Here is a 72,089-nt window from a genome sequence, read left to right as displayed (position 1 = left end):
TTTCGAACAAAAACCAATAATTAATGAATCAAAAAATGAATCTGAAAGCCTTAATTCATCTGATTTTGATTATGATTTAATTTTTGGTGTTCCAGATAGGGCTGTTGATGCTGAAGTCAATGCTCCAGATAATCAACTTCATGAATCATCAAAGCATTCTGATTTTTCGACACTTACTCAAGATGCTGTTAATTTTACCTCGACAACAAATTCTCCTGGGAATAGCGAAAGTATGCAAAATGATCAAGTGGAGGGGGAGCACTTGCATTCGAATTCTCATGTTAAGGGGGAGCATTCTTTAGAGGGGGAGAATAGGAGAATGAATGATGATGTTGGGGGGGAGCATCTTGAAAATGAAATTGTCGAGGGGGAGCTAAATATGTCGAATAATAATCAATATGAAACTATTCATGATTTAAACGATAACAATTATGTTGTAGGTTCAGAGAATGATGAAATGTTCGAAGATGCGCCATTGGATTTTGATCCAGCATATCAACCATTGGATAAATGGACAAGAAATCATCCAAAGGAACAAGTTCTTGGTGATCATCAAGATGGAGTTCAAACAAGAGCTCAACTTCGTGCTAAAAATGAGGTACTCAATACTCATCAAAAATTTTGTATGTTCAATGTTTTTATTTCGAAAATTGAACCAAAATCAGTCAAGGATGCTATGGAACATCCTGACTGGGTTGTTTCCATGAAATCTGAACTTGCTGAATTTGAACGAAACAAAGCTTGGTGTGAGATTCCCAAAGAAAAAGATGTTTCAATTGTGGGATTAAAGTGGATTTTTAAAAATAAAAATGATAAAGATGGCAATGTTGTTCGAAACAAAGCTAGGCTTGTAGTTAAAGGTTATTCGCAACTAGAAGGTATAGACTATGAGGAAACCTTCACCCCTGTCGCAAGACTCGAGGTTGTTTGAATTTTTTTGGCCTATGCAGCACACAAGGATTTTGATGTCTTTCAGATGGATGTCAAATGTGCTTTTCTCAATGGAGAACTTGAAGAAACAGTTTACGTTGAACAACCTCCGGGTTTCATTAATGAAGAATTTCCTAATCATTATTATATCTTAGATAAAGCTGTATATGGGTTAAAACAAGCACCAAGAGCATGGTATGCAAATCTTACCTCTTTCTTAAAAGAATCGAAATTTAAACAAGGATCAGTTGATCCCACACTATTTCGAAAGAAAGTTGGGGCTCATCTTATGCTTGTTCAAATATATGTCGATGATATTATTTTTGGCTCTACTGACCCTGCTTTGTCTAGAGATTTCGAAAATCTGATGAAAAGCCAATTTGAGATGAGTATGATGGGAAAAATAAACAACATTCTGGGATTGAATATTCGTCAAAGCGGAGAAGGAATTTTTATCAATCAAGAAAAATACACAAAGAATCTGCTTGAAAATTTTGGCTTGATGAATAGCACGAAATTACGAGTACCAATGGCGGTTGGAACAAGGCTCTCTCCTTCGTTAGATAAACCGGCTGTTGATCTTACTTTATACAGAAGCATGATAGGTTCGTTACTTTACCTTACGACAAGTCGACCTAAAATTATGTTTTCTATTTGTAATTGTGGTAGATATCAATCGAATCCCAGAGAACCTCACTTAACTGCAGTGAAGAATATTTTTTGATATCTCAAAGGCTCAATTTTGTTAGGATTGTGGTATCCATCGAAAACTAGATTCTTCATACAAGCATTTTTAGATGCTGATTTAGGAGGTTGCAATCTTGATATAAAAAGCACAAGTGGCGGATGTCAACTACTGGATGAGAAGTTAGTAAGCTGGTAATCGAAGAAACAAACATGTGTTTCGATTTCCACAGCAGAAGCAGAGTATGTTGCTGCTGCAGCTTGCACTTCACAAATCATATGGATTCAAAGCCAACTGCGTGATTATGCAATTAACATGAAGAACATTCTGTTGTATTGTGATTCACAAAGTGCTATACGCATTTGTCACAATCCTGTGCAACATTCGAAAACCAAGCACATTGCTCTTCACTATCACTTTATAAAATATCATGTTGAGGATGGCAATATCGAAGTTCACTTTGTGAAAACCACTGATCAACTTGCTAATATTTTCATAAATCCATTAGATGAAAAATCATTCGTGTGAATTTTGGGGGGGTCTAGGAATGATCGAAGGAAATTCAGTTCCTGGATTAATTTGGAAAGAATGACAAGAGAAAAATGTGCAAAAGTGTCGATTCAGAGGTGCTGAGTGTTCGTTCAGAGGAGATACCTTGTCATTCAGAGGTTACTGTTCACGTTCAGCGCTTCGACACACTTCGATTTCGACATTGTGTACAAACCGCTTAATCAAATAATTTCGTTACTTTTGTACAAAAAAAAATTTCGTTACTTTTATGTCGAAAATCAAAACCAACAAAAATATTTGTGTTTTATCTTTTGTTACTTTTCTGTCGAAAAATCCAAAAAAACCAAAAATAGTTTTTTTGTTTTCTATTTTGAAAAATTCAAAAATATCAAAAATATTTTCTTATTTTGGTTATTTTCTTTTTATAAAACAAAAAGTCTAAAAATATTTTCTTTTTCTTGTATATTTTCCTTACACTCTCTGTGTAGATGTCGCGAAGTTTATACTCAACATCATGGAGATTGGAAAGTGTTGGTGATACTTGCTTGCTGCTTTACGGGGAGGTATACATTCGAAAACTTTCTACTAGTTAAGATGTCCCTTGAAGCATGCTGCAGCATGTTGACCAAAGCCTCGATAATGCTATTAGTTTTGGAAGCCTTAATGGTTTTCTCATTCTCAGATTTCCTTCTCAATTCAGCTATATTCTCATTCATTCATGAGCTACCTTATTATTCTCATATGAGTTAAGAGTTTACTGCATGGTCAAAATCAAAGCAGAGTTACATTTGTTTCTTTTACCCAATCTTTTTCATCCCAAAATTCTTACACAGTCACACACAATGACATATGTCCAAGAGATCTCTGGTAAAAACCAATCAGGATCTAGACATATCAAAACTCTGTGTTTATGATCTAACATCATGAGACCGTGATGAAAGTGAAAGCCCAAATGTCGAACCAATGTAAGGAATTGAAGGGGAACTTTGTTCCAGAAATGACAAAACCTTTGTTTCAGTACCTGATTTTGATACTCAAAGTCATATTCTTTTCTTGAATAGTAATCTTGATCAAATGTTCGACACCCACGTCATTTGTTACCCAACAAGATTTAGGTCTAATTTTGGTTTCAAGAATACGATTTTTGTATGAGTATCATTCTCAACCTTCGTTACTTGATAAATTTTTCAAAGCTTACTTGTCAGTGACTACACTGCTCAAACTGGTAGTTTTGTTTACAACTTGTCATACTTATGTTGAGTGTGCATTGTAATGAAATTTTAAGCAACCTTCGAAGCCATACTAAAAGAAGCCCTTCGATACTTCTCATAAAGTATTAGATTGTAATTCACGGGAAACCACACAAGCTGTTGATCATCTCTCTTGATGATTAGCGAAGCAATCTTTGTCCGGGATTTATCTGCTTTTATGTCGAAATTATATTTTTGACATCACAGATCCACATTTTTTTTACTTTGCTTCTTATATTTTTCTTTGGCACACAACACTCATGAAATCTTTGAGGCTCTGAGTATTACCAACTCAGGATGATGATTTCGAAAGTCTGGCACATGACTTCGTTTTCAAACCCAAAAACGAAAGAGCCCAACCTCCATTCCAAATGTTTTTGTTCCTTATCTACTTTGTACTCACGAAGAGACTTTTGATGTGACGGTTTGGTAACTGTGTACGTTTATCGGATATCATGCCACCCACTTTTTCTGATATGGCGTATATGACGACTAATGGTGCAACTTTCTAGGGCCACGTGTCAAGATCGTAAATGGTAACCGTTTGAGATTCAAATTAGGGATACATATAAAAGGGGAAATTGGGTATTCATTTCAACTTTACACTTTCCAAACTTACTCAAAGACGATTAGTGCCCTCTTTTTCTCTCTGTTCTTCATGATTTCAAGAAAAACCCTAATCATGGCAGCTCCTCAATCCAACACTACTGAAGACGTATCTTCTCAACCCATCATGAAGATTCAGAGTACCAACTATCAAGTTGATGGTGATGTTTCTGTGTACCCCGATTAACTCAAGATGCTAATAGTTGCTTTACAACATTTCATCTTATCTAATGTGATGTTTAGTTCATTCGATGTTCCGATGTCTTGGCTGTCCATGTATGGTTCTAATTCTCCACCTTTTTACAAAGTTACAAATGAACAAGTTTTACATATGTTCAATGAGATGGGTTATCAACCCATTCTAACCAAGATAAGTGAGTTCAAGAAGTCTGGCCTTCCAAGTATTTGGAATTTTCTTTTTGGAATTTATCTTCGATGTCTCACAGGTCGGAGTGTTGGCTTGGATAAAGGGAGAATGGAGGTGTATGCTATGGTAGCTGGAATCTACTATGATTTAGCTGTGGATTATGCAACATAGATCTGGAAAGAATTTTTGAAAAGTGTGGAAAATACAAATGCAGTGGATGGGGTTTCTTGTGCGAGGTATTGGAGTTTAATTCTTCAATATGCCTACGAGAAGGAAGGTGTTTTGGTACCAACTGATGAACAAAATGATGAATTTGTGAAGTATCATTACCCAAAAACAATTGAAGATGATGTGAGTATATTTCCTTCAGTTGCTCGAATTCGTGATGGAATGCTCAAGAAGGTTGATCCATCGAATCCAGTGTTGCTAGCATACTTACAGACTTTTAAACCAAATGATGAAACTGGTGTTTTACTACACCATACTGATGAAAGTTCTTCAAAGAAGACACGAAAGTCAAAGAAGGTTGTTGAAACTAGTCCTTCGAAACCAATTCAAGAGGAGAATGTGCCTAAGTCCCCAAAGAAAAAGGTTGGAGAGGAAGCAAAGTTTCGAAGAAGTCAGTAAAGCATAAGGAGACTGAATCTGTTGAGCCTACAAAGGACTTAGTTCCTTCGAAAACTAGTGTATTCAAGCGTCTCAAAATGAAAGCTCTTAGGTCACGAAATTCTCCTGAAAGGTCTTCTAGCTTTTCTCCTTCAATGGTTCGAAAGCCACATGTTGCACGGAAAGGTCTCATTCTTCGAGAAGTTCCTATACCAGTTTCTCCATCCTCAAAGAAGCGAAGGTGAGGATGTTGCAAAGCATATTTCCAAGAAGACGAAGAAGAGAAAATTGATCCTTCAGGAAGACGAAGAAGATGAAGTAGTTCGTGACTCACCAATGTGTAATGTTTCGCCTAAGAAGAAATCACCTATCAAATCGACTTTCGAGAAGATAGGAATTTCAAGTAGCTCTGTGAAAACTTCGACAGTGGACACATCTACTCTTCATGGTGACTCAACAAAAGTATCGACTCCTATGCAGACTTCGGTCATACCACGCGAGGTTTCGAAAACTAAGCCATTTACTAGGGAGGTTCGAACCTCAGGCATTCTTACACACGTATCTAATACGGATGTAAATGTCAACATGGGTGAAGGAGTCTCGAACAAGGAAAACCCAGTGTCTACTCAAGGTATTTTCGAAATTTCTATCATCACTACCAATACTTCTTTACCACCATTTGTCACCACTGTTTCTACAACCACACATTCACCAACTTTTGATCAAGTCATAAATCAACCCATCACTTCTCTTTTCCCATCTCAATCCACAGATCCACCCAAACCTGTAAATGATGATGACATTGATGATGGAGGATTTGGAGGATCCTTTGCTGATCTCGAATTTGATCCTGAAGAAGAATACATTCCAGATCACACGCTTATGTCAGGGAAATAGTTCAAAATCCTCAATAGAAAACTTAACTCCTTGTTACAGTCATAAGCAGATGCAGGAAGCAAACATTATGTGTCTGGTATTGAAGTCGATGTCATGATCAATGCTCAGGAGCTTCGACTTCAACACAAGCTGTATGTTATGGATAAAAACAATGAACTTCATGTCAAAGCTCAATCTGATACGTTCAATAACGAAATCAAGGAGCTGAGGTTGGTTGCGAAGGAACTTCGTGTTCTGTTCGTGAAGGATGTGAAGAATGTGAGGGAAGATGTTAATCGTAAACTTGAAGAATTGAAGGTTGATGTGGCCAAGGAGATAAATGAGTTAAATACAAATTATTCTTCTCTACTTTTGAAAGTGGACATTGTTGCAGGGGCTATGACGAAAGTGGTGGAATGGTATCAATCTCTTCTTCCCAAGTTTGATGAAAAGACAGTTGATGATATTAGTAGTTTTGGAAAACTTGATACCATGCTGAGTGAACTCAAAGAGCTGGTTTCGAAATCTGGCTCATCATCTCTTTTAACTCCTGAGTTCTTTACTCAGAAGTTTGGTTTGTTTGAAACTGCAATCCAGAAGGAGTTAGCTCCACTGTCTCAGCTGATAAATCTCTTACCAACAAATGCCCCGCCTGTTGTCACAGAGGTGCAAGGGGGAGAAAAAAGAAATGTTGGTAGAGGAGAAGGTTCTTCTGGGATAACGAATGAAGAAGCAAAAGTTGTTGGTAAAGTATTTTCAACTCATATTCATACATCAAAACCGATAATCTCGAAGGCTGATCCAGTGATAGCAACTGTCACAACTACAAGGCCTATTGGTAAAGGTATTGTAATTCGGTCAACAGGTGAATGGAGTTCGAAGCCTAAACAAACTACAACAAGTCAAGGAAGAGGAAAAGGGATTGTTGTAGAGAAATCAAAGGAAGAAAGAAAAGTTGAGATAGATGCAGAGATAGAGAAACAACATCAGATTCAAAGTATTTTGATGCTTCGACAAAATGATCCTCCTACTTTGTACAAAGGAGATCGAAGTTAGAGTTTCTTACAATGAGATGTATGAGTTTGAGAAGAAGCAAAGGAAAAGTTATCCTATTGAGAACTCTGACATGAATCAACTCGATTTTCCTATCAATGAAATGATGTTTCTCACTGCTCAGTACAAGATTGTTGATCAATTCAAGGATAAATATGACTTTATTCATATGAAGCTAAGATTTCATGTTATGTTGGGAAAGGATCAGGAGGAGGTATGGTCACTCGTGAAGATTGTTCGAGTGATAAGTATAACAAAGGATGTGTTGTTAGAGAATATGCTGCAAAATTTTCGATACCATGTTGCGAGGGTAAACAATGTTGCTCTTGACTTCTCAATTGCTGATTTTCCTCTGATGAACTTGAATGATCTGATTCAAGTTGCGAACATATTCAAAGACATGGATGCTTTGAAACTTCAGGGAACAAGTAAAGATGTACTACATCTGGGGTTAGGCCATATCAAGCTTTTCATAGACAGTTATTATGATTGTCTAGCATTGACTGATGTTGAGTTGGCATTGTCAATGGGAAAAGAAATCACAGTTCCACGGTCAGCATTGAAGAGTCAAGTAGATTTAAAGATGTATGTTCATGGTGAGATATGTCTGAAGCCATTTGGAGTCGTTTCGTTGGAAAGAGAAAGAAGGGAAAACAAACAAAATTCTTATTTCAGTCAAGTTATGTTGAAAGATACACAACTACTCATTATACAAACTAAAGAAGGTCATGAACTGGTATACGGAGATTCGAAGGATATTACATATGGCTGCTCAAGTTTTGATAACTTGATTTCGACACTGCTTACAAAGGGGGCGATTGTAAGAGTCGAAGTTATGTAACGCCCGTAGATCCGGGCTAGTCAATTTAGAGAAGATAAGCATCAAAAATGACTTTTTGATGGAAGATTATTTAGAAGGAGTAATCTTAACTAAGTTGTAGTATATGTTACAAGGATTCCGTACATATAAAGAACGCCGAAATCCGAGTTATAACGAAGAAGTTATGACATGTCGAAGTTTCGCGATAGAACCGGCACGACACTGTATGACGTAAAATACGAACTTTAGATAGAGCGATATCTAGCCTTAGTGATCTAAACGAAAGTCATGGAATACGTTAAACCGAGAGCGTACATAAAAAGAACGTCCAAATCTGACTTCGTATGAGGAAGTTATGATTTTTCTAAGTTTCGACTTAGCGGTATACAGCCCAAATCTCGAAATTGAGATCGAGTGATATTTGGCCGAAACAATCTAAACGAGAATCGAAGATCTCATCGTTAGTAGTCCAACGGTAAAAAGACAGACGAAAACGGACGTCGGATGAAGAAGTTATGATTTTATAACACTGTTTTCCTGTCCCGGCCTACTAAAAATAATATAATAAAAGTAAAGTCAAATTTAGCCAACGAAGTCTAAATGAAAGTTGTAGAGCATAATCTCACCTACGTGTGGATATAAAGAACGTCGAAAACGGAACTCGTATGCGAAAGTTATGAATTTTTGAAGTTCGAGGCACGCATACCAAAGCTTATCCAAAGGGAGCCTAGGGATGCGAGGTATGCCCAGCGTACAAGGAGGTACACCCAACGTACAAGTCGACAACGAGGTACGCTCCACGTTGGAAGAAGTTACGCCCCGCGTACTGCTGCATTGTGCGGTCCGAAGAAGAGCCACGTTCCACCTCCGAGACTTCGCCACCTGGCACCTTATCCGAAGTACGCCCAGCGTAGGGCGTCGTTACGCCCAACGTAGTCCGAGGTCTCGCTGCTATAAATAGAAGGCCGAGGCTGCCAATCTTTTTTGCATTTTTTCTCTCTCTCTCCCATATTTCCTCGTTTTGCGTGCAAGAAATACCCTCGAAGGCCCAGTATTATTCCCGAGACCCGAAGCAAGTCCCGAAGCCCCGAAGATCCCGAGAAGTAAAGTTTCCGAGCCGAAACTCTGCCCACTAGAATCCCGGTTTTCAGGAAAAGCATATCGGTTTTATCGGAAACGATTGTTTTCAGAGACGAGGTGTTGTCCGATCATCGTCTTATCAGGTGAGTGTGTAGTCACTTTCTTCTAACACATAGATATGAAGTATTCTTTATAAAATACGTGCTATGTGTTTATATATTATTTGTTTATTTGAAATAATTGTTGAATGAATGATTTGCATAGGTTTAAGTTGTATTTAAATGTATATATTTATATCTACTAATATGTTGGGTAGAACATGGGTAGACAGTTGGTTTGTGATGAAATAAAATGATGAGAGGCCTCGATGTTGTTGTTAATCTAGTCATCTAGCGGAGTATGGATGACGACCACTGACTCTTTCTAGACAGTCCAGTGGAACGCTAGCATGCTCATAACCTGTAGGCGTTGTGAACGATGTGTTCACCGGTGTACTCTATCCCCCTCATGGTTGCCTTTAGGACATCTATTGTTAAGGAAAACCCTTTGCAGTAATGTCCATCCCGATGAAAATCCTAGATTAGGTCCCTGGTAATAGATGTTGTTTTAGGGACGTAAAGTGAGGATAACGGTAATGGGTAATCGGGTTATTGTTGGTTGATGAACTAAATATAATTATTTATTGTGGGTTGAAAACCCTATATGCTCACCAGGCTCCCAAGCCTGACCCACTCAGTTTTCCTTTGTATTACAGGTAGTGGCACGAGAGCATAAGTTATATGACATTGTCAAGATATTTTTGGATTATAGACCAGTAGTTATATGTAACTGTTGTAAGGTCTATTTTGTATTGTTTATGCTTTTGTTCTGTATCGGAACGTGACATCCCGAGGTTTTGTTATATAATGAAAATACATTTCTTTATGAAATGCTTTGATAAATTCTTTTCATATTTTGTTTTGGGAACAAATTCCGCAACCGTTTTCTTTAAAAGATTACTTTGATTTATAAAACAAAGCATAAACAAATCGGTCTTTTCTGGCCATGAAAAAGGGGATGTCACAAGTTAGTTGTAAGGTGTCGAAAGTTTATGAATGTTCGTGATGTAATGTAATGTTATTTACAAAGGCATAATTGCCACATTTTTCTGTCTGATCCTCTTTGTATCTGAAAGCATAATATGAGCTGAAACAAGATTATATTTACACTCGGTGTTCATATTTCATATCAATTCTGATATCGTTTCTTTACTCGATAAATCAAACCTCTTCAGTTTGTCGTTATAGGTTGAAAAGATTTCGTTTAGACGGTCGGTTAAGGTGAAGGGTCTTTTCGTAGCACATGGAATTAATATTGTGAGGACCAAGTCAATCCATGTCGAATGACGAAGTCGGAACTTCTTATCCAACGGGTGTTAAGTTGATTTGGAAGGAGTGACTGTTTAGAGCGATGGTGCATTCTATGTTTATGTCTTTAGTGCTTTCTGTTTTATCCTTGTTATTACTACTGTGAATATTTGAACCGCTTTTACCGAATATAGACAGTAAGAGTGTTCCGATAATTAATGATGAAATCTCGTAATATGATTCCTACAAAGTCCCTCTATAATCGCTTAGTGTATACAAATCGTATATAGTTAAGATGGAGAAGACAGTCGACTGAGTAACTCTGCCCTAAATCCACAATCAAACAAGAAACAGGAAATAAGGCGGAATCACTCACTCTAAGCCTACAGAATCTTAACTATATATAACTCTAATGTTACACTAAGCCATCATAGCTTACTTGTAAGGATCCTTAGTTTTTATATGAAGGACGTGTTTTATTTGAATGAGAAGGCAATTTATGATTTTAATTTTTAATTGTGAAAAACTTCTATGAAAATTTGATGTTTAATTATTGTTATTTGGAAAACATCCCAAAAATCCCAGTAGGTTCCTCATTGCTCTTTTATGTCTTGTCGTTAAACTCCTCCCTCTCCTCCGCCATTTCTCTCTGTTGGACAATCTCTCTTGAAATGTCCCATTTCACCACATGCATGGCATACTTGACTTGTACCAGCATCGGTGGTTGAAGTGACGTATTGGGCCGGAATCCTACAGAAACGAGTAGTATGCCCATTTCTTGTTGCAGTTCTTGCAATGCAACTCTCAGTATACTCCCTTGTGATGGAAGTTACACTTGTTACACTTCGGTAGTGTTCCAGCATATCGACTGGCTGGCATCGGAGCGACAAATGTTGTGGCTAGAGGGGATGCCCCAGCTTGCTGTCTCTTGGCAAGTCTTTAAGATAATTTGCGCTCCTTTTTGTTCCAGAACTTTCGTTTCTTGCTCTTAGGTTTGTGGTCTAGGGTGCCCTTGATGACCGACACTCGTTGGTTTCCTTGGTTGTTACTACGGTTTGAATTGTCGACACTGTTTCCATTTTCGTTTGGGTTGTTAGCGTTGAACTGCGCCATGACATCTGTCACAGCAGCTGTTACGGCGGCTTGGAATGTAGTGGAGTTTATATGTAGAATCGGGGTTTCATCGGTTGGCCGGTTATTTCCATGTGAAGACATGATTATGTTGCTTGATGTGAAATGAGATTGTAAGTAACTATGGTCGTTGCTAGTTGTACTCTATCTATTTATATATACATATAAATTTCTCGTTTTGTTGTACGGTTCTCAATGTCTCGACCTACATCCCCATGCTGTATTCATGGTGAAGAGTAGAAATAAGTTTTATACAAATGTTAAGTTTAACAAAATAGGGTATAGATATTGAAATCTTAAGTTGATCAGGTTTCATAGGTTTTGGAAGGGAGTATCTCTCTTGATTTTACTGTTACTTGTTGTGATGAAGGGGTACGGTAAACTTAACACATAATGCGAGTAGTGTAATCACCAACTCACTAAGTTATATCAGTTTATAAATTACTAGTGTGACATATAGAGGGTTTCTCCTGATAGGGTAAGGTTCGTTAACGATCTCTCTAGTGCCTTTCTCTTCGTTCGGTCATTTTTCAGAATTCTTCTTATGAACCCTCTTTTGGTTCTTCCTCAACTCCTCTGATGGTTATTGTAATGGAGTGGTTACATCTACCTATGTTGTTCGTGCGAGAATGGGAATGTCTATAGAATCTATGAGATTAATAAAAGTATCTCTATTGAAATTTTTATGATGATCCTTACCGGGTCCTTCTATAATCACGTCGTGTATACATATTATATATAACCAAAATTAAATAGACCTTCAAATAAGTAATCATACTCTAAGACCACAACCAAACAAGGAACAAGCAATAGAGAAAAAATCACAAATTCTAAATCTATAAAATCACAATTATATACAACCTTAATGTATACACTCAGTAATTATAGGCCTACCAATAAGGGTCTTTTAGTTTTCACATAAGTTAGTTATAGTGCCTAAAATACTCTTATATTATTTTAATTGTATGTTTGATTTTAAAACTTCTTAGTATACGAAGTTGATAAGGTTTTAGACTTGTTGTTATTGTATAGTATCATAAAATACTCCTATAGTATTTTAAACTTTATGTTTGGTTCTAGTATTCCTTTGTATGTAGAGTTGGTAAGTTTTAGACTTGTCGCAACACCACTATCACTCCCAAACACATGTTGGTCGTATCTCAAATAAGTATAGTTGATCAGACTATATTTATCCCAGATATGATTACATAACTGTCTAGGTTTGACTGTAGTGTCTAACATATAAATACTTTTGTTTTGTTCTTCTTGTGATACTTGTTCTAGTGTATATATATATATATATATATATATATATATATATATATATATATATATATATATATATATATATATATATATGCACGTATGTATACTTTTATGAAAATATTAATATAGTTTAAAACTACACTTCTTGGTCAGAGTGTTTTTATCCCATTGTATTTATAGTTGTATATCTTTTATAGGTTGATATACTTAGTTCACTATAAACAATGCTCTCATACCAATCTGTCACACCCCCAAACCGGAACAGCGTTCGGGGGCGGATGACGTCATGTACAGTATCACAACAATTTAATAATAGTAATCAAAGCAACAATAACCATTGTATTGATAACATAGTATTTACATTGTATTCAAAACATTACTTGTTTAACATTAATGCTATAGGAAAAGATAAGACGAAATGCTACTATGCTCCGTCTTCGAAACGCCTGAGAGAGTACCTGTCTACTAACTTTCCTGAGAATACAAGTGGTTTAAAAAAGTGTCAACATTAAAGTTGGTGAGTTCATAAGTATTTTGTTGGAAAAGATATGTTCTTTTTTATTGAAAACGTTATTGTGTTCTTCCAGCAAATCCAATATTTTCTTAGTAAATAATCGTAGTTTTAGTACTTTGAGACCAAAAAAAATATAAGTTTCTTGTGTTTATAACTTGTGATTCGAGGTTCTAATTCATGTAATTGGTATGACCCGTACTATTACCTACTATGATTACTTAGTGTATAATAATTATATATGACTAATATCGAACGGACAGTCGATTAGGTGATTCTTCCCTAAGCCCACAACCAAACAAGGAACAGGAAGTCAGGTGGAAATCACACATTCCACTGCCTATCAGATATTATTTATATATAACTCTGATGTATACGCTAAAGAATCATAGAATTAATAATTAGGGGTCCTTTATGTTATACTAGTTTCTAAATAAGTGTTGAATCTTTCATAAAAATGTTCTTAGTTCCACTCTTTCTATTGTAAACCATTGTTTTCGGTAAGTAATTGTATCTATTTTCAGAAAGTCAAATTGTAAACTGTTTACTTGTAAAATAATGATGTTTATCCTGGAAAATCCTGTATTTTTCCATGAAACCGGTTTGTAGTCTTAAACGTTCCAAGACCGAAGAGTACAAGTATAATTACCATACTTAATTTAATGGTACCTAGTTTTAATTATAAATAAAACTAGTTGAAGTTAGGTTTTGTCCTGAAATCCGAATGTAAAGTTAATATTCAAATAAAATTATTTGAAAATATATTATTCGTAAATAATTCGTTGTTTTCTCTTTGTGGGTTCTTATAACCATACTAACCCAGTCGGCCTGATTGCGACGTTCTTCAGGCGTCGGAATGTTAACGACATTTGTCACCACAGGCTTGCCGGCCTACTGTAGCTAATAGTTGGGATGTGGGATTGGCAGTCCCAAATAGATCTATACACAAATATCTCGCTCTCCCTACAAGAGACTCTGGTTATAAGTCAGGACTTTTACCAGTACTTAGATAAGTGCACAAAGACATCTCACAAATTGCTTCAACATTTTACGAGTAATAACTGAAAACCCTTTTTGTTTATATGTTAACTGAAAACCCTTACTGTTTATATGTTAACATGTACTTTGTAAAATAGTTCCTTTGTTCCATAAACTATACCTATTATAGTTTATAAGTTTGTTTCCGTGTTGTGTGAAAACCGTTGCGACTTAACATGTTTTGGTAAATCATTTGTAAATTCAATAGTAACATTATTTTGCGTATTTAGTAAATTTCACGTTTAACTGTATATTACGGTAAGAAAATATAATAAACAATTTATATTTTTAAACACAATTTTTTACTTGTACCCCCCCTAAAACAATTAAAAAATCGTGAAAACGTAGGGGTATGAACTCACCTTGTGTGCGTGTTTTTGGTTAGGTACAAGTATGTCACGATGAATCCCCGGGCTAGAACACGTATAAATTAACCGTATCCTAATTTATATTAACACATAATATCGGGTATAAATTAGATAACTAATTATTTAAAATGTTAAATAAACACTAGATGATAATAGGAGAGCTTACCAAATTAATTCCTAAGAATTAATTTAAGAGATGGTTCTTCCTAGGAAACTTGAAGATATGAAGTGTTCTTGATGAATAATAAGGAGATGTGAAGGTAATATGGGCAAAACTATGGATATTTGAATGTTACTGCTTGATGACTTGAAGAAAGGCTTAAGAGTTTTGAGAGAATATGTGATGTTGTTTTGGGACGTGAATGGAAGAAATGGGAAGGGTTTTCGATGCTGATATATATATATATATATATATATATATATATATATATATATATATATATATATATATATGGAGTAAAATATAATTTAGTATGTATAGGGAAATGCAATTTACCATCTTAAACAGTGTGCCACCGCCTTAAGGATGGAGATTGTGGTCTATCCATTCAACCACAAACAAGGTTTTGCAGACTAAAAGTCCCACCGAAAACAAGGGTTTGCGGTCTTCACCAGTGTTTGTGGTCCGAAGGTTTATGGTCGAAGTGGTTTGCGGTTGGACTGATTTCCGTCTGAGGTGGGGTCATGCGAGAGTTTGCGGTCAAGAATGGTTTTCGGTCTCGCATGAAATCACCAAATGGTGATTTTGGTTCATTCTTTTGGGATTTAATTCTCAATATCGAAACATATAAAATGTTTAAATAAATAATAAAATTATTTGACGTAATACTTGATGTGTTTTTCTTTTATTTAACATGTTTGAATTTTGTTGACTTGTTTTTTACTTTATTGATTTCGAAATAACGGGTTGTTACACCACCCAACATGGCAGCTGGTGGCGGCAGGAGGCGGCAGCCACCACCTCATGGTGGTGGTTATGTGTTCTCTTTTTATTATTCCGACACCGATTACAATTTTACAATTCAAAATCCCAAATAACACACACACACTAAGATAATAGACACACACAACCACCCTTGTGGTGGCCGTCGGTGGTACATGGTGGCAGCCACCACCTCATGGTTGTGGTGGTGGCTGTTCTCGGTTTTCCGGACAAACGAAACACACACACGCCCTCATAACAGAAATACACACACATGCTGCTGATTTGCAAAATGCACCCCAACCACCCACCTGGTGGCGTTTGGCGACGGCAACAACAATATTAGCGGCAACGACAGCGGCACAGCGGAGGCTGCGGGTCGTGGCTGACGACGAGACAGAAGAAGAGGCAAAGACGGTGGCGACGGACGCAGCTGGGTGTAGCACCAATGAAGCGGAGAGAAGATGCGAATGGGAGAGACGGTCGGAGCACCTTGACGAAATGAACTAGCAGCAAAGCAGCGACGGCCACAGCGAGCCCCGACGACGGCAGCGGCTATGAATTTTGGTTCCTCCGATGATTGTTATGTCGTCTAAGTCTTCGTCGGTGACGGAAACACCGGTGGGTCGAGCAACAACAGGGAGATGGCGGTCGAGCTCTGCTGTGAAAGATGGTCGGCAAGCAGCAGCACACACGAGCCTTGTTCACCAATCATCCCCGACTACGACGTCTGGACTGTGGCTTTCGTCTTCTATGGCAGTGGGTGTAGCGGTGGTAATTGAACTCGACTATGCAGCGGCTACCGGAGGTGGTCATTGAGAGGGTGGCGGCTGAAAAAAGGTCGCTAGGGTTAGGGTTTGGACCGAGGGTGACGGGTTATATACCCCGATCCCCCATAAAATTATTTCCATAATGTCACAAATGGTCCCTCGCTTCCCCTTTTCTTTCAAAGTCAAACCCCAATTTACCCTTTACACCCCTGCTCCTATAATTCCTTTCATTTTAATTCCAACAGTTACCTAACAGCCCCTCCTCTACAAATTATTTTCAAATGAAGTCCATATGTTACCATTCAGCCCCTTAGCCTCCAAAATCTCTTCAAATTAAGTCCCAATAATTTACCAACTAGTCCTTGCCTTCATAATTATTTACGAAACCAATCTGAAATTTACAATTTTAATCCCCGACTTCTAAAATTGTGACAGTTAGCTCCTCGAGACCAACACCTTGCAATATAATTATTGATTTTAGGGCAACTATTCATTTATTTATTTATTTATTTAATAAACGGGTGTTACAACTCTTCCCCACTTAAATTAGATTTCATCCTCGAAATCATTCCTTACCATTCTTTATACGCGAAACCACCCATGTAACACGGCCACAATCCTGGGCACAACCTAGCCTTCCCAGGGGAACCGTGACCAACCTTCACAAGGCCCTAAAATCCACGGATGAACGAATTCCTTGCAACAAGATCACATCTAGTCCATCTGAAATCTGCAGTCTCGAGGTGGTCTGACTCCCTGACAGACCGCTCATACTGAATCATTATTATTGAACTCATTCCACTTATCCCTCAACTGACTACTCAACTTCTGATAACTCGAGGTTCCTACTATAAAACAGGATCGCAAACCCAATTATCCCTGCAAGTCACTTAGCATAACCCAAGCAATCTGTTATTCCGTCCGTACTTGCAACCTAAACGCAAATGCTAACACTTCCCAAACACTAAAACTGCCTGAAACAGCATGCTGCTACACGGCTGCTTTCCAAAATCTATCGAGACCTTCTGGTCTCAATTCATTTGTCAGTCATTTGAAATAACAGGTTTTGGCCCGGCTGCAGAGCCAAAGGACTCCCACATAGTTGTCTCACACGACTTCCGAAGAAAATCCTCTTCTATCAATAGTTACCACTGGTTGTCTTTCCTTTGTGGCTCTAACGACCTTCTGATCTAACTGATCGGGTCCATACGTCGAATCCTAACGTCACCCATTCCAAGGCTAAAAGTGATTGCTACATGACCAATGGTAGCCTTATATCACAAATGGCCTCATACAGTCGATTGCTTCCTTGTTCCCATAACTGTAGTGGTGTTCCTACGGTCGTATCGCTGGCTCAACTAGATCTAATCAATCTGGGTAATTCCGAAATCCAATTCGTGGATTTCCAAATCCTCACTACTACACCCGAACTGGTGGGTACAATTATTCCTTCCGCGGTCTAATAACACTCTCATGCTATCTACCAACCTAGTGAATGCTACGGCTACACCCGCGGTATTACAACACTCTAGCACTATCTGCCATCCTCGTGAATGCTACGGCTACACCCGCGGACTTACAACACTCTAGCACTATCTGTCAACCTTGTGAATGCTACGGCTACACCCACAGACTTACAACACTCTAGCACTATCTGTCAACCTCGTGAACGCTACGACTACACCCGCAGACTTGCAACACTCTAGCACTATCTGCCAACCTCGTGAATGCTACGGCTACACCCGCAGACTTACAACACTTTCCATATCGGTCAAACACGCACTCGACCTAACACTCAACTGAACTTGAGTCCTAACTGGAGCTCTAACTTGGTTCCCGAAGCCTGCTATCTGACGCCAAGGAAAAGCACAAACCAAAAGTTGGAACGTTTTCTAAACTCCCAACTCACCCAATTCTCAACCTAGACGGCCACTCGACCGCCTTCCGACCTGACGAAGATGCGAAACTCATCCTAGTTTCACACCTATTACTGCTCTTAAGTACCTGGTCGATTCTCCCCCACTTAGATTCGACTAAGTCTCCACGACACGTGAGAATTGAAGGATTCCCAATCCTTCTTGCTTTCTAATAATCCACTGATGACAACATGTGATTACCAATGCTAGCGATCACTTACTAGTTAAACCCTAAGATCGTCCATCCTTTGAAATCTTGAAGAGTATTCTTGAAATCTGGTCCAGTCTGACACCTCAATCCAACTCCCATGTTGACAACTGGAGACCTTAATCTTCACCCTGGCTGACGAATCCTCGTTCTCACTTCCAATCTTCCAGCACCACTGAACTCTACCGATCACAACCAATGCGAAAATACAATTCTCTTGAACATCCAATGCCCAACCACTTATGCATCTAACACCCGAAACTGCCACTACCATCTTCATGCTACAAGTCCTTTCATAGCAACGGTAGTGCCTTGAACTCTAAAGTTCTTCCATAGGTAATTGTCGACCATGCCCGCACAATGATAGAACCACTGAACTCTGACTTCACTGGAGAACTATCACTCTAACCCTGACCAAATATCCTCCAGATAATGCTCCTGCACAAATCCCGACAAGGACCTGAAATGATAACGACACACACGGAACCCACTCCACAAGATACGTCCCTCTATAGATTCATCAAGGACTTTTCTCGGCATGCAGAATGGCATATGACTACCCTTGATGACCCAGACGATAGCAGAGAACCGACCCGAGATCTAACTGGTTTGAACTCAATCAAAATTCCAAAGTGGTCCAAATTCCCGACATCCACCTAGTACCAGTAGAAGATGACATACCCGCAACATTTGGAGGAATCCTGATCACCTTCTCCAGAGACACTTCAACCCTCCTGAGACCACGGTGCAAAACTCCCTTCCGATCCAGATGACAAGAACAAACAATAGGATCCTCTTTCCTGAAAGATTCTAAGGATCCACAGGCTGTGGGCTCCGGGTGAGCCCCTAACTTCCCCGCGACTATTTTCAGCCCGATAGGCCCCAAGACGACTATCGAAGGCTCCAAAATCCCTTCCGTGGATGAACGAAAGACCAAAACTCTGCGAGTAACCTCCGATGATATAAAGTTCTGCGATCACGTATCGACTGGCCCAAGCCCTGCTCCTGAGCCGGAACCAGAATCCGAGTCCTACTCTTGAGTACTCAACACTATACCGAACTGACAGTCAAGAGATCCAGATATACCTAATAATCCTTATCCCACAGGCTTCCTGGATTCTCCAAGACTCTCCCCGATTCGAGTATGGATCCTGTGCTTTTAGTAGTATGGGCCCAATACTACCTTCCACACCTACCCATACTTTCCTCAAGAATCATACTCAATCCTCCAAGTCACCTTCTCAAACTGATACCCTGAATGCTCGCTAACAGCGCAACCAAGTCCACTAAATCATTTCCTAGGCTTCCCTAGGTTCCCGTACCCACCCAGTCCTCAGCTGCTAAAAGATTCGCAGTAATGTCAACTAGCTACCTCATGAATATAGCCACATGCAAAAGAGATCAGATAATACTTCGAATAAATGACTCAACCCTAGAACGGTTGGACTCAGACAAGAGCTGTGCAATAGGGTCAAATCTATCACCCTTAGATTAGCCAGCATGTGCCACATGTGACTTAGCATATTCACTTAATAGCTAGCTCACATTACTAAGAGTCCCAAAAAGCACAAAGCAAGCAACATTCAGACAATGGAAAATCTAACCAACATATTCCAATCAAATCATTCTATCCTCTTATCAGGAATCTATACTGGCATGCGATTCTAAGGTTCATACAATCAAGCATAACCTAAACAGGCTATCCTATCACTGACTGATCAGTACTAGCATGCAAGTCTACAAGCATATACAATAGGCATATAAGGCATCCTTCCTAGATCATTAGATCTAATCTAGCATGCAGTTCTCACAATCATATCATATCATAACATAACATGTATGGGTATCTTGGGGAAAACTTACTTGAGCTTGGCTGATTGCATGCATCACACACCTTGTTCTTTTCAAAGTTCTTTTTCTCTTTTCAAATTCTTTTCAAAATTCTTTTTATAAAATGATTTTTCTTTTGAAAAAAATTCATACCAAGTCCTCAGTTTGAGCCCATACACACCCGAGAGTGTGCCCGAATCCCTCAAACTAAGGCTCTGATACCAACTTGTAACATCCCAAAATTCGTGACCAAAAGTTTCGTTTTTAGTTTTACAATTCATAAAACCAGCAGTAATAAAACATCCATAATAAAATCCCATGTCGAAACCAAAGTGTCAATAATCCAAATAAGTTATCATAAAACAATATCAGAGTGTAATCCCAAAGATCTCATATACGGAAAACATAGTGTGATGCGTTGCGATCGATCCGGCTCCTTTCCTTTGAAAACGAAGTACCTGAAACCAAAACTGAAAACCATAAGCACGAAGCTTAGTGAGTTCCCACATCATACCACATACCATATAACAAACATATTGCCAAGCAATTATGGGGTGCCCGACCTACCTTGCCAGACAATTCTGGGGTGCCCGACCTACCCTGCCAGGCAATTCTGGGGTGCCAAACCTACACTGCCCGACAATTATGGGGTGCCCGACCTACCCTCTGGTTTATCTGAACCGGCTACGGGGACTATTTCACCCCTACTACTACCATATAATAACATAGCATAAACATACTGCCAGACAATTCTGGGGTACCCGACCTACCCTTCGGTCCTTACGACCGTGACACGGGGACTATTCCCCCTACTACCACTATCACATAACATCATATCATGCTAGCACATATAACATATCAGGTAGTAGCAAACCTAGATAATTATCACAAATATAGTCATCTAACAATCAACTCTTAGTAGTGGGTCGGCATTGTGGCCGTAGACCCGCTTCTACTGGAAGGTTACTCACCTCGCACTGTTGAAGTCTCGCAGACAAAACTCTAGCTGCTGGTTGACAGATTCCCGAACTGTCAATCATCAAAATAACACCCAATCAGTAATTGGGTTCCAACATATATCCATAAGTCCATGCTTGGGGTAAAAGACTACTTTACCCCCATCTAAGCTTGATTCAAGCTCAAGGCCCAATTCAAAGGCCCAAAGGTCAAACTGTGAATCAAAGCCCAACATATGGCCCAATTTTCCAAATTGAGCCCAAGCCTCTACATGGTCTTACCCTAAGGCCCAACCATTTGTTCTAGTCTAACATTGGTATTACAATGGTCCAACATCTCATAATCCTCAAGGCCCGGTTATGGCCCATCTATGGCCCAATTTTCCAAATTGGGCCCAAACCCCTTACATGGGCCTGACCCTAAATCTTATCCAATTATTCTAGTCCATATGATTGTTCTTGGGTGGCCCATCGATAGCCCAATCACCAAAGTCCAATAGAAAGGCCGAACTTAAGGCCCAAGCAAGATTCTGGTTTTTACATAAAATGACGATTAGTGTTAAGTGTTTCTTACTTAACCCATTAAGGACTTAATCCATTAAGTTCATCACTCTACTAGATAAATCATATGGTGTGACTGGGTGTAATTCACAATTCCATTCCAATGGCCCAAAATGCTGGTCCCGATAAGTCCAATCAATAATTCCAAAATTAGGGTTTTCTAAACCGTAATTAAGGTTTTCAACCCAATCACAACCCAATTAGGCCCAAAAGCTAGGTCTTAGATAAATTAGGGTTTCATTAGGCCCACTAGGGTTTCATAAGTCGGGCACCACCCACTACCACCTCGGGTAGTGGTGATCAACGGCGGCTCACAGCGGCGGCCACCACCTCACGATGGTGGTTATGGTTCTAGTCCATTTTTGTCCAAGTATTCCAAAAACAGTCTGTCACAACTCAAAATTTTAGACCCAGCAAAGCCTAAACCCTAACCTAGTACAATTGAAACCACATTGCAATCCTTGTTGCATTGTATCAACTATAGCCTTAGGGCTTGTTTAAAGAGCTAACAAAGAAGTAGGGATTGAAACCTAAGCTAAATAAGAGTAGTATAAATGAACATAAGTTAAAAGACTAAGGGTCTAAAACGTAAATAACCCTCATAAATGAGTTTTCGCCCAATGTAATCAATTCAATATGGGGTTTACGGTTTGGAAGAGTTTCAAATTAGTGTTTTCATTGGACAAATCCGAGAACTCATTTATGAAGCCCATTTGGGGCGAAAACCCAATAAGGTAGAAACGAAAACACATGCTTTGAAGAGATTAGATCCGAAAACACCTCCTTTCTAGAAGACCATGAGCAAAAACTCTTTTCCCTTTGACTATAGATCCGAAAACACCCTCAAATATCTAGATATTTCACAAATTCAACTTCCCAATGAGATATGGTTCAGTTACCAATGAAAACTTCACATCACCTCCTCATATTACTTCCTATTTAAAATACAAATTGAGATCATTCTTCATTTTACAATCCAGTAAACGAATTCACTCCATATTCCCTTTCAAATATCAAACTCTTCTCCATTTATCTTTTAAGATCAAGAAACTCCAGAGACCATTTTCTTCATAATAGTTATAATACTTTGCTAAGTATTCTTCACTTATTTTATGGTTATTCAAAACATAAGTTCTAGTTCATCAAAATTCACACATGTAGTTATGTATTTAAATACTCGTAGGATACAATCACTTTCCCGTATTCTAGCCCGAAGTCACCGCTTTTGTCTCGTTATCAAACCACGACTACACATAAGGTGAGTTCATACCCCTACACTTTTTATAACTTTTTCTATTTTTTAAGGGGGGGGGGGATACAAGTAAAACACAAAGAAACTTCTGAAAATATACAAACCATTATCTATGTTTTCTTATCTTTTATAAGCATTTTACGTAATATTATTAAATATGAGAAACAATGTTATTACCAACTTTATAAATATTTACATGCAAACTATGTTAAAACACAACAGTTTTTCATTCTCAACTAAACATATATTTTAAACTAAAATAGGTATAGTTTGGGGAACATTCACATTATTCCACCCTTTCGGGGCAAAGAAACGATTATATAAAAATACGATTATTTTTATATTTTATAAACACAACAAAAAGGGTAACAATTACACACACGAACACTTACAGGTCAAAAACACGTAAACTCGTTGGAAATTTGTGAGTCAATGTCTTCGTCGTACCAACCAAGGTATACCAGCAAGTCCTGTTTTATAACCCAAGTCTCCTTCCGGAGGGCGTGATACATGTGTATAGATCTATACGGGATTGATGACCCTGCACGCTCGCTCTTAGCTACAACACGACCGGCAGGTTATGGGTGAGAAATATCAGACAATACGACGCTTGAAGAACGTCGCGGCAGGCAAATCATTATTTAGCACGGTTATGAAAACTCACATGATAAATGACTATACGTGGATTTTTACGTGAAAACACATCTCTTCAAATAGTTTTATATATAATTAAAACTATTTATAACTATTTTAAGTATGGAATTTATACTTACATCTTTCGGTCTTGGAACATTAAAGACCACAACTCATCTCTATAGAAAATATAGGATTTTCCAGGATAACCATCATTATTTTACAGGGCAAACATGTCTTCAACTCGTTTCAATTAATAAAAAAACTACACGTTATCAAACTAAGTATGGTATTTATACTTACATCTTTTGGTCTTGGAACATTAAAGACCATAACTCATCTCTATAAAAAATATAGGATTTTTCTGGAAACAAATACGATTACTTCTATAATTTCAAAGTATCATTATCTAAGTGCAAGAAACTTATACAAATTTTGTCTTAAGGTACTAAGACTGCATTCCATTCAACTAATAAGAAAATATAGGATTTTCTGGAGGAACACAGTAACATTTTTAAAAGAACAAAGGATATACTTTCCATAACAAAAATGCTTATGAACTCACCAACTTAAATGTTTATACACTTTCAACATCACTTCTATTCTAAGGAAAACAAAAGCCAGGTACTCGCGCAGGTTTTGTGAAGATGGAGCATAGTAGCTTCAAGTCTTTTTTTTGCTATTTATTTTTGGAGTAAATCATCTTGCGATTTGAATACAATGTAAACACTTTATTATTAATACAGTGGTTGTTGTTGCTTTGATTACTATTATTCATTGTTATGATACTGTACATGACGTCCTCTGCCCCCGAACGTTTCTGTCGTTCAGGTTTGGGGTGTGAAACAGTCTAAACACAACACAAGCACACCGCCACCCAAAACGGCGGCTGGTGGCGGCAGCCACCACCTCACGGTGGTGGTTATGAGTTTTCTTTTTATTATTCCGACACTTACAATTTTACAATGAAAAATACCAAATAAAACACACAGACACTAAGATAATACACACACAACCACCCTTGTGGTCGCCGGCGGTGGTACATGGTGGCAACCACCACCTCACGGTGGTGGTGGTGGTTGTTCTCGGTTTTCCGCCAAACGAAACGCGCACACACCCTCATAAACGAAATACACACACACACACACTTCTGATTTGCAAAATGCACCCCAGCCACCCACCTGGTGGCGTTTGGCGACGGCAGCAACAATATTAGCGGCGGCACAGCGGCGATGGCGGGTTGTGGCTGACGACGGGACAGAAGAAGAGGCGAAGAGGATGGCGACGCCGTGGGTGTAGCGATGGTAATTGAACTCGACTATGCAGCGGCAACCGCAGGTGGTCACTGTGAGGGTGGCGACTGAAAAAGGCCGCTAGGGTTAGGGTTTGGACCGGGGCGTGACGAGTTATATACCCCGATCCCCCATAAACTTATTTCCATAATGTCACAAATGGTCCCTCCCTTCCCCTTTTCTTTCAAAGTCAGTCCGTAATTTACCCTTTACACCCCTGCTCCTATAATTCCTTTCATTTTAAGTCCAACAGTTACCTAACAGCCCCTCCTCTACAAATTATTTTCAAATGAAGTCTATATGCTACCATTCAGCCCCTTAGCCTCCGAAATCTCTTCAAATTAAGTCCCAATAATTTACCAAGTAGTCCCTGCCTTCATAATTATTTACGAAACCAATCCGAAACTTACACTTTTAACCTCCAACTTCTAAAATTGTGACAGTTAGATCCTCGATACCAACACTTTGCTATATAATTATTGATTTTAGGGCTACTATTCATTAATTTATTTATTTATTTATTTAATAAATGGGGTGTTACAAGGTAGGTGGAAGACGAGCTTGAAAAAGTAAGGTACGAATAATGTTATTGATTGTGTGTATCATATGTTCAGATTTCCTGTTTTGTTGGGGAGTGTGAGGGCATGAGAAGCGGAAAGAGATACCGTGTTGATCAAAAAGATTGTGAAATTTTTTGTTGTCAAATTCACCCACGTGATCATATTGGAATAGTTTTATTTCAATTTGGAATTGATTTTGCACAAAGGCTCTTAAGTGTAATTATTTTTTTAATACATCTGATTTGTTTCGTAATGGGTAAACCCATAAAAATGAGAGAAGTGATCAACGACAATGATGTAGTATTTTATGCCAATGGTGCTTGGAGTAAGAGATTCCTACAAATCAGAATGAATAATGTCAAAGCATGTAGAAACATTAGAGTTTAATATAGATAAAGGTATTTTTACATGTTTTCGATGGTGACATGCATAAAAATTGACATTAGCAGATGTCTTATAACATGAAATAAAATTACTAGAAAATAAGTTATTGAATACTTGAGTGCCAGGGTGGCCGAGACGCTGGTGTCTTAAGGAAGAGCTGGTGGTGAGAAGAGCAACATAAGACTGAGTGTATGTTAGAGCGAGATATAGGTCTCTTGAGCTGTCACACCTAAGAAGGACATGACGAGTTGCCAAAATCCTTCACAGAAAAGAAAAAGTGATCAAATTCAATGGAAACTTTGTTATCAGAAGTAAAACGATGCACATATATCAAATTTTCTATTATGTTTGGTGAGAGAAGAATAATGTGAAGATGTAAGGGTTTATGAGGGCTATTTAAAAAGGAGTGATCGGTATGCGTGACGGGAATAGACTGTCCATTGCTAACAAAAATGGATTTCATATTGCTATTATTGATAAAAGACAAGAGACTACTTGTGTCAAATGCAAGCTGAGAGATTGCTCCATTGTCCATGTACCAATTTCCATCTGCCCCATCATTAACCGACATTGCATTGAAAGCTTGAGTTAAGTCGGTTGGTTGGTCACTTGTCATTGGTGGGAACCATTAAATGGTGTTTGGAGTGTGGGGGAGACTGAAGTGTGGAATTCATGAGCAATATCAGGAGAATTGGCAGGTGGTGGTCCGAGGATCCCCTATTGGGGGTAAGCTAAAGATGATATTGGTGGTCCAAGGATCCCCTGTTGGTAGGTGAGCGCAGAGGTTGTCAAGGTGCAAGGATGCTGGGGTGACAAGCAGTCCAGTAGGCGGATAACTCTGAGGAAAGGGCTGCCAAGGCAGTGGGTAAGCTGCCAAGGCAGCTGCTGATGTTGCGAAGCTCCGGAGGACGCAACAGGAGGATAACGTCGCTAATGTTGATTTTGTCACTATTGAGGGTGGTGACAATGTTGATTCTTCAGAGAGTTGCGCGAGGGTTGATACAAGGGGGCATTGTTGCTGCTAGCAAGGAGGAAAGAAGGTGAGGAGGAATGCTCATTATGCGAGGCCTGTTGGGGATAGGAGTTTTTGAAGCGTTGTTCTTCAAACAAGAGCTTTGCGCAGACTTGAAGGAAGGTGGGTAGAGGGTCTCGATGACGCAGAAGAGTAGCAATGTGCTCGTATTGGAGAAAGATGCCATTGAGGAGGTGAGCGACTAGGGTTTTCTTTGGGATAGGATCGTCGATGTTTTCCAAAAGATCTACGATGGATTTCATTCTCTGACAGTATTGAGCAATGGTGAGGTCTCTGAGAGTCGTAGTTCTAATTTCATTGTCAAGTTCAATGGCCCGCACATCTTTGTTGTCATGGAACAAATTCTCGAGACTTAGCCACACTATGTAAGCGGTGGAGTCTTTGGTGATGATCATAGTGAGGGGGGGGGGGGGGTTAACGTACTATAGCCCCCTAGACTATAAACATGCTTTGATACCAAATTGAAAAACATAGCGGAATTAATAAAATTAGGATAGAATATACCTGAATGATGCGTCGGAATGGATTGATGATGGATTGATTGTCTGGGTTTGATATGTTTATATGAATATATGGATATGTTTGGATAGGGTTCTGCTATTCAGAAATAGACGAGCTATTTCAACAGAAGAAGACTGAGATCAACTCAAATCTTAAACACTCAAATTTAGCTTGTTTATTCCATATGGGCAAAGGCCCTATTTATAGGCTCAAAGGAGCCGAGTACAATAATAGAACTGCAATCGTTTGATTGCAATATGACAAACCTATTTACATTATAGCCCCCTAGACTATTGAGGGACTTACACACTTTATGTTACTATGCTACCGACACTATGCATATAATAATTATAAAAGACAAAACCTAAATAATTACAACTCCTTTCTATATTGAAAAGCCACATGTCTTCAATAATGTGTCTAATGGCTTCTTATGTCATTGCTTACGTCATTCATCCCGCCTCCGAAAAGACATGTTTTTTGAATAATGTTTGCTTGTGTCATGGCTGACGTTAATCTTTCATGAATGGTGCCTCTTTCATAATCGAGTAGGAATGTTTTTAACTGTTTCTCTATGATGGCTTCCATTCTCTTGTCAATGTGTCTGCTATATGATTGTTGGCGCTTTTGATATACTTGAGATATGGATGAAATTGATGTAATTGTAATTGCCACCGGATCAATCGTCCTCGACAGTAATCTTCTTGTAACTTATACCGCCAAAAGCCAAGTAGATACTTGGAATCTGTGCGTAATTCGAATCTGGTTTGAAGTAGCTCGACTTTCCATTTTTTCAATGTTCTGAGACATGCTAGTGTTTCTCGTTCATGTGTGCTGTAATTTTGCTCCGTTTGGGAAAATGTTCCCGATATATACTTGCATAGTTTTTGCTCGTATTTATCTGTTTTTAATACTTCAGATGATACATCTGTATCAATGTATGCTTTTGGTGATATTTTCATATCACTGTATGCTTTTGGTGATATTTTCATATCACTGTATACTTTATCATTGTTTACTTCAGATGGTATTTTCATACCAGTGTGTGCTTTATCATTGTATACTTTTGATGAGTTAGATATGAGGTTTCCCTCACTATCTAATCCCAATAATACTTTTCCTCGTATAATTGCTTTTAGGCATCCTGCCCAAGTGTCTTGTGATGCATCTGTTTCTACGATTAAGAAATCATCTATTTTTGCATTATATAGAGTAGGGAGAACTTGAATGTTTTGTTTTATATTTTGTACTAAAATAGTATCTGTATTGGTCCAAGACCAAGGTATTTTTTCTGATATTTTCTTTTGTAAAACTTTTCTTTCTTTTGCTAAATTTTTTAAAAATCCTTGTTCTGCAATATAATTTAAACAACCAAGAAATCGTTGTATTTGTTTTCTATTTTCAAGTTTATTAGGAAACATATTTAATTTTTCTCGTATATTGTCTGTTAACGATAATTGACCATTTTCTCCAATTTTTAAACCGAGATATTCAACTGTAGTTTGAAAAAGTTTTGATTTCTTTTTTGATAAAACTAAACCCTTTTCTTTAATTCTTTGTAAAACCTTGATGACTGCATCAATGTGTGTTTGTTCGTTTCCTTTTGTAAAAACAATTATATCATCAATATATGCAAGACAAATATGATCTAAACCATTTAAGGTTTCATCCATGAATCGCTGATATATTGCTGGTGCCTGTTTTAAACCGAATGGAAGAACATTCCATTCATAATGCTTCTGAGGAGGACATGAAAAAGTGGTTAGTGGTTTCGTATTTTCATGTAAGCGTAATTGCCAATATCCGGATTTTGCATCAAATGTACTAAAATGTGTATTTCCTTTTATTTTTTCTAAAATATATTCTTTTCGTGGTAATTTATATGAGTCTCCTATAGTAGCATCATTCATTTTTTTATAATTGATTACCATTCTTCGTTTGCCTCGTTTTATTTCATTATTATTTTCTACATAAAATGCAGGTGCTGAATGAGGACTCTTGCTAGGTCGAATGATTCCTTTTTCTAATAGTTCAATGCATTCCTGTTTGAATTCAGAAACATCTTTTATGCTGTATGGAATTTTATTTGGAACATTAACTTCATCATTAGGGTTTTTTAATAATATTATTATTTCTTGATTATTTTTATTTTTTAAATGATCTAGCGGGTTTTCGCTACATACTTCTTCGAGTTGTTTTTCAGCAATTTCTTTAGCAAATGTTAGTAATATGCGTAATTGAAAGCCAACCTCTTGTTTGATTATTTTAATAAGATCATAATGTTTGATAATTGCAGTTTTTATAATACCTTTTGTTGGATGATTGAGACTTATATCGTCATTTGTTTGTATAAATGGTTGATATAATTTAAGGAAATTATTTCCTATTACTAAATCTATTCCTGAATCATGTTGATATATAGTTGGAGTTTTAAATGGTGCCTTTTCAATTACTATATCTATATCTCTTCCTACGAACCAAATTTTGTGAATTGATTTATCAGCAATTGTTATTTTTAATGGTTTTTCTAATTTTCCCCAATTTTTTAATATCTTTTTTCTTCCAAAACATAAAGTAGCTCATGTATCTATATATGAAACTAATTCTTTATCTTGTATTTTGGTTGTAATAAAGGTACTATTTGGGTTAATATTTGTTTTTCTTTTACTCATTTTAGGATTAGTTTATAAATTTCTTTTAAATGTTTTGTGGATTTTTCTAAATCTTTCCATAATTTTTTAAGTAGATCAACTTTATATTTATTATCGTAACTACTCATAATTTTTATTTTACCATGTGAAAGGTCGTTTAATAGTAAGTGGTTTTTCTTTAAGTAGCTGTTTTTCATTAAGTGGTTCTTCTTTAATAGTTTTTATTTTTAAATATTTTTCAAGTAGATTTTTCTGTTGAGTTAAATTCTGTAATAATTCAGGAATTTGTTTTAATACAATTAAACTTTCTACTTCTATAATATTATTTAATTTTTGATTAATTATGTTTAATTTTTCTCCTACTGATTTATCTTCTTCAGGATTAAGACCGATGTTATATATTGTTCCTTGTGGTAAATTTTGTGGTATTTCTATAATCATTTCTTTATCTGGTATACATGGTTTTGTATTTTGATATGATCCTTCAAGTGTTTTAAAATATTTTAGGGAATTACTAGATGATTCTGTCATATTCTTAAACTTAATGATCTAATCATTTCTTTAATATCTTCTAACTTTTCATCGTTATTTTCATTAGATGTTGAAGGCTGACATTCTGAAATAGAAGATCTACCTATTATAGTTGAAAATGGAGGTTCTATAATTGGACTTCTTTTTATTAACGGAGTAGTTATTATTGGTTGAAAATTAGTTTCATTGAATATTCTATTATTAGTCATATTTGGTGATTCAAGGGATAATAAAGGGGTAAATAATTTATCTATATAAATTCTATCTTCTGTTTTAAATGTAATACTATGATGAGAATTTGTTAATGCATAATTTATTTGATATGTAATAGTAAATGGATGATTACCTTTTATCATAAAATTTTGTCTTAATAATTTATATCGTACAGTAATACTATTACTTAAATTTTTATCTTTAAGACTTAATCCTAATTGAATATTAATATCAAATTTTATTTTTCCTTCAATTAAATTACCTTCTCCTTTTGCAATAATACTTTCTTGGTTATTAATTATACGATCATCTCTGATTTCTAATTCTATGGGTGTATTTAAATTACTTACAGTACTTTTTAAGATTATTTGAATAGTTGATATATGAATATAAGCAATTTTTATTCTATCTGTTTCTTTAATATGAGATAATCTATTTCTAATTTGTTGTTTATTTATTATGGGTATAGTAATATTTCCTTGAGTTAATTCTATAGGTATTGCTTGTTCTCCTATAATTTTTCCATAATATATAATATTTTTTCTAGAAAAGAAATTTTTAAATGTGTTATATCTAAAATTGTGTCTTTCGGATAGTGTGAAATTTGATTTTCTTATAGCGTCTTTATTGATGTTATTTTTATTAATTAAATCATCAAAAGTGTATCCGGATTCATTTTCTTCGTTATTAATAACTATTGGTGAGTTTTCTATTTCCTGAGACATATTTATAGTATTAAAACTTCTTTCGATAAATATTTTAATTGTTGATAACTTTTTTTTTAAATATGAATATTTAAAAACAATGGTTATTCATTATCATGTTTATGATGTTTATCATGTTTATGATGCTTATCATGTTTATGATGCTTATCATTTTTATGATGCTTATCATGTTTATGATGCTGCATATGCATATATTCTTATTAACGATAGATTGAATATGCAAACTAATAATAAGAATAATAAGAACGTTACTTAGCTCTGATACCAAATTTTTATAAACATGCTCTGATACCAAATTGAAAAAGTAAATGCGTAGCTCTGATACCAAATTTTTATAAACATGCTCTGATACCAAATTTTTATAAACATGCTTTGATACCAAATTGAAAAACATAGCGGAATTAATAAAATTAGGATAGAATATACCTGAATGATGCGTCGGAATGGATTGATGATGGATTGACTGTCTGGGTTTGATATGTTTATATGAATATATGGATATGTTTGGATAGGGTTCTGTTATTCAGAAATAGACGAGCTATTTCAACAGAAGAAGACTGAGATCAACTCAAATCTTAAACACTCAAATTTAGCTTGTTTATTCCATATGGGCAAAGGCCCTATTTATAGGCTCAAATGAGCCGAGTACAATAATAGAACTGCAATCGTTTGATTGCAATATGACAAACCTATTTACATTATAGCCCCCTAGACTATTGAGGGACTTACACACTTTATGTTACTATGCTACCGACACTTTGCATATAATAATTATAAAAGACAAAACCTAAATAATTACAACATGGCGGAATTAATATGATTAGGATAGAATATACCTGAATGATGTGTCGGAATGGATTGACGATGGATGGATTGTCTGGGTTTGATATGTTTATATGAATATATGGATATGTTTGGATAGGGTTCTGCTATTCAGAAATAGACGAGCTATTTCAACAGAAGAAGATTGAGAACAACTCAAATCTTAAACACTCAAACTTAGCTTGTTTATTCCATATGGGCAAAGGCCCTATTTATAGGCTCAAATGAGCCGAGTACAATAATAGAACTGCAATCGTTTGATTGCAATATGACAAACCTATTTACATTATAGCCCCCTAGACTATTGAGGGACTTACACACTTTATGTTACTATGCTACCGACACTTTGCATATAATAATTATAAAAGACAAAACCTAAATAATTACAACTCCTTTCAAATTTTTATAAACATGCTCTGATACCAAATTTTTATAAACATGCTTTGATACCAAATTGAAAAACATGGCGGAATTAATATGATTAGGATAGAATATACCTGAATGATGTGTCGGAATGGATTGACGATGGATGGATTGTCTGGGTTTGATATGTTTATATGAATATATGGATATGTTTGGATAGGGTTCTGCTATTCAGAAATAGACGAGCTATTTCAACAGAAGAAGATTGAGAACAACTCAAATCTTAAACACTCAAACTTAGCTTGTTTATTCCATATGGGCAAAGGCCCTATTTATAGGCTCAAAGGAGCCGAGTACAATAATAGAACTGCAATCGTTTGATTGCAATATGACAAACCTATGTACATTATAGCCCCCTAGACTATTGAGGGACTTACACACTTTATGTTACTATGCTACCGACACTTTGCATATAATAATTATAAAAGACAAAACCTAAATAATTACAACTCCTTTCTATATTGAAAGGCCACATGTCTTCAATAATGTGTCTAATGGCTTCTTATGTCATTGCTTACGTCATTCCTCCCGCCTCCGAAAAGATATGTTTTTTGAATAATGTTTGCTTGTGTCATGGCTGACGTTAATCTTTCATGAATGGTGCCTCTTTCATAATCGAGTAGGAATGTTTTTAACTGTTTCTCTATGATGGCTTCCTTTCTCTTGTCAATGTGTCTGCTATATGATTGTTGGCGCTTTTGATATACTTGAGATATGGATGAAATTGATGTAATTGTAATTGCCACCGGATCAATCGTCCTCGACAGTAATCTTCTTGTAACTTATACCGCCAAAAGCCAAGTAGATACTTGGAATCTGTGCGTAATTCGAATCTGGTTTGAAGTAGCTCGACTTTCCATTTTTTCAATGTTCTGAGACATGCTAGTGTTTCTCGTTCATGTGTGCTGTAATTTTGCTCCGTTTGGGAAAATGTTCCCGATATATACTTGCATAGTTTTTGCTCGTATTTATCTGTTTTTAATACTTCAGATGATACATCTGTATCAATGTATGCTTTTGGTGATATTTTCATATCACTGTATGCTTTTGGTGATATTTTCATATCACTGTATACTTTATCATTGTTTACTTCAGATGGTATTTTCATACCAGTGTGTGCTTTATCATTGTATACTTTTGATGAGTTAGATATGAGGTTTCCCTCACTATCTAATCCCAATAATACTTTTCCTCGTATAATTGCTTTTAGGCATCCTGCCCAAGTGTCTTGTGATGCATCTGTTTCTACGATTAAGAAATCATCTATTTTTGCATTATATAGAGTAGGGAGAACTTGAATGTTTTGTTTTATATTTTGTACTAAAATAGTATCTGTATTGGTCCAAGACCAAGGTATTTTTTCTGATATTTTCTTTTGTAAAACTTTTCTTTCTTTTGCTAAATTTTTTAAAAATCCTTGTTCTGCAATATAATTTAAACAACCAAGAAATCGTTGTATTTGTTTTCTATTTTCAAGTTTATTAGGAAACATATTTAATTTTTCTCGTATATTGTCTGTTAACGATAATTGACCATTTTCTCCAATTTTTAAACCGAGATATTCAACTGTAGTTTGAAAAAGTTTTGATTTCTTTTTTGATAAAACTAAACCCTTTTCTTTAATTCTTTGTAAAACCTTGATGACTGCATCAATGTGTGTTTGTTCGTTTCCTTTTGTAAAAACAATTATATCATCAATATATGCAAGACAAATATGATCTAAACCATTTAAGGTTTCATCCATGAATCGCTGATATATTGCTGGTGCCTGTTTTAAACCGAATGGAAGAACATTCCATTCATAATGCTTCTGAGGAGGACATGAAAAAGTGGTTAGTGGTTTCGTATTTTCATGTAAGCGTAATTGCCAATATCCGGATTTTGCATCAAATGTACTAAAATGTGTATTTCCTTTTATTTTTTCTAAAATATATTCTTTTCGTGGTAATTTATATGAGTCTCCTATAGTAGCATCATTCATTTTTTTTATAATTGATTACCATTCTTCGTTTGCCTCGTTTTATTTCATTATTATTTTCTACATAAAATGCAGGTGCTGAATGAGGACTCTTGCTAGGTCGAATGATTCCTTTTTCTAATAGTTCAATGCATTCCTGTTTGAATTCAGAAACATCTTTTATGCTGTATGGAATTTTATTTGGAACATTAACTTCATCATTAGGGTTTTTTAATAATATTATTATTTCTTGATTATTTTTATTTTTTAAATGATCTAGCGGGTTTTCGCTACATACTTCTTCGAGTTGTTTTTCAGCAATTTCTTTAGCAAATGTTAGTAATATGCGTAATTGAAAGCCAACCTCTTGTTTGATTATTTTAATAAGATCATAATGTTTGATAATTGCAGTTTTTATAATACCTTTTGTTGGATGATTGAGACTTATATCGTCATTTGTTTGTATAAATGGTTGATATAATTTAAGGAAATTATTTCCTATTACTAAATCTATTCCTGAATCATGTTGATATATAGTTGGAGTTTTAAATGGTGCCTTTTCAATTACTATATCTATATCTCTTCCTACGAACCAAATTTTGTGAATTGATTTATCAGCAATTGTTATTTTTAATGGTTTTTCTAATTTTCCCCAATTTTTTAATATCTTTTTTCTTTCAAAACATAAAGTAGCTCATGTATCTATATATGAAACTAATTCTTTATCTTGTATTTTGGTTGTAATAAAGGTACTATTTGGGTTAATATTTGTTTTTCTTTTACTCATTTTAGGATTAGTTTATAAATTTCTTTTAAATGTTTTGTGGATTTTTCTAAATCTTTCCATAATTTTTTAAGTAGATCAACTTTATATTTATTATCGTAACTACTCATAATTTTTATTTTACCATGTGAAATGTCGTTTAATAGTAAGTGGTTTTTCTTTAAGTAGCTGTTTTTCATTAAGTGGTTCTTCTTTAATAGTTTTTATTTTTAAATATTTTTCAAGTAGATTTTTCTGTTGAGTTAAATTCTGTAATAATTCAGGAATTTGTTTTAATACAATTAAACTTTCTACTTCTATAATATTATTTAATTTTTGATTAATTATGTTTAATTTTTCTCCTACTGATTTATCTTCTTCAGGATTAAGACCGATGTTATATATTGTTCCTTGTGGTAAATTTTGTGGTATTTCTATAATCATTTCTTTATCTGGTATACATGGTTTTGTATTTTGATATGATCCTTCAAGTGTTTTAAAATATTTTAGGGAATTACTAGATGATTCTGTCATATTCTTAAACTTAATGATCTAATCATTTCTTTAATATCTTCTAACTTTTCATCGTTATTTTCATTAGATGTTGAACGCTGACATTCTGAAATAGAAGATCTACCTATTATAGTTGAAAATGGAGGTTCTATAATTGGACTTCTTTTTATTAACGGAGTAGTTATTATTGGTTGAAAATTAGTTTCATTGAATATTCTATTATTAGTCATATTTGGTGATTCAAGGGATAATAAAGGGGTAAATAATTTATCTATATAAATTCTATCTTCTGTTTTAAATGTAATACTATGATGAGAATTTGTTAATGCATAATTTATTTGATATGTAATAGTAAATGGATGATTACCTTTTATCATAAAATTTTGTCTTAATAATTTATATCGTACAGTAATACTATTACTTAAATTTTTATCTTTAAGACTTAATCCTAATTGAATATTAATATCAAATTTTATTTTTCCTTCAATTAAATTACCTTCTCCTTTTGCAATAATACTTTCTTGGTTATTAATTATACGATCATCTCTGATTTCTAAATCTATGGGTGTATTTAAATTACTTACAGTACTTTTTAAGATTATTTGAATAGTTGATATATGAATATAAGCAATTTTTATTCTATCTGTTTCTTTAATATGAGATAATCTATTTCTAATTTGTTGTTTATTTATTATGGGTATAGTAATATTTCCTTGAGTTAATTCTATAGGTATTCCTTGTTCTCCTATAATTTTTCCATAATATATAATATTTTTTCTAGAAAAGAAATTTTTAAATGTGTTATATCTAAAATTGTGTCTTTCGGATAGTGTGAAATTTGATTTTCTTATAGCGTCTTTATTGATGTTATTTTTATTAATTAAAGCATTAAAAGTGTATCCGGATTCATTTTCTTCGTTATTAATAACTATTGGTGAGTTTTCTATTTCCTGAGACATATTTATAGTATTAAAACTTCTTTCGATAAATATTTTAATTGTTGATAATTTTTTTTTAAATATGAATATTTAAAAACAATGGTTATTCATTATCATGTTTATGATGTTTATCATGTTTATGATGCTTATCATGTTTATGATGCTTATCATTTTTATGATGCTTATCATGTTTATGATGCTGCATATGCATATATATGAATATTAATATCAAATTTTATTTTTCCTTCAATTAAATTACCTTCTCCTTTTGCAATAATACTTTCTTGGTTATTAATTATACGATCATCTCTGATTTCTAATTCTATGGGTGTATTTAAATTACTTACAGTACTTTTTAAGATTATTTGAATAGTTGATATATGAATATAAGCAATTTTTATTCTATTTGTTTCTTTAATATGAGATAATCTATTTCTAATTTGTTGTTTATTTATTATGGGTATAGTAATATTTCCTTGAGTTAATTCTATAGGTATTGCTTGTTCTCCTATAATTTTTCCATAATATAAAAATTTCTTTTCTAGAAAAAATATTATAAGCAATGACATAAGAAGCTATTATTAAAGAAGACACATTATTGAAGACATGTGGCCTTTCAATATGGAAAGGAATTGTAATTATTTGTCATTTGTCTTTTATAATTATTATTGTCAAAAAGTAGTGTCTAGGATGTGAAATAAAGTGTATAACCCTCAATAGTCTAGGGGGCTATATTGTAAATATGTATGTCGTATTGCAATCAAACGATTGCAACTTAATTATGTAACCGGCTCCCTTGAGCCTATAAATAGTGCCTTTGCCCATATGAAATAAACAAGCTAAAATTGAGTGTTTAAGATTTGAGTTGTTCTCAATCTTCTTCTGTTGAAATAGCTCGTCTATTTCTGAATAGCAGAACCCTATTCAAACAAACATGCTCTGATACCAAATTTTTATAAACATGCTTTGATACCAAATTGAAAAACATGGCGGAATTAATATGATTAGGATAGAATATACCTGAATGATGTGTCGGAATGGATTGACGATGGATGGATTGTCTGGGTTTGATATGTTTATATGAATATATGGATATGTTTGGATAGGGTTCTGCTATTCAGAAATAGACGAGCTATTTCAACAGAAGAAGATTGAGAACAACTCAAATCTTAAACACTCAAAATTAGCTTCTTTATTTCATATGGGCAAAGGCCCTATTTATAGGCTCAAGGGAGCCGGTTACATAATTAAGTTGCAATCGTTTGATTGCAATACGGCATACATATTTACAATATAGCCCCCTAGACTATTGAGGGTTATACACTTTATTTCACATCCTAGACACTATTTTTGACAATAATAATTATAAAAGACAAATGACAAATAATTACAATTCCTTTTCATATTGAAAGGCCACATGTCTTCAATAATGTGTCTTCTTTAATCATGGCTTCTTATGTCATTGCTTACGTCATTCCTCCCGCCTCCGAAAAGACATGTTTTTTAATAATGTTTGCTTGTGTCATGGCTGATGTTAATCTTCCATGAATGGTGTTTCTTCTGTGTTTTCTGAACAGTGACTGCAATTGTGTCTTGGAGCATGCATAATATGTTTGAAAAGTTGTTTCTTGATATCATCGGGTAATTCAGCCAGTTGATGAGAAAATTTTTCGAAAGGTTGTTCGAATGTTTCAATTGCTTTCATTGCTTCCGGAGTGATTTCATTGTCTGTTAAAGAGTAGATAATGAAAGTTTTACTAGCATAATTTACTCTGATTCTTGACCTTTGATCTTTACCGTTGCCAATGCGTGATGATGCTAAATAAACACCGGCAAGTGCAAAGATTAGATGCTCTTGTGTTGGGGATTCACGGGGTAGATCATCTTTTGTTGGTTTTGAGCCGTTGCTTATTCCCATGTTTGCAAAAGTAATACTTGGGACAATTAGTTGAGAATCTTCATCAAAAATTGGGTAGCTAGAATGCATTTTGATGAATAATCCTCTTTCTTGTTTTGCAAAGCGTATTTTATAATTTCTGATGATAGTTTGCACAGCAGAGGGGAATTCGCTGATGCAGTGTAAATTGGTGCCTTCTAGATAGATAGTGTCGATGAATCCATGAATAAAATAATCCCATAAAGTCATAGGATCTGATAAATCGGCTAGGAAAACTGCTTTAGGGCCTGGGCGCCTGGCTACTGGGTAAAAACCCATTAAAGAATGGACCTCGGTGTAGGAAACGAGGCTATCCCATAATTCAGCGAATTTTTTGGCAGATGGTTTTTTCATGGCTTCCTTTTCTTTGGTTGATAGAATGGATTCAAGGGCAATTTTTGCATTTAGTTGGTTAAGGGATCTTGGGATGGATACAGGTTTTTGTGGTGTGAAGCTGGTCATAGGTTTTTGTGGTGTTAGGAGAACTGTTTTTGAATATTCTACGTTATCTTTTATTACTGCTTTGTATGCTTCGTTGTATGCGGCTTCTGCTTCATTTTTTGTTTTGTAACTTTTGTGAATAATATTTCTTCCAAGAATATATGAACTGGCAATTCCCCAATTGTCATATACTCCTTTGTTTTCTCCGTTGAAAATTACGTACCATTTCTTTATATTTTGATCTGCTTGAAGTGGTGGATATTCTTCTGGATTTTGTATTATAGGTTGTTTTTCTGACTTGAGCATTGTTTGTGGCTGACTATCATCGGATGAAATTTCTTGAATGTCTTCTTTTGGTTGCTTTGTTGTTAAACTGCTAGCTGCTTCTTCTTTAGGTACTGATTGAGATGATAGAATTTGTATTGTTTGTCGTAGTTGTTCTTTTTCTCGTCTGACTGCTTCGAGTTGTCTGACTAATGATGCTTCTTGATCTTCTTTCTGTTTGAACTGGTGTTTGATTTGCTTCATGATTGCTTCCATTTCAATGTATTTGTGGACTGAATGTTTGCGTTTCTTGAGTACCTGAATAATTGCTGAAATTTGTTTGTTTCGAATGATGATATGAGAATTTTCATATCAATGTATGCTTTTGGTGATATATTCATATCACTGTATGCTTTTGGTGATATATTCATATCACTGTATGCTTTTGGTGATATATTCATATCACTGTATACTTTATTATTGTTTACTTCAGATGGTACTTTCATACCATTGTATGCTTTAGCAATGTATATTCCAGATAGATTAGATATGAGGTTTCCCTCAAGTTCTAATTCTAGTAATACTTTTTCCATAGGATTATATACCTGCATCTGAATCAGAATCAGTTGTATATGCATAAATATCTATTTCTGAATCTATATTTGAATCTTCTATGGGTTCGTATCCAAGGTCGTATGCAATTTTTAATATATTTGTTTCTTTTTCTTTTTTAGTCTTTTTTGGGCATTCATAGGCTTTGTGTCCTTCTTCTTGACATATCCAACATTTACAGTCTTTTTTATTCGATGGGCAATAATTTGTTTTGGATTGATATTTTTGTTTATATTGTTTTCTATTTTGGAAATATTTTCTTTCCCCTTGTTTATAATATTCTTTGTATTTAGGTTTATATGTTTGTTTTTTCCAAATTTTCTTTTTACTTTGTTGTTTTTCTTTACAACCATATTGATTTACTTTGTTAGAAAGGATGTCACAACATAAATTAATTTTTGCATCTTGTGCTGTTTTTTGTTCTAAACATTTTTTTTGCATCCATGCTTTTAATATGCTTATTCGTGCTCCTAAGGTGTCTGCAACTTTATTTTGTTGTAATGCTTCTTGGAAATCTTTTATTACACTTTAGCTTACTAATGATGGTAATTTTTGATAGAACATATCTAATGCTGCCTTTTTTCTAATGGAATCTAAATTATAATAATGTTCAGAATATTCACATATAAATGGTTCTAAATAACACATATTACAAATTCGTAAATTAGTTAAATGCCATAGTGATTCTAATTGAAAAGCTTCTTTTGATATTTTATCTTCAATTTGTTTTCCTATGAATTCCTGAATAAGACGGCTTAATACATTTTTTCGTAAAACATTGAAACAATCTAAAAAATTTCTTTTAGACTTAAAAATAGACTCTGACATATCAATGATAAATTGTATATTTAATATTGAAGCAATATATATAATAAATAATAGTATAAATTGGAAACAAGAACAAATAAAAAACCTTGAAGATAAAATAACAAAATTAATTTGTTAAATATGATAGAAAAAACAACTATTTCACTAGAAAAAACAAACTAAAAATTTTATTTTTAATACACACAATACATGGAAACTTTACAAGAAAAAGTAGAAACACTAACTAAATTATTTGCAGCACTAGAAATTCCATCTGAAACTCAAGAAAATAATATAGAAATAGAAAATAATTCAGATGATAATGACGCAGAAGTAATATATGATTTTTCTTCAGATGATGAAAACCCTTATTCAAATCCATATAGAGATTCACAAAACAATTTTGGATTAAAACGAAAACAATCATATGTTGAAGATGATTATCAAAGTCAATATATTTATGGACCACCTTCATTAGAAGAAATTTTTTTATATAGACAAGGAATGGTTAAAAATAAACAAAACAAATGGGAAAAAATACCTCCTCAATACATACCTAAATTATTTACATTTCCAACAAATTCAGATATTCTTTTTATTGATTGTGACCAAAATCCTGAAGCAAAAATTCAAGAATGGAGTAATAAAATGGGAGTACAAATTCAGTTAACCGAAGAATTAAGAAATTTACACCCAAAACACTTTCTTAATTATATCATTCATAAAACACAAGGTAACGCATATCGTTTCCTTTCATCTCTTGATGAAACCGAAACAATGATGATAGCCACCACTGATGCTATGGAAACATTTAAAAATGTATTAAGCCGTCTTATTCAGGAATTCATAGGAAAACAAATTGAAGATAAAATATCAAAAGAAGCTTTTCAATTAGAATCACTATGGCATTTAACTAATTTACGAATTTGTAATATGTGTTATTTAGAACCATTTATATGTGAATATTCTGAACATTATTATAATTTAGATTCCATTAGAAAAAAGGCAGCATTAGATATGTTCTATCAAAAATTACCATCATTAGTAAGCCAAAGTGTAATAAAAGATTTCCAAGAAGCATTACAACAAAATAAAGTTGCAGACACCTTAGGAGCACGAATAAGCATATTAAAAGCATGGATGCAGAAAAAATGTTTAGAACAAAAAACAGCACAAGATGCAAAAATTAATTTATGTTGTGACATCCTTTCTAACAAAGTAAATCAATATGGTTGTAAAGAAAAACAACAAAGTAAAAAGAAAATTTGGAAAAAACAAACATATAAACCTAAATACAAAGAATATTATAAACAAGGGGAAAGAAAATATTTCCGAAATAGAAAACAATATAAACAAAAATATCAATCCAAAACAAATTATTGCCCATCGAATAAAAAAGACTGTAAATGTTGGATATGTCAAGAAGAAGGACACAAAGCCTATGAATGCCCAAAAAAGACTAAAAAAGAAAAAGAAACAAATATATTAAAAATTGCATACGACCTTGGATACGAACCCATAGAAGATTCAAATATAGATTCAGAAATAGATATTTATGCATATACAACTGATTCTGTTTCAGATGCAGGTACATAATCCTATGGAAAAAGTATTACTAGAATTAGAACTTGAGGGAAACCTCATATCTAATCTATCTGGAATATACATTGCTAAAGCATACAATGGTATGAAAGTACCATCTGAAGTAAACAATAATAAAGTATACAGTGATATGAATATATCACCAAAAGCATACAGTGATATGAATATATCACCAAAAGCATACAGTGATATGAATATATCACCAAAAGCAGACATTGATATGAAAATTTTCATATCATCATTTGAAACAAACAAAATTCAGCAATTATTCAGGTACTCAAGAAACGCAAACATTCAGTCCACAAATACATTGAAATGGAAGCAATCATGAAGCAAATCAAACACCAGTTCAAACAGAAAGAAGATCAAGAAGCATCATTAGTCAGACAACTCGAAGCAGTCAGACGAGAAAAAGAACAACTACGACAAACAATACAAATTCTATCATCTCAATCAGTACCTAAAGAAGAAGCAGCTAGCAGTTTAACAACAAAGCAACCAAAAGAAGACATTCAAGAAATTTCATCCGATGATAGTCAGCCACAAACAATGCTCAAGTCAGAAAAACAACCTATAATACAAAATCCAGAAGAATATCCACCACTTCAAGCAGATCAAAATATAAAGAAATGGTATGTAATTTTCAACGGAGAAAACACAGGAGTATATGACAATTGGGGAATTGCCAGTTCATATATTCTTGGAAGAAATATTATTCACAAAAGTTACAAAACAAAAAATGAAGCAGAAGCCGCATACAACGAAGCATACAAAGCAGTAATAAAAGATAACGTAGAATGTTCAAAAACAGTTCTCCTAACACCACAAAAACCTATGGCCAGCTTCACACCACAAAAACTTGTATCCATCCCAAGATCCCTTAACCAATTAAATGCAAAAATTGCCCTTGAATCCATTCTATCAACCAAAGAAAAGGAAGCCATGAAAAAACCATCTGCCAAAAAATTCGCTGAATTATGGGATAGCCTCGTTTCCTACACCGAGGTCCATTCTTTAATGGGTTTTTACCCAGTAGCCAGGCGCCCAGGCCCTAAAGCAGTTTTCCTAGCCGATTTATCAGATCCTATGACTTTATGGGATTATTTTATTCATGGATTCATCGACACTATCTATCTAGAAGGCACCAATTTACACTGCATCAGCGAATTCCCCTCTGCTGTGCAAACTATCATCAGAAATTATAAAATACGCTTTGCAAAACAAGAAAGAGGATTATTCATCAAAATGCATTCTAGCTACCCAATTTTTGATGAAGATTCTCAACTAATTGTCCCAAGTATTACTTTTGCAAACATGGGAATAAGCAACGTCTCAAAACCAACAAAAGATGATCTACCCCGTGAATCCTCAACACAAGAGCATCTAATCTTTGCACTTGCCGGTGTTTATTTAGCATCATCACGCATTGGCAACGGTAAAGATCAAAGGTCAAGAATCAGAGTAAATTATGCTAGTAAAACTTTCATTATCTACTCTTTAACAGACAATGAAATCACTCCGGAAGCAATGAAAGCAATTGAAACATTCGAACAACCTTTCGAAAAATTTTCTCATCAACTGGCTGAATTACCCGATGATATCAAGAAACAACTTTGCAAACATATTATGCATGCTCCAAGACACAATTGCAGTCACTGTTCAGAAAACACAGAAGAAACACCATTCATGGAAGATTAACATCAGCCATGACACAAGCAAACATTATTCAAAAACATGTCTTTTCGGAGGCGGGAGGAATGACGTAGGCAATGACATAAGAAGCCATTATTAAAGAAGACACATTATTGAAGACATGTGGCCTTTCAATATGGAAAGGAATTGTAATTATTTGTCATTTGTCTTTTATAATTATTATTGTCAAAAAGTAGTGTCTAGGATGTGAAATAAAGTGTATAACCCTCAATAGTCTAGGGGGCTATATTGTAAATATGTATGTCGTATTGCAATCAAACGATTGCAACTTAATTATGTAACCGGCTCCCTTGAGCCTATAAATAGGGCCTTTGCCCATATGAAATAAACAAGCTAAGTTTGAGTGTTTAAGATTTGAGTTGTTCTCAATCTTCTTCTGTTGAAATAGCTCGTCTATTTCTGAATAGCAGAACCCTATCCAAACATATCCATATATTCATATAAACATATCAAACCCAGACAATCCATCCATCGCCAATCCATTCCGACACATCATTCAGGTATATTCTATCCTAATCATATTAATTCCGCCATGTTTTTCAATTTGGTATCAAAGCATGTTTATAAAAATTTGGGGGGGGGGGGGGGGGGGGGGGAAGGGAGAATAGAGTAAATCTCTGATACCATGAAAGTCAATGATTTCCCCATGAATCATATATTCATTAATCAACTGAATATATACAAGCACAATATGAGAATGAATATATACAAGCACAATATGCGACTCAGGATAGACACAATACATTGGCTACAATACAAATGGGTTATACAATAACTATACACTAATGAAATTAAAATTGACGTAAATTGGGTATGTAATTGATATACTCTATTAATTTATATTTAAAAGATATATATTTAATAACATATGTAGTATGCCATCACATAAGGAACTTATTATAAAACTAGGGACCAAATAACAATAAGTACTCAAATTACATTTTATATAATCAAGTCTCATATTTATTACAAATTTATAAATTTAATTGTGATCTTTATGTATATTTTATAAAAGTATTAATATTGGAGACACATTATTTCTATTTTTCATTTGCGGTTTACAAAATAAATGTAAACTAGTATTTAAGTCACCCCGCATGTTGCGGTGGAGCACTCGTTTGCAATTAATAAAAATATAATTGATAAAAAGAAACTATGTTAGGGACCAAAGCGTAACTTTAATGCGGGGTAGCTCGTTTGCAATTCGTATAAAGAATGTGATTTACAAACGTCGATAATCCACATATACCACGACGATGATTATCCAACATCGTGTGCACAACAAAAGTATCAAAATAAAGTTTCGATCGTAACAATTATGTACGGAGGAGCCGGATGAAAATAAAGCTTGAAAGTGTGTCTTAAGGAAATTAATAAAAACGAAAACTATAAAAAGAAATTATGTTAGAGACGAAAGCATTACTTTAAAATATATTAAAAGACCAAAATCACAACTTAAAAAATACCAATAATTTAATTTTAAAATTATAATAACTAAAAACTATTTAATCAAACTGTCTTGAGGAAAAAAACTATAAATGTGAAATTCTGCAATGGTAAGAAACAAAATTTCTATTTTAAGAAAGATGTATATTTGAAATCATGTAATATATGATACAATAGTTGTAATCTGATGTGAGTTTATTAATTTATGTTTTGGAAATAAACAACCAAATGAATAGCAGATGTTCTTTCACAAATATTATTTGCTAATTATTAAAATAAAGTTTCAATCGAAATAATTATGTACGAAACAGCCAGACCAAAATAAGGAAGTGTTTCTTGAAGAAGTTAATAAAAAAATATATAAAAAGAAATTATTTAAGGGATAGAAAATGTAACATTAAAATATGGTAAAGGACCAAAATCGCAACTTAAAAATCCCCAATGCTAAAAACAGGTTAATTAAAAAATTTTGCGGGGGAAAAAATATAAATGTGATATTCTAAGAAAAAATCTATATTTTAAGAAAAAATGCATATTGAAATCTTGTAATATATGCTATAATAATTGTAATTTGATTTGGGTTTAGTAATTTATGTTTTGTAAATAGACAACTAAATGAACAATAAATGTTCATCAAAAACTTTATTTGCTATTTATATATAGAATTAAAGTAAATTGCAGCTTATCAACAGTATACGGCTGAATCGGGTAGTGTTCATCGACTTTTGGCTCCAATAATCAAACTCATCGTCTTGCAGGTATACATGTTCTCCCATCACTCTTCCTGATCCAAACGAACCCATAAATGTTTATCTTGGTTCCTTAATCACCAATCAACGGCAGAGAAAGCAGATAGAAACTGCCGAAGACACATCTGCAGGACATAGAGAGCCAGAAGCGAGACAACGTCGTTATGTGGTTTGGCCGACGATTTCCCTATTTCCATCCCTGAATTCCTTAATCATCGCAGACAAAACCACCTAAGAAAAATCGAATTTGAGTAACAGAAAGAGATTGACGATGAGTACAATCGATCGTCTCCACTGCTTCACTCCTCTGACTTCCAACTGTGGCGCCCCTCGAGACCATTGTTATCGCCGAATCAACACCATGGAAATCACCGGCTCTAGCCGATAACCATCACACCATCGCCGAAGCAGATGGTAAACACATATTTATGTTTCAAAAATTGGTAGGGGAAAATAGAAATCAGTAGTATATTTGTAACTTGAAAGACTACTGATTTCAGTTTGCGTTTCAATTTCTGTTTGACTTTGTAAGTTCATGAAAAACTGGTGCCTACCGGATGCTTGTGAAAATGCTTTTTCTTTTTACATGGGTTATATATATATATATATATATATATATATATATATTACATGTATTACATGACTTTCATTTTCCGTTCGGCTTACTAAAATTTGGCATGGTTCTTAATTCTAACTAGGTGTAAAACCCATGTATTACATAGGTTATATATATATATATATATATATATATATATATATATATATATATATATATATATATAGGTCTAAATACTTAAGAACTTTGGATTTATAAAAAAGAAGAAAAATAAAGAATTATTAAAATTGATTTTTTAATCTTTTAAATTTAAATAAATAAACAAAATAAACTAATAAACTTTAATTTGGAATTTTGAAATAAGAAGGTAAATCCATTAATTAAATTGATATTCATTTATTACTACATTTATTGTAATTATTACATTAAAATATTATGTAGAATTTATTAAAATAGAAAAACCCCATAACATGACATGTGGAAAAAAAAATTAATTCAAAAGAACCACAAAATGACATTTGGCAAATTGAATGAGAGTGTGAAATGTGGCAAAAAAAAAAAACCTTCATTTATTAGAGTAGACGTGGTTTCACTTGACAGTGGGGTAAAGCTATCTTTGTATATAGTTGATTTCTGAAATTTGAAAGTAAGTTTGATGATGCACACCAAGTGCTTGATGAAATGCTTGAATCAACTAATGCACTTCGTGCATCTCAGTTGGCCTATTCGTCTGATGTCTGATATTAGTCCTTTGACGACTTCATACTACTTCTAATGCTGATGGTACGATTAGGTAATGATGATTTAAGGATGAGCTGGTCTGTATAGGTTGCACACTACCAGATTAGTGATTCTGCAATATATTTTCATTTCTACGTTTCAACATAAAAATAGGAAGATAGCTAATTATTTAAATTAACAATATATAAAAATATTTTTAAGGGCTTCATAGTCATGCTGACATGGATCTTCATCTCAATTAGCAAACACTTCACCATGAGAATCAAAGTTGCATTGAGGAAGACAACTATATTGAAGAATCTGATGAATTTAAAGAGATTTATGACCTACTTGAAGATGAAGGTCCATAATTTTCATCCATCAATGACTAAACCCTACATTTCTCACATGATAATTCATCTGCATTTCATTTTAAATAAGAGGAACAACAATCCATGGAAACAACATCATATTTTCTTGTTAAGATGGAAAACGAAATGTGTGGTGGCATCAATGCTGACAACTATTTGATGGAAATATCAAATACCCTTTTTGACCTTGTGGAGGATGAGCTTCCTCCCTTGAATGCTGATAGAAATGTAGATGGCAAGTCTTATATCGATGGTTTGAACTCATTTTTGCTAGATTCTCCTAAAAGATATGCCAATTATGGTTATGTTGTTTCCACAATGCCAGTTGCAGACAAATACCTCATGAGTCGGCCTGAATGTCGCCATGAGGAAACTAAACTTTTGGAGGATAATATGGGTATAATGTTCCAATCTACATTTGGTGTGAATTCTAAATCACTTACTTTGGTGATCATATGTACTTTCTTGATCGACCCATAAATTTTCGTTTTTCATGTTTTTTTGACCCTTTTTGCTTAAATTATTCACCTTCTTCGATCTTTACAGGGTTTAACAGTAATCCTAGGAACATATGAGAAGAAAAGGGAGTTGATTTTATGCACTCAAAAAGGTTTTTATATCCAACTCCAAAAAATGATTTCTTGCCAGCAGTACTTTGTAAAATTTTGACTTAGAAAACTGCAATTATGCACGTTAGATGTCATTCAATTGATCTCTTTTGAAGACGATTCTTTTCATTGTGAAAGTTACAAAACTTAATTGGTAGATTAAACTGACAAATTTGTTTCCGAATAAGATACAAGAGATGGTGATGATAGTGCAGGAAGGCAAAGGCATGAGAGATTGAGAGATTTTCTTCAAAAACTTGAGGTACTTGAGGTACGTTTCACTTTATTTTTAACATTATTTGAGATTTTTTATTGGATTTAGGTAGTGTTTGGTATGCAATATTCAAAGAGGGAATGATATGAAAAGGGTAAGGATATGTATGTATATTTTTGCTTCCTTAGTGTTAATTGAAGATTTGAGGAATCTAACTGCTTCACCCTGCTGTGTTTAATAGTCTTTTTTTCAAATTTCTTTTTATCTCCAATGAAAAGAATTAAATTCCAAAAGGGAATAATAAAAATTTTGAACTTACAGGTTAGTTACCTTGATTTTTTATATGTTTAGGTATAACATAATCAAGTGGTACGTTGTTGAAACAAAAAGTGACCCTCTTCAACTAAGGAACCGAAAACCTGAACACTTGGTGATACCGTAGAGAAGATTTAAACGGGAGATTGTATTTTTGTTGTTTGTTAACCGCAGACCTAAAGACCAACCGCAGAGATGGACGGTGCATGAAGACTTTATGTTACTTTAACAGACATTTCTTGTTTACTTTGTATTATACGGTGAACCTTTCATGGTCACCGTAGTCTGTTGTTTAGTGTTAGTTTAATCCTCAATGTAACTTTCGGGACTCTATCAATAGAGCATCCCTCTTCATGTACTCAACAACTCTTCCTGAACTTTTATTGAAATACAAATATGGTTCATCTCTGTCTCTATTATCTTTTGATAAACCGAGTCCCTCTTCACTTTAAGTTGATCACATTTACTAACTTGTGTTTGAATGCAAACGTCATTATGAATCAACTTGGTGTCTACTTGATATAACTTGTTGCTATCTATTTCCTTTATATTTCTGCAATCTAACTCTTCTAACATATTATTGTTGAGCTAACAAGATCCTTCGAGATTAAATTATTATTCCGCATTATATTATCATGTGACTAACGTTTGTTCATGTTTTTCTCTCAACAATTGGTATCAGAGCCAAATTGGTTGCTTTTTAAACAAAACTCTGATTTTAGAAAGCCTTCTATACCACTGAAGCTCATTCTTCAAAAATACAAAAAAAAAACAAGGAAATATGGCACACGCTTTTTCATTAAACATCTCCAACAGTGTTGGAGGTTCGAACATAGCTCCAATACTTGTTGCAAATGAATACCAGAATTAGTCTCAAATAATGGAAAAGTATCTTAAGAGGCTGGGTAGAGATGTATGGAGGTCTATGGAAGAAGGATCCCATGTCCCTGTTCACTCCTGTTCAAGCAGATGGTACTCAGGCACGACTAGGTGCAGGTGAGACAGCCATGAACCGACCAAAAAATGATGATCTTGACAAAATGGAGAAAAATGCCATAGCCTTCCATGAAATTTCATGTGGTGTTGCTCCAGACAACTTGGACATCATCATCAACTGTAAGTCTGGCAAAGAGATCTGGGATGTGCTCAAGAATCTATACCAGGGGTCAGAACAAGCTCAAGACAAGAAACTTACAACATCTCTCAATGAATTCACCAACTTTAAAGCCTTACCTGGTGAAAGTCTTGACGATTCATTCAAAAGGTTCAACCTTATCATCACAAATTGTCGAATGCTGGTACAGTCCGAAGTAATCATGAAAGAAAACTTCAGTTCCTCAATGGTCTAGGATGGCATTGGACTACGGCGAAGATGATAGTCCGAGGAGACAGAAAGATTCATACTTTCTCACTGTTCAAACTTTATGGTGAACTCCAAGCCCAATAATTAACCATTTTAACGGATTGTGCAGATATGGGAGGACCACTTGCCTTGATGGCTCAAACTCCATAGTTCGAAACTCCTCAGTACCCATATACCGCAGAGTCATCATACCAACACTCATATGACAACTCACCGCAGTCGTATGAAGCTGATGCAGAAGTTGATGATGAAGAAGAGTTTCAAAATGCCATTGCTCTGGTCAGCCAAAAGTTCAATAGACTCCCACCACCCTCCTTTCTAAAGAACCAACAGTTCACCAAACCACCTTTCAATTGCAATTTCAACCCGCAGAGTAACCATCCAAGATATCCCAGAAATCCTCATCATCCCTCACAACCGTAAACTACTTCTTCCATAGAGCCACTGCAGAACAACAAATCCTTAGACTCCGGTGCCACTACAGAACACAAAGATGAAGTCATTGGTTTCCATAAGTCTCAAAAAGAAAACCGCTTTGCCAAAGACTACAAAGAAAACATGGTAAAAAATAAGGCATTCTACCTTAGAATGGCTCAAGAAATGGAGGAAAGAGAAATGGTCAGAGCTTATGTTTCTCAAGTTAGAAGGGACCATCAAGTGTGGTCCTCGGGGGATGAAGATGAAGAGATTGATAATAACAAGCAGAAAGAAAGATTTTCATGGTGGCAACCAGTGAGGAAGACGGATCGATGAACCTGCAGAGAACTTATTGCTACATGGCAAAGGATGGCACCCTCAGCATTATCGAACATGCAATGTGCAAGGAGGAACATGCAGAGGAATGGTTAATCGTTAGTGCCTGCTCCTTGCACATGACCGGAAGGCTAGAATACCTTCGTGATTTCAGGCCAATCAGTGGTGGCGGACACGTCACCTTCGGGAACAACTCAAATGGGATTATCAGGGGTTATGGAGTGTTGACTACGGGGAGCTTCTCGATTCAGCGAGTTTCCTACGTAGAGGGTCTTAAACACAATTTGATAAGTGTGGGTCAATTATGCAAAGCTGGTCATCGGGTTGAGTTTGATAATGAATATTGCTACATAATGACGAATGACATGAACACTTGCTTGATCAAATCTAAAGCTGGAGGGACAATGTATCCATTGGATGTCTCTTTGATCATTGGCAAACTGCAGCTGTGTTTTCTGTCCAATGTAGTGTCTGAAGTAAGTTGGTTATGGCACCGCAAACTTGCTCACCTTAACTTCAGATACATCCACAACCTGGTCACCGGAGAGTTAGTATGTGGACTACCATTTTTGAAGTACAACAGCGATACGTTATGCCCAACATGTGAATGTGGTAAACAAACAAAGGATAGCCATCCTCTAGTAGTTGATTCTTCAATCGTTGAACCATTGGAACTTCTCCACATTGATCTCTACGGTCCATCAACTGTAGCCAGTCTTCACCACAAGAAATATATTCTGGTCATAGTTGATGACTTCACTCGTTTCACTTGGGTCTTCTTTTTGAGTCTTAAGTCTGATACACAGTTGACCATGATTAACTTCATCAAAGCGATATAACTTCAAATCAAACTACCATTCAGATGGATAAGAACTGATAACGGGACTGGATTTACTAATTAGCTCTTAAATACCTTTTTGGTCTCCAAGGGAATCAGTCACAACTTGTCGACACCTTACACACTACAACCAAATGGAGTAGTGGAGCGAAGAAATAGAACATTAGTCGAAGCAGCTAGATAAATGCTTAACTTTTCCAACCTTCCTCTCTACTTCTGGGTAGAAGCAATGGCAACTGCATTCATTGTTCAGAATCGAAGCATCATTTGTAAACGCCTCAACAAGACTCCCTATGAAGGTCTCAACAACCGCAAATCCAATGTTCGATTATTTTACATTTTTGGTTGCAAATGCTTTGTGATAAAAAACAAGGATCATCTTAACAAGTTTGCACCAAAGTCAGATGAAGGCATCTTCCTGGGTTATTCCACCAACAAGGTTGCATATAGGGTTCTTATACGGCGTACTAGACTGACAGTCGGAAATTTTGAATTCAAATTTGATGACTATTATGTCCGCAACACTGCTCCTTCCACCAAACAAAGTATATCCTGGAAAGTGACATCACAGCCTCCTCGGGTCCATTAAACATTGTTGAAGTCAACTATGATGATCACTTCGATCCTGCAGAGACAACTCATCTTTCAGAAATTGTGGTGTCTCCGGTAGCCCAATAACAACATCCAGTCTGATGGAACATCATTTAATACTTCCACCTCGTAGGTTGAGGGGGAAAGATCAGTTCCTTTAGACGTAACAACCATCGAGGTTCCAGTATTTGAAGATCACGCTCCAACGCCTACACGTAGACCAATCAATCAATCAAACGTATCAGAAGACTCTAAGGATGAAGAAGTTGAAAACATTGATACAAGAACGGATCCAAGGATTATTAATCACTCGTCAGTCCAGGGGGAACAGACGTCACTGGCTCAGGGGGAACCGTCATCAATTCAGGGGAACTTCCATCTACAATCCAGGGGTAAATTCCATTACCTACCACAGAGACCATTCCTACCGCAGAGCCCAACCCAACAGTCCAAGACTCATCTGTTGGCTGCTCTCAGATCGAGGGGGAACTACCTTCTCCAACCGTAGAGTCCTCTGACGTAGAAGATATTCCTTCAACCGCAGCCGCAAACCATCAACAATCATGACTACACGTTTGGACAAGAGATCATCCACAAGGTCAAATTATCAACAACCCATCTTCAGGTATTAAAACTCGAACCTATTCTGATTTAAATAACCATTGTCATTATGCAACATTCATGTCTTCGGTCGAGCCTAGAAAAAAAAGCACTTATGAACCCCAATTGGATCATTGCAATGCAAGAGGAGCTGGCTGATGTTAAACGAAATAAAGTTTGGAAATTGGTACCGAAGCCAAAAGGTCACACAATCGTCGGTACAAGATGGGTGTATAAGAACAAGTTAGATGAATTCGGTGGGGTGGTAAGAAACAAAGCAAGATTAGTCGCCAAGGGGTATAGTGAACTCGAGGGTGTTGACTACGATTAAACATATGCCCCTGTTGCAACATCCGGGTCATCAGGTATTTACCTTGAATTATTTAAGTATTTAATTATGGAAACATTGTAAAGGGAAGTACGCTGGGCGTACATAGTGTACGCACGACGTACATGATGGAGACGCGAAGTGGGGGGGGGGGAGCCTCGCGTATGCTGGGCGTACCCAAGCGTATGTTGGGCGTAACCTGTCCAGTTGCAAACCCTAAATTTTAGGGTTTGCACCATATATAAAAACATTAACTTCGTCCCAAACCTCATTCCTTCATTCTCCACTGTCCCTAAAGAGCAGAAATCGAACCGTAGACCTCTTGCATGCTTTGTGAGCTAACTTGGTACACCTTTGGGTGATTTTTGTTGGTTTTGAAGAAGAGGAAGTTAGAAGAAGGAGAAAAAACGTGAGAAGGGTTTGTAGATCCAGGAGTTTGGCACCTTTTCTGATTCATTTGAGGTATCAAGATTCAAACTTGACCATTGCATGCTTAGTTATAGTTTTGGGGTGTTTTATGGGTTATTTTGACTCCATTGGTGAGGTTTCTTGTGTCTTGGTGGTTCCAGACCGTAAGAGCTGTCCTTTTGAGCTCTTGGAAGCATTTAGAGTCATAAAAATCAAACCTTGATGGTTAAGACACAACCATGCAAGTGTTTGATGGTCACAAAGTTTGTTTAAGGACTTAAATCATGTTTTAACCCCCATCTATGCATGCAAAGACATAAAGTTTGTAACTTTACGGATTAGGACGTCTTAAAGGACATGTATCTATGTTTTGGACGTTAGGACATAATGGATTAAGTCACAAAAGGAGTCTTAAGGAAGATGGCTAGTACTTTGGGCGTACACCCTGGTACGCTGCGCGTACTGGGTCAATTTTCCGCTTCTGGTCAAGGCCAGCGTACGCTGGGTGTACGTTCCAGGTACTTCGCGCGTACGCATACAAAGTGACGAATATGGATTTTTGGGCCTTAGAAGTTTGGGCCGGGATGGTTGGACCTCACGACCCACTGTGGAGTAGGGCCTCTAGGCCTAGAACTGAGATTTATGGTATTAGGCCATTTAGGCCTTCAGAAATTATTTATTTTGGGCCAAAACTATGTTGGGCTTATGATAAGGCCCATTTGAGGAGTTGGGCCCATTTTAGAAAATTGGGCCAGTGGTGGGCCACTAGTGGGCTTGGGAAGATTATTTAGATTTGGGCTTTTCATGATGTGGTGTTGGGCCTTACGCATGGGCCAAGTTAGATCAGGAGTAAAATGGTCATTTTTACGCTAAGAAGGATTATTAGTTTTTGACTAGGTGTTATTGTGTTAATGATAACTCGGGGAGTCGTCGGAGAAGCCGTTAGAGATTCCTTACTGTGATCTTTTAGATTCAGCTTTGCGAGGTGAGTTACGTTCCTGGTAGCAGTGGGTCTAAGGCACCAATGCCAACCCACTAGTAGTTGTTTATAGTAGAGATGCTTGTCTTTGTGATAATTGTCTGGTATGACACTATCTGTAGAGATTTATGTGTTTGTATGCTATGTGTTATGTAGTATTGGTAGGAGGGGTGGAATAGACCCCGTAGCCGGTTGAGATAAACCGGATGTTAGGTCGGGCACCCAGATATGGCTGGTAGTATGTTATTATATGGTAGTAGTAGGGGGTGAGATAGACCCCGTAACCGGTTGAAATAAACCGGAGGGTAGGTTGGGCACCCAGATATGCTTGACAGGGTAGGTCGAGCACCCATATATGCTTGTCAGGGTAGGTCAAGCACCCAGATATGCTTGACAGGGTAGGTCGAGCACCCAGATATGCTTGATAGGGTAGGTCGGGCACCCCAGGTATGCCTGACAGGGTAGGTCGGGCACCCATATATGCATGACAGTATGTTATGATATGTTATTATGTGATAGTAGTAGGGGTGAGATAGACCTCGTAACCGGTTGAAATAAACCAGAAGGTAGGTTGGGCACCCAGATATGCCTGACAGGGTAGGTCGAGCACCCGAATATGCTTGACATGGTAGGTCGAGCATCCAAATATGCTTGACAAGGTAGGTCGAGCACCCAGATATGCTTTCCAGGGTAGGTCGGGCACCCCAGGTATGCCTGACAGGGTAGGTCGGGCACCCATATATGCCTGGCAGTATGTGAGTATGTAGTATGATGGGGGAACTCACTAAGCTTCATACTTACAGTTTTCAGTCTTGGTTTTAGGTACTTCTTCTTCTAGAGGAAAGGGGTCGGCATGATTGCAACACATCACACTATGATTTTCCGCACATGAGATCTTTGGGAGTTGTACTAGGATGTTGTTTTCTTATGACATGTTTTGGATATTGGTTTGATTATGATATGGGATGATACTCTGGATGTTTTCAGACTACTGGTTTTTATAATTACATAATTAAAAATGAAATTTTGGTCATGAATTTTGGGATGCTACAAGTTGGTATCAAAGCCTTGGTCAAGTAAGTTTTCCCCAAGATACCCATACATGTTTGTTATGATATATGATATGATTATGAGAATTGCATGCTAGATTAGGGCTAAGGAACTAGGAAGGATGCCTTATATGCTTGATGTATGTGTATGAGAACTGCATGCTAGATTAGGGCTAACGATTTAGGAATGATGCCTTGTATGCCTATTATATGAGCTTATTGAACTGCATGCTAGTACTGATTAGTCAGTGATATGATGGCCTGATTAGGATATGCTTATTTTTGGTTACTTAATGCTCGAATGCTGCTTGCTTTGTGCTTTTAGGAGTTCTAGTTATCTTTAATTAACTAGTAATCGAATATGTTAAGTTACATATTATGAGGACTAAATAATTTCAGAAGGTTAGGTCTAGCCCTATTTTGTAGCTCTTGTCTGAGTCCAACCGTTGTAGGGTAGGACCTCTCATTCGAAGAATTATCTAGTCTTAGTGATATGAAATGGTATTCGCGAGCTAGTTAGGGAGAGGTAGCAGGAACTTCTTATGCAACTGATGGCGGAGAATGTGTTGGAGATTACCCTAGGGTAAGCCTAGGATCAGGTTAGCATGGAAAGCAATAGTAGTAGAATGGACTTGGTAAAGTCAAAGAAATCCTTGAGGAAATTACGGATAAATGTGGAAGGTAGTATGGGCCAGTACTACTAAAAGCAGAGGATCTGTACTCGAGCCAAGGAGGGCTGAGATAGAACTAGGGAACTTGTAGTATGTGTGAAACCTCTCGAGGTTATGTATGACCCTGACGATTATGTGTTTTGTTTCTAAATGGCGGTGATACATCCTGGAGCAGGAGGTTCAGGTTCTGGGTCAGGTTCGGGTACGGGTTCCGAGCCAGTCGATGATGGATTGCGCGAGCTGATGGAGGATCGCCTTAGGGCATTCAGGAGTGACATGGCATCTGGCTAGTCTGGGACTCATACACTATCTTTCAAGGACTTCAGTGGTTGTGGAGCACCAGACTTCAATGGAGTGAAGGACCCCATCATGGCCAGGAGATGGATTACAGACATCAAGTCTGCACAATTGACGAGCTTCTGCCCTGAGGGGTCGAAGGTCAGGTACACTGCTGGGTGTTTGAGAGAGAGAGAGCCAGAGACTGGTGGGAGGCAGTCAGTGATACTTTGGGTGCCCCAGCCATTAAGGCTATGACCTGTTTGGATTTTGTGACTAGATTCCGAGCTGATTTCGCACCAACTGTGGAGATTCAGCAGCTAGCCAGAGAGTTTTTGGATATGAGACATACTACTGAGACGGCGGCAGAGATTACCGCCAAGTTCATGGAGAGGGCCTTGTTGGTGCCTCAGTATGCCGGTGATGAGGACATGAAGAAAACCTCATACCATGACATGTTGACAACTAACATTCGGAAACATCTTAGTTACTCGGCATGACCGACTTTGGAGGACATGATAGCCAAGGCACGAGAGAGGGATATTGACATAGAGCATGTTAGGAAGAGGAAGGCAGAGTCGGGGGTAGACGATTGGGGTTTCGTTGAAGAAACCTAAGGGATCCGACTCGAGGTCGAAGGCCCACCAGGGCTGGAGCCGCTGTGGGAAATGTGGCAGGCCACACAAGGGAGTGTGTAGAGCTGGGGGATCCGGTTGCTACAAGTGCTGCAAGATTGGGCACTTTAGCAAGGATTGCACTGCCCCTACCCCTACCATTCAGACATCAGACCTGATTTGCTTCCATTGCAATAAGAGGGGCCATAAAAAGGCCAAATGCCTGATATTGGTAGCAGGAGCGCTAGTGGCGGCGCCAGCTCCAGCGACCCTGCGGATCACAGACGGACGACAGGGCAAGACCGGTGCTCCAGTGGTGATGAGCCGAGCTTTCCAGCTGACCGCCGAAGAGGCACGTGTCGCACTAGATGTGGTGACGGGTATGTTTCTTGCCCCTATCTTTTAATATATGTCAGTTTTGAAATTTATGTTCTATGTATTCTATTTTAGGATCGTTCCATGTGAACGATATCCAGTGTTGGTGTTATTTGACTCTGGAGCTACCCGATCTTTCGTTTCTCTTTCACTTAGCAAGAAGTTTGCTGAGTCTTCAGGCATGTTACCTTGTGGATTTGGTTCCTATTCCTTTGCGCGGGAACAAGGTCATCATAGGCAAGGATTGGTTGAGCCCTAATGGGGCGGTGATCGACTGTGAGCAGCAGTTGGTTCGGGACAGGACCCCAAGTGGGGGAGAGCTGGTGATTTAGGGTGAGAGACCGCAGCATGGACTGGTCATGTATTCGCCTACGTTATGGATACCCGGGAGGGGGGGTAAGGCGATAGTGGATGATGTGCCAGTGGTGTGGGAGTATCCGAACATATTCCCGAAGGACCTGCCTGGGGTACCTCCGGAGAGGAAGGTGGAGTTCATGATTGATCTAGTTCCGGGTTCGGCTCCGATAGCCAAGGCACCGTATCAGTTTGCTCCTCCTGAGATGTATGAGTTGTCTACACAGCTGCAGGAGCTGTTAGACAAGGGATTTATCAGGCCGATCAGTTGACCTTGGGGAGCCCCGATTCTGTTTGTGAAGAAGAAGGACGGGTCTCACCGTATGTGTATAGACTACCGGGAGTTGAATAAGGTAACGGTGAAAAACCGTTACCCACTCCCGAGGATTAACAATCTCTTCGACCAGCTTCAGGGGGAATCTTGGTTTTCCAAGATCGATTTGCGTTCCGGCTATCACCAGATGAGAGTTAGAGATGAAGATGTACAGAAGATTGCTTTCCGAACTCGCTATGGCCACTATGAGTTCGTGGTGATCCCATTTGGGCTCACCAATGCTCCTGCCGCGTTCATGGATCCCATGAACCGTGTATGCAGACCGATGTTGGATCGGTCTGTGATAGTCTTTATTAATGATATCTTGGTTTATTCCAAGACGCAGGAGCAGCACGAGGAGCACTTGAAGGAGGTGTTGGAGACACTAAGGAGGGAGAGACTTTTTGCAAAGCTCTCAAAGTGCGAGTTTTGGTTGCGCGAGGTGCAGTTTCTAGGGCACCCCGTCAACTAGAACGGTATACTGGTCGATCCGGCCAAGGTGGAGGCCATGATGAGATGGGAGGTCCCGAGGTCTCCATCCGAGATTCGGAGTTTCTTCGGGTTAGCAGGCTATTATCAGAGATTCATTCAAGATTTGTCAAAGATAACGGTACCTTTGACCCGGTTGACCAAGAAGTCAGTGACTTTCCGCTAGGGGCCTGAGCAGCAGGCGACTTTCGAGACTTTGGGACAGAGGTTGTGCGAGGCGCCGGTAGTTTACCGTGACACGTCCATCTCAGGTTTGGGCGTAGTGTTGATGCAGAGAGGGCACGTCATTGCTTACGCCTCGAGGCAGTTGAAGCCTCACAAGGCGAATTACCCGACGGACGACCTGGAGTTGAGGGCAGTTGTTTTCGCCCTCAATATTTCTCAACACAACCTCTGTGGGGTCTGTTGTACCATTTACATGGATCACAAGAGCTTGAGGTACTTGATGGACCAGCCAAATCTGAACATGAGGCAGCGGCGGTGGTTGGACGTAGTGAAGGATTACAATTGTGAGATCCTCTACCACCCGAGGAAGGCCAATGTTGTGGCCGATGCACTTAGCCGCAAGGAATTCACGGCCCCGATCAGAGACATCTGTCTAAGGATGACAATGGTGACTCTGCTTTTGGAGCAGATTCGGGAGGCTCAACAAGATGCTATGAAGGAGGAACATTGGAAGAGTGAGTGTATTGTGGGTCATATTTCCTCCTTCAAGTATGATAGCCGCGGGCTATTGACACTCCATTGTAGAGTGTGGGTTCCATATCTTGGGGGGGGGGGGTATACGCCAGGTTCTGATGGAGGAGGTGCACGAATCTATATTTTCTATCAATCCCGGGGCGACGAAGATGTATAGGGATCTTCTTCGTGACTATTGGTGGCCCTACATGAAGCGGGATGTAGCCTGGTACGTTGAGAGATGCTTGACTTGCAGGAAATTCAAGGCAGAGCACCAGAGACCGCACGGAAAAATGCAGTCGTTAGATATTCCAGTGTGGAAGTGGGAAGATATTACCATGGACTTCATTACAAAGTTACCTCGGACGATGCGTGGAGTTGACGCGATATGGGTCATCGTGGATCGATTGACCAAGAACGCCCATTTCATACCGATCCAGGAGAGTATTTCAGCCAAGAAGCTTGTAGATATCTACATTAGGGAGGTAGTAGCTCGACACGGGGTGCCAGTTTCTATGATTTCTGATAGGGATGTGCGGTTCACTTCCCGATTCTGGTAGAAATTTCACGACGAGTTGGGTACCCATCTGCACTTCAACACGACTTATCATCCATAGACGGATGGTCAGAGCGAGTGGACCATCCATACCTTGGAGGATATGTTCCAGGCGTGCGTTCAAGACTTTGGTGGCAGCTGGGATACCTACCTTCCCTTGGCAGAGTTTTCCTATAATAATAACTACCACGCCAGTATCGCCCATCCTCCCTTCGAGATGCTTTACGGGAGGAAGTGCAGGACCCCAATATACTAGGGTGAGGTGAGTCAGAGAGTCATGGGGAGTAACAAGGCGGTACTCAAGACGACGGAGAAGATCCAACAGGTCCAGAGTAGACTCCAGACGGCCCAGAGTCGGCAGAAGATCTACGCCGACAGACGCCGATCGGACTTGGAGTTTCAGGTCGGGAATATGGTCCTTCTGAAGGTTTCACCTTGGAAAGGTGTCATCCGTTTCATAAAATGAGGCAAGATGGGCCCCAGGTATATCAGACCTTTCAGGATGGTAGCCCGAGTGGGCAAGGTAGCATATCTGTTGGACCTTCCGGAGGAGCATAGACAGATCCACATCACTTTTCATGTCTCGCGGCTGCAGAAGTGCATAGCCGATGAATCCGCAGTGGTTCCTCTGGAGGATATACAGGTGGATGACCGCTTGAACTACATTGAGAGGCCTGTAGCCATTATCGACATGAAGACAAAGGCTCTGAGAAACAAGGAAGTAGAACTGGTGAAGGTGAGGTGGCAGCACCGCAAGGGATCAGAATGGACGTGGGAGCCAGAGGACGAGAAGAGGGAGCGTTACCCCCGAGTTATTCCCAGCAGCAGCAGTAGACTTCGAGGACGAAGTCTAATTCAAGCAGGGGAGATTTGTAACATCCGGGTCATCAGGTATTTCCCTTGAATTGTTTAAGTATTTAATTATGGAAACATTGTGAAGGCAGTACGCTGGGCGTACATAGTGTACGCGCGACGTACATGATAGAGGCGCGAAGCGTGGGGGAGCCTCGCGTACGCTGGGTGTAACCTGTCCAGTAGCAAACCCTAAATTTTAGGGTTTGCACCATATATAAAGACATTAACTCCGTCGCAAACCTCATTCCCTCAGCCACCACTGTCCCTATAGAGTAGAAATCGAACCCTAGACCTATTGCATGCTTTGTGAGCTAATTTGGTGCATTTTTGGGTGATTTTTGTTGGTTTTGAAGAAGAGGAAGTTAGAAGAAGGAGCAAGAACGTGAGAAGGGCTTGTAAATCAAGGAGTTTGGCACCTTTTCTGGCTCATTTGAGGTATCAAGCTTCAAACTTGACCATTTCATGCTTATTTATAGTTTTATGGGTTATTTTGACTCCATTATTGAGGTTTCTTGTGTCTTGGTGGTTCCAGACCATAAAAGTTGTCCTTTTGAGCTCTTGGAAGCATTTAGAGTCATAAAAATTGGACCTTGATGGTTAAGCCACAACTATGCAAGTGTTTGATGGTCACAAAGTTTGTTTAAGGACTTAAATCATGTTTTAACCCCTATCTATGCATGCAAAGACATAAATTTTGTAACTTTATGGATTAGGACGTCTTAAAGGACCAAGATCTATGTTTTGGACGTTAGGAATTAACGGATTAAGTCACAAAAGGAGTCTTAAGGAAGTTGGCCAGTACGTTGCACGTATTGCGTTAACTTCCCGTTTCTCGTCAAGGCCAGCATATGTTGGGCGTACGTGCCAGGTACGCCGCGCATACGCATACAGAGTGACGAATATGGGTTTTTGGGCCTTAGAAGTTTGGGCCTTGATGGTTGGGCCTCATGGCCCACTGTGGAGTAAGTCCTCTGGGCCTAGAACTGAGATTTATGGTATTGGGCCTTTTGGGCCATAATGGGCCATCAAAAATTATTTATTTTGGGCCAAGTGTATGTTGGGCTTATGATAAGGCCCATTTGAGGAGTTGGTCCTAATTTAGAAAATTGGGCCATTGGTGGGCCACTAATGGGCTTGGGAAGATTATTTAGATTTGGGCCTTTCATGATGTGGTGTTGGGGCTTAGGCATGGCCCAAGTTAGATCAGGGGTAAAATGGTCATTTTTACCCTAAGAAGGATTATTAGTTTTTGACTAAGTGTTATTAAATGATAGACCGGGGAGTCGACGGAGCAGCCGTTAGAGATTCCTTACTGTGAGATTTTGCATTCAGTTTTGCGAGGTGAGTTACCTTCCTAGTAGCAGTGGGTCTAAGGCACCAAGGTCGGACCACTAGTAGTTTTTTTATAGTAGAGATGATTGTCTTTTTGATAATTCTCTGGTATGACACTATCTGTAGAGATTGATGTGTTTGTATGCTAGGTGTTATGTGGTAGTGATAGGAGGGTGGAATAGACCCTGTAGCCGGTTGAGATAAACCGGAGGGTAGGTCGGGCACCCATATATGTCTGGCAGTATGTTATGATATGTTATTATGTGGTAGTAGTAGGGGTGAGATAGAAATCGTAACCGGTTGAAATAAACCGGAGGGTAGGTTGGGCACCCAGATATGCCTGGCAGGGTAGGTCGAGCTCCCACATATGCTTGACAGGGTAGGTCAAGCAGCCAGATATGCTTGACAGGGTAGGTCGGGGACCCCATGTATGCCTGACAGGGTAGGTCGGGCACCCCATGCATGCCTGACAGGGTAGGTCGGGCACCCAGATATGCCTGGCAGTATGTGAGTATGTGGTATGATGGGGGAACTCACTAAGCTTCGTGGTTACAGTTTTCAGTTTTAGTTTCAGGTACTTCTTCTTCGAGAGGAAAGCGGCCAACATGATTGTAGTGCATCACACTATGATTTTCCGTACATGAGATCTTTGGGAGTCATACTCTAATGTTGTCTTCTTATGACATGTTTTTGATATTGGTTTGATTATGATAAGGGATGACACTATGGATGTTTTCAGACTACTAGTTTTTATAATTAAGTAACTAAAAATGAAAATTTGGTCATGAATTTTGGGATGTTACACCTGTAGCAAGAATGGAAGCCATACGTATCTTACTAACGTACGTTGCTCATAAAAACATCAAGGTTCATTAGATGGATGTAAAAAGTGTCTTCTTGATTGGCGAACTGAAAGAGGAAGTTTGCCTGCAACAACCTCCAGGCTTTGAAAGCTTAGAATTTCCAAATCATTGTCACAAGCTTGAGAAATCAGTATACGGTCTAAAACAGACACTTAGAGTTTGCTATGAGACTCTCTCTGATTTTCTTGTCACCTCAGGATACAAAAGAGGTGTGATTGATCCCACTTTATTTAGATGATCAAATGACAATCACTTAATGCTTGTGCAAATATATGTGTATGATATTATCTTCGGAATAACGGATCACGGTATTGTAGATTTATTTGCAAGGCTCATGCCAAGCAAGTTTCAAATGAGTATGAATATAGAGATCAATTTCTTCCTAGGACTTCAAGTTAAACAGGTCCCTCAAGGGATATTCATTCATCAGGAGAAGTACACCATTGAATTATTGAAGAAGTTTTCAATGGAAAATTGCTCCTCGGTGAAGGTCCCGATGGCCTTTGGGTATAAAATCTCTGCTGACCCTACCAAAGAGTCAGTTGATCACAAGATTTATCGAGTAATGATTTGATCGGTGATGTACCTCACTGCCATCCGACTGGATATTGTGTTTCCTACGGGTTTATGTTCTCGGTACCAGGCTGACTCTAAAGTATCTCACTTGACTACAGTCAAGCAGATCCTCAGGTATCTAAATGGGAGTAAAGCAATGGGCCTCTGGTACCCTGCGCGTAACGATTTTAGTCTTCAAGCTTTCACAGATGCAGATCATGCCGGGTGCAGACTCGATCGTAAGAGCACTTCGGGTGGATGTCAGTTCTTAGGAGGAAGATTAGTTAGCTGGTCTTCAAGGAAACAAAACTATATTTCTTTGTCTACCATAGAGGCGGAATATGTGGCCGCAGCCAGCTGTTGTTCTTAAGTCCTTTGGATGAAGACTCAACTTATGGACTACAGTTACAGGATGCTACGGGTACCCAACTATCGTGATTCTGAGAGTGCAATAGCGATTTCTCATAATCCTATTCATCACTCAAAGACGAAACACATAGAACTTTGGTATCACTTCATCAAAGACCACATCCTCAAAGGTAGCATTGAACTTATTTTTATGCCCACTCACGAAGAATTAGCTGACGTTTTTACTAAGTCACTCGACTCCACAAAGTTAAATGGGTTCTTGGAAATGTTAGGAATGATGAACCCAGACCCGCAGTTCTTCCTGAAAGGATAGGTACCGAAGACCATATTAGGTCTCCGGTGGTGAATAAACTGCTTGTTTTATTTTCAAAACAAAAATCTTGAAGCAATTTACTCACTACGGTTCCTTTCTAGAATAACTGATTAGTATATTCCTCATATCTGCTTCTCATTATATTTTTTATACAAAGATCACATATGATCCATATACTCCTTGGTTCTCTTTATTTCTTTTATTCCTAACCTTCATGATCTAGTTTGCTCTCAGATTCCACTACCGCATACACATTGAATGAACCCGCAGTCATTAATTCACAAGTGCTTTAAATAAAGATGTGTGCTACTTAATGAATCTTAAAAACAAAAAAAACATTCTTCAAAACATTTATTTTGTCGCACATAACTTTTTCAGTAATCCTTAAAACTTTCCTTAGTCAGGTCTAATTTAGGATAAAAATTAAATAAATCGATTTTCTATAAAATAAATCTTCTTTGAAAGATCCTTTTCTCATCCAGCCATGTTACGCAAACTTTGGGGTCTAATCCATTCCACTTCCCTATTTTTACAACGGATAAAAACACGTTACACCCCACGTTTAATCAGCGTGTCATCATGGACCTGCAACGCATTTAATGCCCTACCTTTTCTGGAATAAACATTTCTTTTTGATTTATTTAATTTCCGCTGATAATCGTAAAAAACCAATGGTTTTTATCTTTAACAGATGTAGGTTAATTAATATCAATAACTTTTGAAATACGGAGGTATAAAACCCCAATTTCTTCCCAAGATAGTTTTTACGCTATCTGAACTCTCTCGACGAACTACTTCATCTTCTTCATTTTCTTGCTAAAACCCTTTTCCAGCAAGTTCTCAAACTTTTCTAAAATCATGGTGAAATCCGGGATCTGGAAGAAGCAATCCAAAGCCTCAGGCTCAGCACGTCCAACAGGGTCTGATTCCACTATCAAAGACCTCACTCCAATGATTTCTCCCAATAATTATAGAGGGATCTTTGAAGATCATCAATCGTACAACGAAGCCATTAAACTGATGATCAAGTTTCTTCCAACATATCCGTTGTTTGGCACTTTCTATTCATTTACTGAAGCAGTTCCATTGGCAGTTTTCTACAAAATGTGCTTTCTCGGAATTCAGACCTAGCCACAACCTTCATGAAGTTCATCTGAATCTCGTCGGTGACTCTTTGGTAGTTCTGACCAAAGAGAAGTTCCTTTTTGGAATCAATCTAAGGATTCTTCCTACAACAAAGTTGTATTCTCCAAGCTCTACAAATGTGTTCTCTACTCTCTATCGGATGGGGTATCAGGCAAAACTCAAAGGCGTAGGAGAGGTCAAGAAAAGCAAGTTGCCTACTATTTGGCAATTTGTTTGCCACTTTCTGATCAGATGTCTCTCAGGCAGAACAAGAGGGACGGACAACATGAGAAAACAACTCTTGGACATCGTGTGGAATATCCACATAGAAAATGATGTTGATTACGGGCAAATCATCTAGGATGATTTTCTACAATACATTTCCAACGAAGCCCCAAAAGAAGGCATGACATAATTGACGTTTGAAAAGTTCTGGTCACTCTGTCTTGTTGATCTACACAAGGATGCTAAACTCAGCATGGGAAATGACACTAATTTGTTCTCATCCCACGATTTTAAGAGGTACAACCCTTCCAAAGATCAAACTATTATTGGTACCATTCATAGACTACCTATGTACATTTTGGAGTCCATTGGACTCACTACCGTAGAGGCAGCTGACCATATAATGGCTACGAGTGATATTGCCCCTTATCACTCTTCCCCGCCAAGACCTAGTTAGATCACCGCAGTCCAGGGCCCACAACCAAAACCCTCAAAAACCAGCCAATCTACCGCAGCACATGACCAACATCCAAAATCCAAAAGGGTTAAATCCCTTGTTGTCTCAACAAAAACACCTTTGAATATTGTTAAAAAAAGAGTTGTTCCCTCAAAAAAGAGAAAGGCTAAGAACATAGAGCCTACTCCCACAGTCCCACCTTCTTCCCAGGCTCATGACATTCCTGTTAACGTTATTGACGAACATCAACATGAGCCTTCAGAATCTCATGATGTTTTTAGGAGAAAGAAACTGAAGCTTACCCCTAGTCAAATCAAAATGGGATCCAAGGCACATGCAGGAGTCTCTGAAAAGACTCCTCCAACCATTCGAGTCATCGCAGATTCAACCAAAAAGGCCCCAATGCACCACTCAGATACATAAAGTGTATATGTTTCATCTCATGATGGAGATAGACCCCTAACTGGAACCCAAGTGTATCCAGTTGTTACTACTCGCCCTAAGGTCTCCAAGGCTTGACGATTGCACGTCTTTGAACCCGAGGAGTTGTGCTCCATTTTTCTTCAAGTCACACATACACTAGATACACATGTTGCACCGCATGACACTTCTTTCTCATCCCTTTCCAGAACAGGGCAGAGGCCAAACTTGAACTTAGGTTAAGGAGACAAAGGAAGCTCTGAAAACCCTGTACCGCCTACATTTCAGTCAAGAGGTTTAGGCATGGTTAGCACAAACGTTCAGGGATCCGTGAACCCGAGGGACACCTCGGTGTGCCAAGGACTTGACGGATATGCTTCGGATAATTCTTGGACTCAATATCGTCCAACAACAGAGTCTGGAATCCATAAATTTGAAGCTTTTCAACGAGTATTGCAAGCAAGAAACGCACAACAGGTACATCAACAATAACAAAAGAAGAATCTCTCAAACTTGTAGCAAAATACTAGGCTACGATGATCAATAATGCCAAAACAGTTCACGATATTTTGGCAATACAACAATGGATGTCCGTAATGGAGCTTACTGTTCAATAAGCTCAAAACATGGAGAATGAAGTTGGTCCTTCCAATACCCCCATAAATGATGAAGCTCATGATTCTAATGATGATGGTACCGCGATCGAGATCAGTTTAGCCCCGATGTTTGGTCTTGATGATGATAATCTCGACGATGTTCAACAGCCTCCTCTTTCTGATGATTTTATCATGGGAACTGACGATGAAGAATCAAGTGGATCTCAAGATTCCACTTTGAAGCCAAGCTAAAGAAGAAGAAAAAGATAGCCGTTTCAAGGAAATAATTCCTCAACCTTCAGGCCAAAGTAGATCAAATCCTGGCCGCAGTCACTACCAAAGAACCGCAGAGCACTAATGTTCTAACACCGCAGTCGCCAATTAAACGTGCTGAAAGCTTAGAAACAAGAGAAAGACTGGCTGCAGAGCGGATGATTTTAAGGGTCAAAATGGGTATATGGGTGCTTGATAATCGAATAACCGCATACCACAAGGATTAGTCCAAAGCTGAAAACTTCATCACAGAGGTAAAGAAGTTGAAAGATGATCTCCAACAAACACTACAGACTCAAGAAAGCAACTCCAAAAAGCTTATTGAGGAAACCCACACTGCATATGAATCAGGGTACGCAGTCCTTCAAGACACCATCAAGGGACTAAGAAGATCACTCACAACAAATCAAAGTGTTTTTTGAAATTCTCCGCCTTACAAAGGAGATTTATTAACTTCTCTTCAACACATAGATCCCCAATAACCAACAAGTCTGTGATCAATTGAAAACCCAGTTCAATGAGACATTTCAAAAGATTGATGGGTTAAAACAATGGTTTGAGGAGCAACGGGAGCCTACTTCCTCAAAAGGGGGAAGCGATAGTGATTCTTTAAAGTCTAAAACTCCATCAGTTCATCATTCTCAAACTCCTCCAAGGAATCAATCTCCTACCGCAGAGCACAACAAAATTCCAACTCCTCGGCCCTCACCACAAATGTCAATTTCACATGACTCTCCACATTAATCTCCTTCTCTCAACTTCAAGAACATAGAAGAAGAAGTAATGTCTTCGGATGATTCTGATGACTCTCCGACCACAACTCAAAAGAAAAGAGACTGAAGAGCTGCTAAGTTTGCGGAAGTAATTTGGAAGAAACAAGTGTTCGATACTACTTTCGACGAAACCCTGATGATCTCATGGGTAAACGCTACCTGCAGACTTCTCGATGCTGATTATGTTCCTCATCTCACTTATGTTGAACCTCCATCGGATGGATATTGGGACATCCCATCTCTCCAAACTCAAAGTTCTTCCCAGTCTTTCAGTCTCTTGATATCAATCTCCCAGATGAAAGAAGACTCCCAATGGAGTTTGAATGTTTAAATCTCTTCCATGCTATCCATGGGTCCAAATTTGAGCATACCTGGTCCAATGATTGACCAGATGGGGTGAAGAACTACAAAGTTAGAAAGTTCATGAAAACTGAATTTTTTCAATACACCCTGACCATAAGAAATAGTGAGTATGTCAGAACCCAAGTGGATTTTGTGAATATGAACCCCGAAGAGACATTTTTGATAGCTTGGGTGTTTTAGCTCAAGGCTGAAAAATATCCAAAGATGAAGATTTCTTATGAAAGGGCCTGCGAATTCCTTAAGGCATTGGTTTGTGATTTTGGAAAAATTAATGTTGAAATACATCCAGTCCCTGTTGACAAATTCAACTTTCCTTCATTCGAGCCTGTGCGAGACTACACTGAAGGATTCCAAGAAATGTCCCTTGGAGCAACAAGTTACCCGGAGCTAGGGGTTGTTGACAAGAAAGCTATAGAAAGTCCCAAGTACTTCATTCCTGCATCCGTAATCCATCAACTGACGAAGAAGCAACTTGATATCACTTTGGCTTCGGTGCAAATTATCGAAGCACACAACTGATGAAGTCAAGTTCGAAATCTCAAGAAGAATCCAGTAGCTGTTTGAAGTGAGATAATTTTGGCGGCTAATCATCAGCTTCCTTAAAATGAAAAAATGAAGAAAATAGCTGAGATGTCAATTTGGGCGAAGTTGATGAAACAAAAAGTGACCCTCTTCAGCTAAGGAATCGTAGGCCTAAAGACTTAGTGATACCGTAGAAAAGATTTAAACCGTAGATAGTTTTTGTTGTTTATCAACCGTAGACCTAAATACCAACCACAGAGATGAACGATGCATGAAGACTTTCTTTTACTTTAACTGACATAGCTTGTTTACTTTGTATTATCCGGTCAACCTTTCATGGTCACCGTAGTAAGTTGTTTAGTATTAGTTTAATCCACAATATAACTTTCGGGACTCTATAAATAAAGCATCCCTCTTCATATACTCAACAACTCTTCCTAAACTTTTATTTAAATACAAAGATCGTTCATCTATATCTCTATTATGTTTTCATAAACTGAGTCCCTCTTCACTTTAAGTTGATCACATTTACTAACTTGTGTTTGAATTCAATAATGCCAAAACAGTTCACGATATTTTGGCAATACAACAATGGATGACTGTAATGGAACTTACTGTTCAATAAGCTCAAAACATGGAGAATGAAGTTGGTCCTTCCAATACCCGCATAAATGATGAAGCTCACGATTCTAATGATGATGGTACCGCGACCGAAATCAGTTCAGCCCTGATGTTTGGTCTTGATGATGACAATCTCGACGATGTTCAACAGCCTCCTCTTTCTGATGATTTTATCATGGGAATTGACGATGAAGAATCAAGTGGATCTCAAGATTCCACTTTGAAGCCAAGCTAAAGAAGAAGAAAAAGATAGCCGTTTCAAGGAAAGAATTCCTCAACCTTCAGGACAAAGTAGATCAAATCCTGGCCGCAGTCACTACCAAAGAACCGCAGAGCACTAATGTTCTAACACCGCAGTCGCCAATTAAACGTGCTGAAAGCTTAGAAACAAGAGAAAGACTGGCTGCAGAGCGGATGATTTTAAGGGTCAAAATGGGTATATGGGTGCTTGATAATCGAATAACCGCATACCACAAGGATTACATGTCCAAAGCTGAAAACTTCATCACAGAGGTAAAGAAGTTGAAAGATGATCTCCAACAAACACTACAGACTCAAGAAAGCAACTCCAAAAAGCTTATTGAGGAAACCCACACTGCATATGAATCAGGGTATGCAGTCCTTCAAGACACCATCAAGGGACTAAGAAGATCACTCACAACAAATCAAAGTGTTTTTTGAAATTCTCCGCCTTACAAAGGAGATTTATTAACTTCTCTTCAACACATAGATCCCCAATAACCAACAAGTCTGTGATCAAATGAAAACCCAGTTCAATGAGACATTTCAAAAGATTGATGGGTTAAAACAATGGTTTGAGGAGCAACGGGAGCCTGCTTCCTCAAAAGGGGGAAGCGATAGTGATTCTTTAAAGTCTAAAACTCCATCAGTTCATCATTCTCAAACTCCTCCAAGGAATCAATCTCCTACCGCAGAGCACAACAAAATTCCAACCCCTCGGCCCTCACCACAAATGTCAATTTCACATGACTCTCCACATTAATCTCCTTCTCTCAATTTCAAGAACATAGAAGAAGAAGTAATGTCTTCGGATGATTCTGATGACTCTCCAACCACAACTCAAAAGAAAAGAGACTGAAGAGCTGCTAAGTTTGCGGAAGTAATTTGGAAGAAACAAGGGTTCGATACTACTTTCGACGAAACCCTGATGATCTCATGGGTAAACGCTACCTGCAGACTTCTCGATGCTGATTATGTTCCTCATCTCACTTATGTTGAACCTCCATCGGATGGATATTAGGACATCCCATCTCTCCAAACTCAAAGTTCTTCCCAGTCTTTCAGTCTCTTGATATCAATCTCCTGGATGAAAGAAGACTCCCAATGGAGTTTGAATGTTTAAATCTCTTCCACGCTATCCATGGGTCCAAATTTGAGCATACCTGGTCCAATGATTGACCAGACGGGGTGAAGAACTACAAAGTTAGAAAGTTCATGAAAACTGAATTTTTTCAATACACCCTGACCATAAGAAATAGTGAGTATGTCAGAACCCAAGTGGATTTTGTGAATATGAACCCCGAAGAGACATTTTTGATAGCTTGGGTGTTTTAGCTCAAGGCTGAAAAATATCCAAAGATGAAGATTTCTTATGAAAGGGCCTGCGAATTCCTTAAGGCATTGGTTTGTGATTTTGGAAAAACTAATGTTGAAATACATCCAGTCCTTGCTGACAAACTCAACTTTCCTTCATTCGAGCCTGTGCGAGACTACACTGAAGGATTCCAAGAAATGTCCCTTGGAGCAACAAGTTACCCGGAGCTAGGGGTTGTTGACAAGAAAGCTATAGAAAGTCCCAAGTACTTCATTCCTGCATTCGTAATCCATCAACTGACGAAGAAGCAACTTGATATCACTTTGGCTTCGGTGCAAATTATCGAAGCACACAACTGATGAAGTCAAGTTTGAAATCTCAAGAAGAATCCAGTAGCTGTTTGAAGTGAGAAAATTTTGGCGGATTATCATCAGGTTCCTTAAAATGAAAAAATGAAGAAAATAGCTGAGATGTCACTTTGGGGGA

General features: G+C 37.3%; 1 protein-coding gene and 1 long non-coding RNA gene across 2 annotated transcripts; both read left to right on the top strand.

Annotated features, from left to right (window-relative positions):
• The first annotated feature begins 46,288 nt into the window (after positions 1-46,288).
• Positions 46,289-46,937, top strand: LOC145168661 (uncharacterized). Its single transcript, XR_013741990.1, has 2 exons — positions 46,289-46,376; positions 46,462-46,937. It is a non-coding gene; the product is annotated as an uncharacterized LOC145168661 (long non-coding RNA).
• Positions 46,938-50,062: 3,125 nt separating this feature from the next.
• LOC145105437 (uncharacterized) lies at positions 50,063-50,500 on the top strand. The gene has a single exon (XM_079042540.1). The coding sequence runs from the start codon at positions 50,063-50,065 to the stop codon at positions 50,498-50,500; it is 438 nt and encodes a 145-aa protein (XP_078898666.1).
• The last annotated feature ends 21,589 nt before the right edge of the window (positions 50,501-72,089 follow it).

This window comes from Lactuca virosa, chromosome 4 (genome assembly GCF_052849685.1).
Source record: "Lactuca virosa cultivar CGN04683 chromosome 4, Lactuca_virosa_CGN04683_v6, whole genome shotgun sequence".
In the NCBI taxonomy this organism is placed as follows: Eukaryota; Viridiplantae; Streptophyta; class Magnoliopsida; order Asterales; family Asteraceae; genus Lactuca; species Lactuca virosa.
This window is presented reverse-complemented; position numbering and strand designations above follow the sequence as displayed.

What these genes read in the sequence shown, in the direction of transcription:
- LOC145105437 (XM_079042540.1), top strand. Translation starts at nt 50,063, where the DNA reads ATGTATGGAGGTCTATGGAAGAAGGATCCCATGTCCCTGTTCACTCCT.